The sequence below is a fragment of the Solanum stenotomum genome, chromosome 2 (genome assembly GCF_019186545.1).
Source record: "Solanum stenotomum isolate F172 chromosome 2, ASM1918654v1, whole genome shotgun sequence".
Taxonomy (NCBI): domain Eukaryota; kingdom Viridiplantae; phylum Streptophyta; class Magnoliopsida; order Solanales; family Solanaceae; genus Solanum; species Solanum stenotomum.
Window position 1 is genome coordinate 29,368,612 of NC_064283.1, and position 72,089 is coordinate 29,440,700.

Sequence of the window (72,089 nt, forward strand, 5' to 3'; positions counted from 1 at the left end):
GATGTTTGGCATAGTTATTACTTCGCACCAATCGACACTAGCCTATTAGATAGTATCACACTAAATCTATGTTGATAATTCTTTTCTCGTTAATTACCTCCTTGGTCTGGCAAGTAGTAACAAGGCAAGTTCTAACGTTGGCCACCGTTAAAAAGACTTCTAAACGAAAGAATTATCAATGCATGCAAAACACTATTCAAGATTTGCTTATTTACTATTCATACTTTGTTAATCGCTCATGGTTCCCGCAACCCTAGTTGTGGATTTAGTTACCCATATTAGCAAGAACACAATTCATAGTTTTAGATGAAGAAATCATGAACATACGTAAAGAGAATAATAAACCCAGAAATTTAAATTGAATTGCAAAGCCAAAATCTTCAAAACGAACTTAGAAAATCAATAATTGCTAGGTTTTTGAATTAATCTCACAAGTCACAAAGTAAATCTAGAATAATAATGTCTAACCCCCAAAAACGAGGTTTACATGCCCTATTTATAGAAACCAAATCCTAAATTGAAAGGGAAACACATTAAGGAAAGTTTGTTCAGGCACGCGTCTTCATTCCACGAGATTGACTTATGGACCGTCAATGGATCTACGGTCCGTAAGTCCCTTCCGTCAGCAAGGACTTAGAAAATATTTTGTATTCCAAAATTCAGCTTCTCTGAAGCAAACTACGGACTTGCAGTATGGACCGTAGATCGATCTACGGTCTGTCAATCCCCTCCGTAGCTCCACACTTGGAATCTTCAAACATCAGGTACTGGAACCCTCGCAGTATCAATCTATAGATCAACAGTACGGTCTGTAGATCAATCTACGGATCAACAGTACGGTCCGTAGATCAATCTACGGACAGTCAATGGCCACAGTGGTTCCACACTTGGTCAGATTTCCCTGATTTGTCTTCCATACCTTGCCCGCTGATCTACGGTCATAACCTACGGATCGTCAATGGACCTACAGTCCGTAGTCACCTCCGTGAATGCCCTTTTTTTGTAATTTCAACTATCTCTATACTTCTGCGCCTGAACATCTTTCTTGCAAGATATGATAAAAACACATAAAAACCAATACAAAAGGCCCTAGACACACACAACTTGTAAGTGAAATGCATTAGAAATACCGTAAACTCACGGTATATCAACACCCTCAACTTAAATTCGTTGTTTGTCCTCAAGCGATGCACTACGACTCTAAACGACACTTGTATAGAAGCAAGCATTTCAGACCCAAGCAATCACATGGCTCTCTACCCCCCTTACTTTTCGGGTGCAACTTTGTTCTCTTAGACTCGACAAGTTAATTCATGCAGATCAAACCATGACACAGATCGACCAATTGACACACAACATACACCTTCTCACTGTCACCAAGGTACCAACTTTTCGACAATGTAACTAGTGCCCTTACTTCAAACGAAATCCCCTTTTCACAAAAAATGAATGTCATTCATGGTACAAGGATTTATTCAACACTCACGCTCAAAAGTAATTTCAAGTACAGTTAGTGCTTAATGCCATAAGCTTACCCTTGTTTTCACTGCTTAGACTCTCCAAACTAGACTCTAGAATCACTATAGGACTTTATTGGCTTGTAACGTAGGCTCAGGGTCAGGTGTGGTACATTTGGGTACTGCTTAGTGACTTTCTGCCCTCCTTGACATTCACTAGGCTTTTAACCTCTTTTTGCCCTTTTTTTGTCATACTATCGCTTTACCTTCTTTCCCTTAATTTTCTTCAACCAAGAATATGACTTTAGACTTTGTAGCTCTTTTTACTTTTATTTTATTTTTCTTTTAGCTTTCAACAAGTCACATCCTTTCCTCTTTTTTTTATCTCTCTTTTCATACCCAGTTTTCTTTTAGTTTCCTCTTTCATAGCCACCCTCAACTTATGGATTTTCCATTAGTTGAGGTGCACAATACCCGATGTTGGGTCAGGGCCAACATTGAAGTTACTTTTTACATTAGCCACCCTCAACTTAGGCTTTTGGCCTAAGTCGAAGTGCACATGTCCAAGGAGTGACCGGGGCCAACATAGTAGATTATGGGAAGGTGAGTTCGGGGTTTAGAAAGAAATGGTTTAATTTTAGGCTCAAAGTTGGATCAAAGGGAGCATTTATTTCATTTGGTTGGATCCTTCTTTTAGGCAATTCGTGGACTTTTCAGAACAATGGCCTATGATCACTTCCTAACCTCTAAATTGAATTGTCTTAGCAAGACTAACCGGGAAAGTTCTAGTTTTGCACAAAAACTGTTTGAACACTCAACGATTCTCACACACTCTTGGCACATAGTTCCATTATCATATTATCAAATTACCCAGTTCAAGTTTCAGCTTAAGTCATGCCATCCAGTTGATTCGTTATTATGTCATACTCAGAGCCAACACATTCAACAAATCGTAGCCTACAAATTCTATCATACATCCCAAAATTTGACGGGTATCATTTTTCATAAGCCATCATGCTTCTTTCTTTATCATGCTTCTACACATACGATCCTAAGACATGCCGATTCAACAAAAATTAAACAGTCTCTTGGGGAAAAGAACACAGGCAAGAAAACCCCAAGAGAGAATTCATGAGTTGGGTTTATTCAGACATCACCCTATCACTCACAATCCATTTACCCCACCCCCAACAAAAAAATAGATGCAATTGTCCCCAATGCATACAAAAACAGTAAAAGAAAATGGATTGGGTGAAGCAAACCTATGGCGCAAAGCGCCAGCGAATCATCAACAAGCAGGGGGGTCCGGTTTCTCCGAGCCCGCTGGAACAATAGTGGGGGCACCCTCAATAGTACCCACATCAGCAATCATAGCACCCTCAGTAGTGCTCTCTATCACTCTCACCGCACCATTGTGGTGCTCACAATGTCCCTAAAAATAGGCTGGACCTCTACAACTGGGGCAGAGCTCGATGCCCCTGCAACTCTCTCACGCACCCTCTGTTAGCGCAACTCTTAGTCTAAAAGAGAAGCCCTCCTAGCCTCTTTTTCCTGCCTACGCTCTCTCTTTTGAGCTTTCTCTTCTTCAGTGCAATGAAAACAGTGTCGCTTGCCTTTGGCATGTGTAGGTGCAAGCCCCTATTCGGCGGTCCCACTGAATAAAGCATCCAGCACTGTATCATCAACCAGTGCAGTAGGTGCAACCTGAGACTCAACTGAAGGGGCGACAAAAATGGCATCAACGTCGGTCTGGAGACTGACTAATTCAGCCTGCAAAGCAGATAGATCTATGGTCGGGGATGATCGCTCGAGTATGCGCAATTTAAAGACATCAAGACACTTATTAACAGCCTGGACCTTCCGGTCCATCATCCCCTCCCTCCTGCGCTCAATTCTAGCCTCGGACTCGGCTATCGACTTTTGCATCCACGACTGGATATGATGCAACAGTGTGGCCATTTGAGCCTCTAATTTCTGTACTCTGGCCAATGGGACAATAGTAGCTCCTAATTGCGGTGTGGACCGGGTAGAGCTAGGAGTCATACTAGGTGCCTGAGATGAGGATCCCAAGATAGTATTCGTGTGATCTGGGATGCTGGGGTCACCTCCTTGTGCCTACCCAACTGTGTCTGCAAGATCGGCACCCAAGGGGGGTACCTCAACCTGGGGCTCTCTGCGAGGTGCCGCCACATTTGCCTTATCTCGAATAAGGCCTATGTCCAATGCTCCTGTAGGGTGGACTAACCTGTCACAATGCCAAAATGGCACTCCAGAGTCCTTGCACAATTGAAAAATTAGACATGGGAATAGGTACGTAGTGGACGTCTTGAATGCCCTCTCGTGAATCTCTACCAGCAGCTTGCGAGCAAAGTCAATCTCCACTCCTGCTACCATTGCCGCAACCATAACCACTCTGTCCCATGAGACTTGGCTGTCAGCTTTTGTAGGCGACACTCTGTTACGTACCAGCAACCAGAAGAACTTGACCACAAAATTTAATGTGGCCTTTTGGATGCCCAACCGTGGAGTGGTGACCCTTACCGCACGCTCTCCATCTGCAGCAATGTACCTGGCAAACCATAGTAGAACAGCCTCTCGCTGCTCAGCGTTCCTCTGGAAAGCGCCACTCTGCATGATGTCCCATCTGTAATCAAACTCTGTTGTGTTGAGAGACCAATAGTGACCTATGGTAGGACCATAGAGAAAATGGTTGATCGTGGTAGGTGATATGTCCACCAGACAACCTCAAACCATAGTGGAAGTGAGAGGATCTTGGGCTAGGGGCTTTGACCGCTTGGAAATTGAACCTCGGAGAGTGGCAGTATATGAGGCGTAGAATTCTTGTACAATCTCCTCTCTATACGTCCCTGGGTCTCGAGCCATCCAATCACACTTGTGAAATTTAAACAGTCAGTGGATGTCCGGGACAGTGTGCAAGCTCCCTGTAAGGACTATGCGCTCCTCTGTAATAAGTCAGGCCATTTTCTGTTTGTCATTTATCATCTTGGTATCCCGATAAATCTGCCATTGGCCCTCTACGCACCATCTATTTAGCTCGCTGGTGACTAGAATAGGATCATCATTCTGTGGTGCAGGTACTGGCTGCGAGCTAATGGCTTCATCAGATGAGGCAGCTTGCTCATTGTCATCGGACCCTGCAGCGTGGGCAGATTCTGACCCTTAAACCTGGGAAGAGTCGGACCTTGAGGCATGGCCCGAAGCATTACTCGACTCAGAGCCTGAAGCCTGGGCAGATCTGGACATAGACCTCTCATCTGAACTGGAAGCAGCCCCAGTTGGTGATCCAATCAGTGTGTGCTCCTCATCAGACTGGGAGACAGTGACTACGTCGGGAAGCACCTTTTAAGGGGTGCCTCTGGTGACACGGGGTGCAGTGGGAGAAGTCCATGTGTTGGGAGAAATGTATGTTGGATCCTTTTCCGAGTCTGTGTCCTTATCGATTAACCTGAAGCTAGGAGCAACAGATTTTGACTTGCCCTGTTTTGAGTAGGTGATTAGCTTCTTGGGTGCCATCGTACATGTGGATGCAATATTAGTGCCAAAACTGACCATAAACAAACAAAAAAACTTTTAGAATTATAAACAAACAGTGATAAAGTCCCAAGAAAATTTCTGACAAAGGCTACAGTGGTCATCCACGGAGGCGACCTATGGTCCGTAGACTAATCTACGGTCCGTGGATCTCTTCCGTGGATCAAGGGGCCAACAATATAGGTCGCAGATGGAAACCACGGATGCGCAGAACGGTTCTTAGATTGATCTACGGACCATAGTCCACATTTGTGGTTTCACCCTTCGTGAAATTTTTCATGTGCATCCAGTTACGAACCTCATCTACGGACCGTAGATGGATCTACGTTCCGTAGACGGGGTATCGTGGATGCCATCTATGCCAGGTTTCAGCCTTTCTTTACTTCTGATCATACATATTTGGCCTTATTTTTCAACATTAACAAAGTCTCGTCATGCATTTCAACATTCAATTATGCTTGTTCTTCATTCTTAGGATTCCGAGTGATCATTTTACCAAATAGTTTAGACAACTTTTGGAACCCTAAGTCGAAACTTACATTTAGACTTACAATCACATATAATAAGGCTACACAATCACTATCTATCGTTCCAAGGCATTGTAATCTTTAAGTTTATCATGCAATTTCATCTAACAATTTCCCAAGGTCAAGACCCAACTCCCGACTTTCTATATCCAATCTATGAATCAAAATTTAAAGTGAGGGAAAAGTCTATTACCTTACAAGCAACGAGGAGTGGGGTGATTGCGTGACGACACTAAGCTTAGCAAGACCGAGGAATCAACTTTTCGTTACTAACCAAACACCGGATCCTTTTTGTGGAATATGGAGTGAATTGTATTTTAAATGGAAGGGAATTGGGGAATTATGGAAGGGATGATATTATGGGGGAGTTATAGAGTGATTTAGGGAGGTTATGGGATGGTTGAAACAGTTTTGGGAGTAATGGAGGGAAGTGGAATGGTTTAAAACATGGGGGTTTTTAAATAGGGGGTCCGGGTCGGATCAGACAACCTTAGGGTTTGGACTCACGAGACCCCGTCTACAGTCCATGAGTCGATCTACGATCCGTAGATCAGGACCGTAGATCACTCTTACACTTAGAAAAATTTAGAGGCTTACCTGGGATCTACGGACACCATCCACGGTCCGTGGATTAAACGACGGACCGTCGATGGGGTCCGTAGACCTCTGCACCAGACCATTTTCTGCAGATTTTTCGTGGTGTACTTGTACATGTAGCAACTAATAGGCTATTCTTTTTACATTTTCTGGACACTTTTTAGACACGGACCCTATACTAATTCTAGCCAACACTAAGAACTAAAACACTAAATTGATAAAAAGGAGCAATTACACAAAGAAAACTGCTAAATGGAAAACAAAACCCTGTCGTTGGCTAGATTGTACATCTTGGGTTGCCTCCCAAGCAGCGCTTGATTTAACGTCGTGGCACAACGCAAGTGTCTTGATTACTCAGACTTCATCAAGATTGTAGGCCTTTATCACTTCTTGCACAGTTTCAGCATTTCTCAGATAGATCTTGATCCTTGACCGTTTACCATGAACCTTGTTCCATCCCTATTTTCAAGCTCAACCGCTCCATGGGGGAGCACTTTTGTGAGCAAAAATGGCCCAGTCCATTTGAACTTGAGTTTGCCTGGAAACAAGCGCAACCTAGAGTTGAATAGAAGCACAAGATCACCAACTACAAATTCTTGCTTTTCAATTCTTTGATCATGATACCTCTTCATCTTCTCTTTGTACAAGGCTAAACTTTCATAAGCTTTTAGGCGAAACTCATCAAGCATATTCAAGTCATTCATTCTTTGATTAGATGTGGCGCCCCAATCCAAATTCAACTTCTTCATTGCCCACATTGCCTTATGCTCTAGCTATACTGGTAAATGACAAGACTTCCTATATACAAGTTGGTAAAGAGACATACCTATGGGGTCTTGTATGCAGTGCGATATGCCCATAGAGCATCATCAAGCTTCCTTGACCAATCTGATCTATTAGCATTCACAGTCTTTGCCAATATCTGTTTGATCTCTCTGTTGGATACTTCAACTTGACCGCTAGTCTGTGGATGGTAAGGAGTGGCTACATTGTGACGGACACCATATTTCTCAAGTAGTGCCTTGAACAACTTGTTACAAAAGTGAGAACCTCCATCGCTAATAATAGCCCTCGGGGTACCAAATCTGGAGAAGATATTCTTTTTCGAGAATGCGGTGACACTTTTACCTTCATTATTGGAGAGCGCAACTGCTTCCACCCACTTCGATACATAATCAACCGCAACAAGAATATACTTCATCCCATATGAACTCACAAATGGACCCATAAAATCAATGCCCCATACATCAAACAACTCTATCACCAATATAGGATTCATAGGGAGCTTTTGCCTCTTTGAAATCCCTCCTTCTCTTTGGCAACGATCACATGACTTAGAGAAATCATGAGCATCTTGGTGGATGGTAGGCCAGTAGTACCCACATTGCAAAATCTTATGTGCAGTCCAAATACCACTATGATGACCACCAACGGGTAATGAATGGCATGCTTCAAGTACACTCAACATCTCAACCTCGGGCACACAGCGACGAATAATCCCATCAGCACAACTACGATACAAGTAAGGTTCATCCCAAAAGAATCTCTTCACATCATGCATAAACTTTTTCCTTTGGTGAAAAGACAAATCGGGGGGCACAATATCCCTTGCCAAATAATTAGCAAAGTCTGCCAACCAAGGAATCAAATCATGAAAAGCAGCCAATACCTGTTCATCTGGAAAAACATCATTAATTTCAGCCCTATCTCTAAGTGATCGGCAACTTGATTTTCGGTCCCCTTTATATCTTTTACTACAAAATCAAACTCTTGCAGCAACAATACCCATCTAATCAATCTTGGTTTTGCATCTTTTTTCGCCATCAAATACCTCAATGCACAATGGTTAGTATGCACTATGGCCTTAGTACCAAGCAAGTAGGATCGAAATTTCTCGAATGCAAAAACCACCATAAGAAGTTCTTGCTCGGTCACAGTATAATTCTTCTGAGCCACATTTAGAGCTTTGCTAGCATAGTAAATAGGGTGAAGAATTTTCTCTCGCCTTTGTCCCAATACTACACCAAGTGCCACTCCACTCGCATCGCACATTACCTCAAACGGTTGTCCCTAATCCGGTGAAATAATGATTGTTGAAGTAACCAACTTCTCTTTCAACTCTCCAAATGCTCTAAGACAAGCATCATCAAAATAGAACTTACACTCATTCTCGAGCAGTTTGCACAACGGATGTGCAATTTTGGAGAAATCTTTGATAAATCTCCTATAAAAACCTGCATTCCCAAGAAAACTTCTAACACCTTTTACAGAAACAGGTCGTGGAAGCTTTTCTATTATCTCAACTTTAGCTCTATCAACCTCAATCCCTTTCTCTGAAATTCGCTGACCCAACACTATACCTTCTTTAACCATGAAATGACACTTCTCCCAATTCAGCAAAAGAATCACCTACAACTGAAAAATCATCCATGAACACTTCAATAGTGTCCTCCACCATATCGAAAAATATCGATATCATACAGTGCTGGATGGTTGTTGGAGCATTGCGCAACCCGAATGACATCCATTTGAAAGCAAAAGTCCCATATGGGCAAGTGAAGGTGGTCTTCTCTTAGTCTTCTGGAGCTATAGAAATTTGATTGTAGCCCGAATACCCATAAAAAAAACAATACCAACCCTTTCCTGCAAGTCTATCCAACTTCTGGTCCATGAATGGCATAGGAAAGTGGTCCTTTTCTGTCCATGCATTTAACTTCCGGTAATCCATACAAACTCTCCATCCAATAACGGGCCTCATTGGAACAAGCTCATTTCTTTCATTTGGAACCACAGTCATACTACCCTTTTTAGGCACACACTGCACAGGACATACCCAACTACTATCTGTAATGGGATAAATAACTCCTGCATCTAGCCACTTGATGATCTCCTTTTTAACTACCTCTTGCATAGGTGGATTTAATCTTCTCTGGTGCTCAATACTAGGCTTATGATCTGGCATGAGTTGAATTTTGTGAGAGCAAATACCGGAAGGAATCCCAATAATATCCGCAATAGTCCACCCAATAGCTCGCTTGAACCTCTTTAACATTGTCACCAAGCACTCTACTTGTCTCGCATTCAAATCTTCCGCAATGATGACCGACAAAGTATTTTCTTCGCCCAAATATACATACCTCAAGTGCGGTGGTAGAGCCTTAAGCTCCAATTTTGGTGCCTCCACAATAGATGGTCTTGTGGGTGGGGATTCGCGATTCTTCATGTCTAACTCATACTTCTTTGGTTTGGACCGATATTCACACTTATCGAGTGCGGCTACCAACTCATCATACTCTTCAATACCATCACTATCGAAATTCATCATAACTGCTACTAGTGCCTCAACACCTTCTGTCCCACTCTCCACTCTTTAAGTTATAGCAGATACTGTTTGGAGCTCACCATTCTGCTTCATGGACCTACAGATATTAAAAGTTACTTCTTCATTATTCAGTCTGAACTTCATTTATCCCTTTTCCATATCAACCAACGCACGACCTGTGGCAAGAAATGGTCTCCCAAGGATGATGGGAACCTCAAAATCAACCTCACAGTCAAGAATCACAAAATATGCCAGAAAAATGAAAGACTCCACTTTTACTAGCACATCATGGAGTATACCAATGGGCCTCTTCACAGTTCTATCGGTCAATAGTAACCGCATTGCAGTGGGCTTTGGGTCCCCTAGACCCAACTTTTTGTAAATAGACAAGGGCATGAGGTTGATGCTAGCACCAAGATCACATAGTGCCTTAGCAAAGTGTAACAACCCTATAGTACATGGGATCATGAATGCACCAGGGTCTTCCTTCTTCTGCACAAGAGATCTTGTAGCAATAGCGCTACAATGTTGCAATCTATCATCATCTTCAAAACTCACAGACCTTTTCTTTTTCACCATATCTTTCATAAACTTCGCATATCCAGGCATTTGCTCCAAGGCTTCTACCAAAGGAACATTGATAGAAAGCTGCTTCAACATAGTAATAAACCTGCGATATTTACCATCTTCAGTCTTCTTCACTAACCTCTGTGGAAAAGATGGTGGAGGTCTAGGTATGGGACCACTTTCTGAGATATCTCCGTTTCTTTCTCTGTCGCATTCTCAGCCTCTTTACTAACCTCTGTCACGTCATCTTCTTCTCTAATATCAACTTCCACCCCAGACGGCCTAGGTGGATCTTATGATTTGCTTACCCCCTTGAATAGTAACTGCCATACAATGACCGTCATTCTTTGGATTCTGAATGGTGTTGCTAGGAAGAGTACCAGGTTGACGTGGGTTCACTGTAGTAGACTACTGGGTCATCTGCTGCTCTAGGTGCTTTATTGACACTGCATGGGCATCAACCTTTTGACCAATACCAGACAAGTTGTTTCTCATCTCCTTCACATTCTCATCAGTTGCATCAAACCTTCTCATCATCTTCTGCATCATATCTTCAATATGCACCATATTTCTTCCAGCTTCCATAGCACCAGATTCCCAATTTTGAGGGGGAACATAAGGACCAACCCGATCGTTTCTATTTCCATAGTTGTTCCTGTTGTTGTTGTTGTCGCGATTGAAGTTTCCATCCCGGACATAGTGACCCTCTCGGTTGTAATTTCCATAGTTCTGACCTTGGTTCCCTTGACCTTGGCACCAATTTTCCGTGTTGGATCCTTGGTCATTTGGTCAGAAACCCCTCGTTTGATCATTCACAACATAAACATCATCTTCAAAGTAACACTCTTCAACTGGTGGTGGAGTTCTAGTTAAGTGGTTCACAGCATTTACCTTTTCTGCTCCTCCGCTCATATGCTTCAATACCAACCTCAACTCGGTCCTTATCTGGGCCATCTCCTCACGAATATCATCTGCAGAATTGATATTTGTATTATGAACAGCAAATGTGTTTCTCTCAGTATCTGACCTCCTAGTGCTTCATGCTTTATTGTTTTGAGAGATCCTCTCCAGTTTCTTAGCAATCTGTGCATATGTACAATCACCATACGAACCTCCACCAATAGTGTCAAGTACTACTTTATTGCTATCATCCTGTCCTCGATAGAAATATTCCTTCAGCAACTCATCATCAATACAGTGATTTGGAACACCTCTTACGAATACAGTGAATCTGTCCCAAGAGTTACTCATAGACTCTCCAGGTAATGCTACAAAATTGTTGACCTGATCTTTGTGATTGAGCTTCTTGGACATTGGATAGTACTTCGCTCGGAACACTTTTGCCAGTTGGTCCCATGTAAATATTGAGTTATAAGGAAGCTCAGTGAACCATATTGCAGCATCGCCTGTCAGTGACAGAGGAAACACTCGTAATCCAATGACATCCATATCCAAGTCTGGTCTACCTACACAACTTTTGCAAACCACCCTTAGCTTGGTTAACTGAGCATATGGATCCTCCGATGGCGATCCTGAGAATAAGCCTCTCGCTATAAGCATCTGCATCAAACTACTAGTCACCACAAATGTGTGCCCTGGAGGTAGAGGGGATAGGACAATAGGTCCATCAGAGTCTGCTATATTGATGTTGCCTCGATAGTTGTCGTGTTGTCGTGGGCCTAGTGGATCTTGCACCCTCAACGCATCTCCCAATCGATTTTCAGCTTGAACCTGGTTGTCCTCACCAACTACCCTTTGTTATTGTAACTCAACTGCATCACCTAGATTTCCTCCACTTGGACTGTTCATTCTTCGCAAAGTGTGGTTCAACTCTGGATCGTAAGGAGTAAGTGGTTCACCCTAGCTCCGTGTACTTGGCATACACTAGAGTCAGAAACTGAGAGAGACAAAAACAAAGAGTAAAGGTAAAAAAATTAGGAAATATTTGACTAACGTTCAATAATGTAGTTAAAATAAATCTAAAAGCCAAAATTCCCCGACAGCGGAGCCAAAATTAAAATTTGATACGCTCAAATTACACCTCTCTACAGAAGTATAAGCGATCGTTATCAAGTACAGAACCCAACTTGTAGGTTGGGGTCAATCCCACGAGGAAAATGGTTTAAACTTTACTTTAACCAACAAATATATTCAATTAGTCAACTTATTTCCAGAAACAGGTAATTAAAATGGGGGGTTTTGTTTGTGTGAAACAAATGGTAAGAATTTAATAAGTAATCAGTAATCAAAACTCAATTTTGGTTGTTATCAAGATGAGAGAAATAACTAGGGTATACGTGTTCCCCACAAGCTCATAACACAGTAATCCTAGTAATAACAGTCCTATCCTAGTGTATTACATGCAAAGTGATAAGTTAGGTATCTCTAAATCCTTGGTCCGACATCTAGAGAATTGCACCCTACACCTTGGTTCGGTTATGTGTGTATAATTTACTAACCCTTACCTCTACCTCATATTAGACATCATAATCAATGTTTGGCTTAGTTATTACTTCACACCAATCGACACTAGCCTATTAGATAGTATCACACTAAATCTATGTTAATAATTCTTTTCTCGTTAATTACCTCCTTGGTCCGACAAGTAGTAACAAGGCAAGTTCTAACGTTGGCCACCGTTAAAAAGACTTCTAAACGAAAGAATTATCAATGCATGCAAAACACTATTCAAGATTTGCTTATTTGCTATTCATACTTTGTTAATCGCTTATGGTTCCCACAACCCTAGTTGTGGATTTAGTTACCCATATTAGCAAGAACACAATTCATAGTTTTAGATGAAGAAATCATGAACATACGTAAAGAGAATAATAAACCCAGAAATTCAAATTGAACTACAAAGCCAAAATCTTCAAAACGAACTGAGGAGATCAATAATTGCTAGGTTTTCGAATTAATCTCACAAGTCACAAAGTAAAACTAGAATAATAATGTCTAACCCCCAAAACGAGGTTTACATGCCCTATTTATAGAAAACAAATACTAAATTAAAAGGGAAACAAATTAAGGAAAGTTTGTTCAGGCACGCGTCTTCATTCCACGAGACTGACTTACGGACCGTCAATGGATCTACGGTCCGTAAGTCCCTTCCGTCAGCCAGGACATAGAAAATATTTCGACTTCTAAAATTCAGCTTCTCTGAAGCAAACGACGGACTTGCAGTACGGATCATAGATCGATCTATGGTCCGTCAATCCCTTCCGTAGCTCCACACTTGGAATCTTCAAACATCAGGTACTGGAACCCTCGCAGTATCAATCTACGGATCAACAATACGGTCCGTAGATCAATCTACGGACCGTCAATGGCCACCGTGGTTCCACACTTGGTCAGATTTACCCTGATTTGTCTTCTATATCTTGCCTGGTGATCTACGGTCATAACCTACGGACCGTCAATGGACCTACGGTCCATAGATCACCTCCGTGTATGCCCTTTTTCTGCATTTCTCTTACCTGTCTCTATACTTCCAGCCTGAACATGTTTCCTGCAAAATATGATAAAACACATAAAAACCAATACAAAAAGGCCCTAGACACACACAACTTGTAAGTGAAATGCATTAGAAATACCGTAAACTCACGGTATATCAGTAACCTCAAAGCATACTTGTGCAATGCATAAATAGCATCCCATAATACCATCCACACTAAGTATAAACTTGAAGTCACTATATGCATACTCACCATTCATTTGGTCTCATTCTTAGCTTACTTCATAACCAAGGGAATCTCTCACCTTTAGTCAATACTAACAAGGAAGCAACTCTAGCACAATCCTATCTAAACATGCTCATATATGAGAACACTTTCTTGAATAACCTTAAGTCATACTTGTGCAATGCAGGAATGGCATCCCATAATACCATTCATACTAAGTATCACTTTTAGATCCTCATACTCATTCTTCTTAGTAGGAAACTAGTCCCTCTCTTTAAACCTTAGAACTCTATGAGGTACTTCCTTAAGCACATCTTAATTCATTATTAGGTTAACCCTATGAGATACTTCTTTAAGCATGTCTAGGTTCATTATTAAGATGGACACTATGAGATACTTCCTTAAGCATTTCTAAGTCCATTAATGCTTTTGAACATTTAGAGATACTTCTTTAGGTACATCTTAATTTATCATTGTTCTTGAACTCTTGGAGATACTTCTCCAACCATGTCTTAGTTCATGATTACCTTGAACACTATCAGATGCTTCTTTAAGAATATCTTAGTTCATTAAGCTTGAACCCTAGGAGATGCTTTCTCAAGCATAATCTTAGTCCATTAGGTTTGAACTCTAGGATATGCTACATTAAGCATAATCTTAGTTCATTTCTAATCTTGTTGTAGTTGGGATATAGCCTTAACCGACATGAGAACGTATGAGCTATCACATGATCTCTCCCGGTGTTACCCACACCGTTAAAGGTTGGTCCACTTGCCTAAGGTAGAACCGGTTTATTATCTTAGTTGGATCCACCAGCTAACTTTCCTACGGGGCACGTAGTTATGGGATATGAAGATTAGAAACCCAAAACTCCACTAGGTGAAAGCTTCCATATCATGAGACAAACTTTAGGAAATGTGGACTCTACTAGGTGAAAGTTCCCATTTTGGAAGACCAAACTCAACTTGGTGGGAAACTCCATATCATTTCAATATCAACTCGGTGCTAGGCCTAAATCCCACAAGATAACTATTATGTCTCTACTTCGACTCAAGTTTTATGGAAAGATGTCCTTGACAACCAATCCATGCTAATTCATTAAAACACCTCTTTTAGACCATGTGTGAGTAACTATCACCATCCATGATCTAGGTATGAAGGCTCTTTAGCCTTAAGTTCAATTTGGTAAGAAAAGCCATTCAATTCTAGAACCATTACTATGTGAGTTCATGTTAAGTTCACTTTCATTCCTAATATCATATCTAGAATTCTATATTATACATGGATATCATCATGACTCAAGTGATTCTATCTCTTCCTACCATCTATTATTCATAAGGTGAATTAGGTAGGTAAAGATCTTTCATCATAATTGTATTCATTAGCCTTCTATTCACATGTAGGTTTTACTCTCAAAGCCTTAGCATCTATATTTCATCATATTAGCTTTACTCTCAAGCCCTAGAGATCAACATTCATGACTACAAGCCCTACTCTCAAAGCTTTACCTCTACAATCATCATAAATTTCTAGATTTCAAGGCATTCTAACCACATTCTTTATTATCAAGTGATTCTAGTCACAATTCATCATAAAGGTTCAACTTCAACTTTATTAGTCAAGATTCATCACATATGATAAAGTCTAGTTTAATTCATGTCTATATGTTCCTAATCTTGAACAATTACTACACATGACATTGATTTTAGAAGACCAACTATGAATCCTCAATTTCACCTCTCATGGCATAAACCCACAAAAGATCAAATTCATCAATTAGGCTAGGGTTAAACATCGAAATCACATAAATTCATCATAATATCACAATTCAATGGTAAATAAATCATAATTAAGTATTATCCACTTGATTGGAGTCATACTTCAACACTAACCACAATGTAGGAAGAAACCCTAGCTAGATTGAGGTTTTGTCTTCATAATTGGGGGAAACCTAGGGGGCTATATGGGTGGAAGAAACCACATATGAATAATCTAACATACCTTAATTCAAATCCCTCACTAAGCTTGCATCAATGGAAGAAATCTGCCCTAGCTTCCTTCTTCTTCTTCTTCTTCTTGAGAGAATTTGGGTTCTTTTGTGAATCTAAAATAAACCATAAAAAAACCTAAACCTAAGAAAACTTAAACCCTCATCCTTAGGGCCTAAACCCTAAACCATAAGCCCTAAGAAACACTAAACCCTAAACCCTAAACTGTAAACTCTTATAAACCCTAAGCTCTAAGAAACCTTAATGCCCTAAAACCTAAACCCTAATGATTTGGAAACCATCTAATTAAGGGTCTATTAGGTATATATAAGTGGCCTAATTAATAATAAACCGACCCTACTTAATAACTAACTAACTCTAGAACCTTCCCCAAACCCCCAACATAAAATAATTAAACACCAAGCAGCCCCTACCTACGAGACCTCAACCCACAAACAGTGGGTGGGTCTACAGGGCGTGCTGCACACTCGTGGGTGCTGGTCTGCAGCCCCTCAAATGGGGTATTGACCCACGTCCTGTTCCCACGGGGTGTGAGTCCACCTATGGGGCGTGAGTCCCAACCGTAGGTGACCCTTTTTGGGAAGTTTTAAGGGGCTGCTTTTGGGTTCTCCTCAAGGACCCCTTTGGTTAGTCCTTGGGGAGTCGTACCTTGATGTTTAACTCCTTAACCCCTCATCATAAGTTTGGAAAGTCATTTTACGATTCTATCCCTTACATCAAACTCTAAAACTCCCTCGTAAGACTCTAGTTTCAACTACTAGTTTTTCGGGTGTTACACTCATCTATATGGGTAGAGCAAGGAGACCCTCTGTCACTTGCTCTATTTATTCTATCTGCTGAGGTATTATCAATTGCTTTGAATAATCTGTTTGACAACAAAGATTTCAAGAGTTTTGGCATGTCTAAGTGGAGTGACAACATTTATCACCTTGCATATGCAGATGATACCATAATATTTGCATCTGCGGACAACATATCTTTGGTATTGTTTATAGATATTTTGGAGAAATATGAGAAAGAATCAGGTCATAAAATAAACAAAGAGAAGAGTTTATATTACATGTTTAATAAAGCTACTTTGAATAGTATTCAAGAAGTTGGGAACCACTAGTTTTGCAAGAGCAAACTTTCCTTCATCTTATCTTAGATGCCCCATCGATCATGCCAAGAAAAGGAAAATCAATTTCTCTGAGTTAATTAAAAATAGTACAAAATAAGTTTCGGGCTTGGAATAAAAAAAGTTATCATTTGGAGGTAAAGTTGTGCGTATAACCACAGTCCTTCAAAGCATCCATAACTACCTGTTATCTACAAATTTTCCTCCCAAGTGTAATATTCAAGACCTTCAAAATAAAACAAAAATATTGTGTTATTCGGGGTTTGAAACCGGAGCAGATTCATTCAACTTTCAGATTATTGTTTGATGTGTAAAAGGCTTTATTTGCAAAACTTTTGTCATGCCTCAAACCTACACTCTAGATGTGACCGGCACTCGAAAGCTATTGTTGGTTCCCAAGCGAACCCTTGACCTGTCTGACCACTTAGCGGAAGACTAACTCAAGTATACATAAGCATAAAATTGAATAAAAACATTTAAAACAATTTACTGAATCTTAAAGGTGTAGAAAATACCAAATACAAGTCATACAAGTTTAGCAAAACATCTGAAACTAAATACTGAAAGACTCGGTAAATCTGTAAATCTATATATGAAGCCTCTACGGTTTAAAGCTAGGTATCGGGACAAGATACATGACAACCTTAATTAAAACTACTAAAGCAATAAGATACAAGAGTCCTCCAAAAAGAAAAAAGGCCTCATCAAAAGTTGACGTGTAGTAATGTGATGTCAATAAAATGCATATTGATGATCATGAATACATATATCTACATCATGGAACTATGCATCATCGAATGATGTCAATACATGGAATGTACGATATGTGATAGAACTGAATGTATGTGATAGAACTGAATGAAATAGATAACTGAACTGAAAAACTGAAAGTAACTCAACTGAAGTAAAGCATGCACTTGAAGAAAAATCATTTAAACTTTACACTATAAGATGCAATGGTAAAAAAATACTAAATTATAAACATTTTACTTTCTTAATGAGTTTCTATAACCGATAACCATCACTATAAGCCTTGTGATAATGCAACATCTTACCCTCGTTATCAGAGTCTCCCTATACCTTGCCGGAGTATAAAATGTGATTTTAACTTATGGATCCACTAAAAGCCTTATCTAGGTAGGTGAGGAGTTGCTCGTCTTGCAGTACGATCCTATCAAGGTTGGCAGCGTAGGTTGTGGAGTTTGAGTTATCTTAACTCTTACTTCAAATTAGTTCTCAATACTACTCCCAAAATATAAATATGTATGCTCATATAAAGTACTCACTTGGTTGAGATAATACTCAAAAGACTCTCTTTAAGGGATAACTAAACTTACATTATCTGTTTGAAATACTTCTGTAAACTCTTTATGTAACACCTTAAATTTTTGAAAAGCAAGAAAGAGATTTTTGGGTTGCAGGTTGTGTCTACGGGTCCCCATCTACGGATCGTAGAAGATTCTACGGGCAGTAGATGGCATCCATAGAAGAGGTAAAATAATATTTTGAAAAGTCAAGTCCTAAGACCTCTTTTTACAGTTGAACAGGACAGCTCGTCAATCATTGTACGAGTCGTAGATAGGTCTAGTAGGTGAGTCCAAGACTTACTGAAATTTTGAGAGTTTAGTTGGTTTCTACGGATGGTGTCTACGGCCCGTAGGAATACCTATGAGCCACAAATAAGTTTCTTCAAAGTTGGCCAATTCTAAAAGTTTCTGTACTTTTCTACGGTTGACCATTACGGTCTGTAGAAAGTCCTACAGACCATAGGTCCAACCCGTAGAAAGGTCCAGCTGTTAATTTTAAGGGGCTTTTGGGTATTTTCCCTAAATTATTAATGCCTAAACTAGGTCATTTTGGTCCTAATACTAAGCCATATATAAGTCTTTTAGGCCCTAAAACTACAAATTCTAAATCATTCCCTAAACTCCTAAATTTCCTCCAAGTTCATCCCCTCCAAATTTCCTCAAAGTCAAGGAGGAGCAAATTAGGGTTTCAAGCACCAAGGTATCAAATTCACCATAGTAATTGGGATTTTAGCTCTAAGTTAAGTTAGTATTCACCTATGGAGTCCTTTCATCCATAGGTTCCTAAAATCTCCAATTTTTTACAAGTTAGGTTCTCAATTCAAAGTTAGGGCTTTATTCAATCTTCATAGGTTCTTCTCAATTATGATCTAATTATTCTATTTCTACCTTTTTATGCATAAATTGAAGTAATTATATACTTCTGAGTTAAATTCACATGAACCCATCCATGATCCATGATTTCTAGACTATGATAATATGATGAAGATTATGAACTATGAAAGATGAATTTATGAAGAAATGCATGTTCTTCTATGAAAGATTTTGTTGTTGTTGTTGCAAAAGGTTTTCTCACATAAATGATTCGTACGGTTGAAAGGTTTCATCACCTACGTTGAATCAAGATTAAGGAGCTTTTCCAAATGAACTTTAGCTTGGATTGGTGGCTTAATTATGCCTTTCCATGTATGATACTATGAATATGATTAATGACTATTCTGTGGGATTTTATTTAGCAGCGAGAGGACTTTGAGATAGAGGCTCTCCCATTAGTAGAGGTCAGGTCTCTAGAAGCAATCTCATGGTCCCTAACTACGTGCCCCCATAGGATTTATCTTAGAAAGACATAGCTAGTGCATCCACCCAAGCTAGAATTTTATGGTTTTTACCTTGGCAAGTAAGGACATCTATTTTCGGTGTGGAATAGACACTGGATTCCATGGAATAGCTCACGTGGTCTATGTCAGTTATACAATAAACTTTCCACAATAATGAACTACGGTTACTTTATGAAAGTATCTCACAATTATTTTTAAAGATGTTTAGCTTGCATTGACCATGATTATGACTTATGTTTTCTAACTCTTTTTCTCTCATGATTTAAGTTTGGTCATTGCATGTTATGTAAAATCCTTTTTATCATGATTTCATAACTCTTATACATATATATCATACTTAGTAAATTACATGTACTAATGTATACTTGTGCTTACATTGTTTCACTAATGTAGGGTATGATGCTCCTACCTCCCATACTCGTGGCTAGTTGGTCCTATTGGCTTAGAAGATTGGTGAGTCTTCATGTTCCGAGGACCAAGATACTTATAGCTTTATGTCATTTCCATTTTCAGACTTTGTAAGTGATGTATGGTTTATGACCCAATCACTTTTCTTATGATGTATTCAATGGCTTATTGAGACTTATGTTAGAATTCTGCTGTCATTAAACACATTTATGATATAAGACAGTTTCTTTGGAAATCCTTATTTCTCTTATCTTGTATGATGTATGCTAAGTGGCTTGTGTAGAGCTTCTCGAGGTTCTATATGGCATGTTATGCTTAGGGTATACTTTGGGTCGTGACAAACTTGGTATTCAAAGCTCAAGGTTTAGAAAGGTCCTAGGATGTCTCATAAGCCACATCGAGTAGAGTCTTTTTCATGAGTATGAAGTGCACCACATTTATAAATAAGAGGCTATAAGATGTTTAGGAAACTCCACTTCTTTCATTACTCTAAAGTCGTGCGATAGAGTGTGACTATATGTTTCTCTCCTAATCCTTATCCGATGCTTTCAGGATATGACCCCTCGAAGAACATACGTTAGAAAGAATGCAGGTGAGAATGTGGAACAAGAAGCTGCACAAGCTCCTCAAGAATCTCTTTAAGTTTCAACCGACCCTTTAGCCGAACAAGTGATTAATGCGGAGTTTCGAGCTGTTTTTCAAGTGTTAGCTCAGGCCATGATGGCTCAAGCCAGTAGGGAGGTTGTGGTCCCCATGAGCCCAAATGTGGGTGATCTTAGGCATATTTATATGCCTAAGTTGTCTATATTGACCCATGAATTGATTAGATTGAGGAATGATCTTAAGTTGTTAACTTGATTTTTGGTATAACTTGTGATAATTGTGCACTAACACACATGATTAGTTGTTTTAGGAGCACTCGAAGGAATTGGAGTTGGAATGAAGAAAGAAGGAGCAAAGATGTGCAAGAAAATGGCCAAGGCAAAAACCACCAATGGTTGGCGCACTGGTTGGCGCGGCACGCCACTGGTGGTACTTCAGAGTCCCTCCTCAGGCGTGTTTAGAGGCGAGACGCACCAAGGAGGGGACGTCAACGTCAAGTGAGAGGTGCACTGAGAGGCGCGACATGTCCATCTTTTGCCGACTTTGCCAAGTTTTAAACATTATATAGGATTCCTAATTTGAGTAGGATTTGTTCCCAATTTTTCCTACTATTATAAATAGATCATCAGGGCTCCATAATTGGCGTTCAACTTTGGATTTAGTGTGCAAGAGCAAGAATTCAAGTTTGTAATAGGTTTTAATCCTTTAACTCTTCTATTTTCCAGAATTTGTATGAACTATTGTAATTTCTTGTTTTCTAATAGCATGAGTGGCTAAACACCCTAGTTTTGGGGCTGTAGCTAAGAATTTATTGTTGAGTATTTAAGGTTATTGAATTAATTTTCGGTTGTCATTATAAGTTACTTCTATATTCTTGTTTTAGTATTTTATGCTTGTGCACCATAAAATAAATATATTGTATAACCTTAAAATCGGGAGAGGAGAGGTTAGATAGACTAGATAATATAGAGAGTTCGTTCCACCCATTAAATTGAGGTGATTAGTTTTCTGGAGTGACACCCAGACGAACACCTTACTTGGTTACGAAATAGGATGAAATATAAATGCTCATCAGTTAGTCTATTTATCCCCGCTCAGCGATGTAGTTAGATAGCTAACTGGGGTAGGCGACGAGAGGTGTATAACCTAGATCATACCATCAACCCTATAAACCAGTAACTTGACAACTGAAATTAATTTTAAGCTAATAATTTGATACATGATATTCAGTATATGCTACAGCCCTGGAATTGCTTTTAACTTGCTTGAAACATTCTATCAAAGTTGTTCACAATTAGTTACGTTTAATTAGTGCATAATTATTACTAGATAAACAATAAATCATCAACTCTTAAAAAGGTTACTTTTACTTTTAGTTGTAGAATTAAGTGAATATAAGTTGATCATAAGTCCCTTGGGAACTATAACTCGTTTCTTTAAGAATCTATATAACTTGCGCGACCACGTACACTTACGTGTATATTGGGGAGCAACAAGTGGGTACGGTGGCAAATAAATTGAGAGACTTCACTAGAAAGAATCCCCCGGAGTTTCAAGGTTCCAAGTTTGAGAAAGATCCTCATGAGTTCATTGATGATGTGTATTAGGTTTTGATGATCATGGGAGTGACACTGGTGGAAAAGGCGGAATTGGTTGCTTATTAACTTAAGGGTGTTGCTCAAGTTTGGATCAACTAATTGAAGGAAGACAAAGTGGTTAAAGCGAGTCCTTTTGATAGGAAAAGCTCAAAGTTGCTTTCTTTGATAGGTTATTTCCCCTTGAGATGAGGAAGGCCAAAGTTCTTGAGTTCACTAACTTTCGTCAAAGGAATATGAGTGTGACAGAGTATGCTTTGAAATCCACAAAATTCTCTAGATATGCCCCTACTACGGTTTCCGACTCTAGGTAAAAGATAAGCAAGTTTGTTTCGGGAGTGTCCAAAATGGTTGTTAAGGAATGTTGTATCACCATGCTCATTAAGGAAATAGATATTTCTTACCTAATGATACATGCTCAAAAAATATAAGAGGACAAACTTAAGGAAAGATCTAGAGAGGTAAATAGGGCAAGAATCGGTGATGGTGACTTTTCACATTCAACGTCCGATGGACATGGTCATTCTAGATTCCGATAAAATTCCTCCGATCAAGGTTCCTCTAATGCTCCGATTCCAAAGTTAAAAAAAGATAGGGTGCCTAACCCAAAGCCTCAAGGAGGAAACAATGGTGGATCTTTATTGTCTTACTTGTGCTAAGTGTGGAAGGAAGCATGAGGATAAATGCTTAGTCGGTACTGGTGATTGCTTTGGTTGTGGCAAGAGTGGTCACAAGATAAGGGATTTTCTATCACTTACTTCTAAGGGAAGAGATGGTAGGCAAGCTCCTCCTACTATTTCGGGTTCAAGTGCTCTGAAGCAAAACTGATATTACGCACTTCAAACTCAACATGAGCAAGAGGGTTCTCCCGATGTGGTTACCGGTATGTTGAAAGTCTTTCATCTTGATTTTTATTCTTTGCTTGATCCCGGTGCTACTTTTTCTGTTGTGACATCATATGTGGATATGAGGTTTAATGTTTATTCAGTTGTGTTGTTAGACCATTTTTTGTCTCTACTCTTATTGGTGAATTTGTTGTGGCTGAAAGAGTCTATAGAAATTGTCCGATCTCACTATTCCATAGAGCCACTCATGTTGGTCTAGTAGAGTTTGATATGTTAGAATTTGATGTTGGTCTCCATTCTTGTTATGCTTCTATTGATTGTATAACCCGAGCGGTCAAGTTTCAGTTTCCAAATGAACCCACCCTAGAGTGGAAAGGGGGAAAGTCTATGCCTAAGGGTCAGTTGTTTCTTGTCGTAAAGCTAGAAAAATGATTTCTAAAGATTGCATGTACCATCTTGTTAGGGTTAGAAATACGGATTCTGAAACCCCTATTCTTGAGTCGGTCCCCGTTGTGAATGAGTTTCCAGGAGTGTTTATCAATGATCTACTCGGTGTTCCTCCCTAAAGTAAAATATACTTCGGTATTGACCTTCTCCCAGATATGCAACCTATCTCTATTCCTCATTACCGTATGGCTCCGGCAAAACTTAAGGAATTGAAAGAGAAATTAAAGGATTTGTTGGATAAGGGTTTCATCCAACCGAATATCTCTCCATGGGGTGCTCCCATTTTATATGTTCATAAGAAGGATGGTTCACTTTTCATGTGCATATATTATTAGCAATTGAACAAGGTTACCATTATGAATAAGTATCCTCTTTCAAGGATAGATGATTTATTTGATCAACTCCAAAAAGTGAGTTACTTCTCTAAGATAGACCTCCGATTAGGTTATCACCAATTGAGGGTCAAGGAAGATGACATTCTAAAGACAACCTTTTGGACTTGGTACGGTCATTATGAGTTTTTGGTAATGTCGTTTGGTTTGACTAATACTTCGACCACATTCATGGACATGATGAATAAAGTGTTTAGACAATATCTAGACATGTTTGTGATTGTGTTTATCGATGACATCTTGATTTACTCAAGGAGTGAGGATTAGCATGCCGATCAATTGAAGATTGTATTTCAAGTCCTCAAGGACCAACAACTATTTGTTAAGTTTAGTAAATGCAAGTTTGGTTGAGATCCGTGGCTTTTCTTGGTCACATTGTTTCTGGTAAGGGTATAAAGGTAGATCCTAAGAAGACGGATGTAGTTAAGAGTTGGACTAGACCACTATCCCCTTCGGATATTCAAAGTTTCTTGGGTTTGACTATTATTATAGAAGGTTTGTGGAAGGTTTTCTTCGATTACTTCTCCATTGACTATATTGACACAAAAAAAAGTTAAGTTCTCATGGTCGAAAGTGTTTGAGAAGAGTTTTCAAAAGTTGAAAGATAGACTTACCTCCGCTCCGATGTTGACTTTACCAGAAGGGTTTGATGGGTTTGTTTTTATTGTGATGCTTCAAGGATTGGATTAGGGTGTGTTCTTAGACAAAATTGGAAGGTTATTGCTTATGCTTCAAGGCAAATTAAGATTCACGAAAAGAACTATCCTATCCATGATTTGGAGCTAGCAATGATTGTGTTTGCCTTAAAAATTTGGAGACACTATTTGTATAATGTCCATGTTGATGTCTTTACCGACCATAAGAGCTTGCAATATGTGTTCAAGCAAAAGAATCTAATCTTTCGCCAACATAGTTGGCTAGAACTCTTGAAGGACTTGATTCATGCAGAGAAAGAAACTTAGGATAGGAGACTGATGGAAGCAGCAGGCCAAAACCTCAAATCCCCTAATGCCTATCAAATAAGAGTCCTACCGAGGATCCGGAGTCTAAGGTGTCTAGGATTTCTCCCAAAAGTAAGTAGGAGTGCTCTTCCTTTCAAGCCTTCTGCCTTACAGTCTATAGACCTTACCTCACTAATCTTTTATTTTCTCTCGGGATTTAGTTTAAGTTATTGTCTCAGTAGTTGCATTCCCTCTAGTCCCCTTGAAAGAGGGAAGGGGCCTAAGCCTGTTCAGTTCCATCTCCTTGAGTTTCAATTGGAATGCTAGGGGTTAGAGTCCTAGGGTAAGTCCCAAAGTCCTAAGTTCTTCCTTTCAATCCAAGTCAAGGTAATAGTTTCTATGGTAGGGCTAACGAGATTTCTTTTGCTTAAGGCTAAACATATAGATAGGTTTCTGGATCTCGAGATTAGTTTCATTTCTCTAGCTAGGAATAATAAAAAAAACTAGGAATAGTTGATTCTAGATCAATATAAAAAAAATGAGGTTCTAGGGCAAGTGAATTTGAAAGCAGTCTCTTTTAAAGAGAACTAGAAAAGCCAATCCAGTTGTTTCCTTGCAACCAGTGGATGAGAGTGCCCTTACATATAGTTCCAGGCTAGTTCCTTCCTGTTTAAGTTGGAGTTTCCTATTCTTAAAGAGTTTCCATAACCAGGCCTAAGCGTGAACCTATCCAATTTCAGTGCCATATGAGTCAAGAGCTAGAGCAATAAAGTAGGGATTTTAGGAAAGCGGATTATCTTCTCGGGGAAGCGGTGCTCTTTTGCATAAGCCCTTTGTTAAGTAAGGTGATAGTGCTCTTTATTTGCTGCTTTCCCTCCTGGAAAGTGACTTAAAGAAAAGAGGTGAAGTAAGATCCCCCCGATACAAGCGAGCTAAGGGGCTTGAAGTTATCCCAATACCAGAGAGACACTTCACAAAGCGTGATACTAATGGTTAGGGGGATGGTAGTAACCCAACTACAAGCACATGAACTCGATATACCAATAGTTCTCTGCCCACAACCCCAGCTCCTACTTTGAATGATAGAATGATTCAAAAGGGGCATACGTACGGCTTTGACTAAACGACTAACTAAGGCTAACGAAATAACAAAATTGGAAGCAGACGTAATCGAAAGAAAGCTTGGGCCGAATGGAAGGGGCTTGCAACGATGGAAGGCTTACGGGATAGGGGCATACTCATATAAAAAATTTCCTAACAAAATCAATTGGGGTGATAGACCCACGAAGCAAAAGCTTTTTTACTAGCATTGAACCTTACTTCAAAGACTGGAAAGCTTACAACACAGGTAATAGAGCGAAGCCTTAGGCTGATAAACTGATTGAAGGCCGACCAAGAGCACTACCTACGAGGATTTATTAGGATGGCTCAAAGACTTATTCGGTATTTTCCTCAAAGGCGGATACTATTGAATTAGCTTTGGACTATGAGAGAGCCAGACAGCGGGGATGAAGGGTTTGCGAGGAAGAATCAATGGCCAGTGGTTCTACAACTGCAACAACACTTACGGAAAAGACTATTCTACGACCAGCGCCTACTTAATTACACTTTCGGCATGTCATTAAGCAAGTTCCTTCTTTTGTGAATATGAGATAGACCGACAGGCGGTACGGGACTAAGGGACTGTGGGAATAGCGATAGACCGGATTCAAAGATATAGGCCAATCAAAACAAAAGGAAGATGGTGAAAGACCACCACAAAGAGACCCTCGGTCACGCCTTAGTCTTATTCGAAAACAAAAACGGATGAACCTTCCTCAAGAAAAAAGCAAATTTGATTTTGGGGGGCATGTAGGCGGAGAAAGACTGGGAAACTATAAGGTCTTAGTAGGAAAAAGACAAAACGTAGGCAGGCTGCCACGCAGAGTGAGGGTAACTAGCCAATTCCCCAAGGTCTAGTAAACTAAGGTAGTAGTACAAACAAGGTTAATTCACTCTGGGATTGGTAGTCCCGTCTGCTCTGACGTCGGAATAATCATTATAATACGATGATAGCACCTGATTAGCAAGAAATTACCAGCTCTCATTTTAGCAATGATCTGTCTAGGGCTACTTTCTAAACTGTGGATTCTGTAATAAGACCCTATTCATGGGCATTCTCCGACTTAGAATCGAATTCATACTCGGCAATCTACGATCTACCTAGCACCTTAGTTTATGTAGAATAGGCATACCTGACTTCCAACTAATTGTCAAATAAATCTATTCGTGCTTAAATTCCTAGCTTGAAAGCATTCTTTGAAGCAAAAATTCTGGTAAATCAAGCCTGCGTAGAATACTTGACTTTTCCATGTGCAAGACCACAAAAAGTATTACCCCCTAAAGCTCACCTCTGCGAAGGCCTTCGGAGATTGACCTTTCTTTCTCTTCTTCCCGGTCTGATCGGTCGAGCTCTCGTAATTGATCGCTCATATGTCCATTTCGTTCTGGCTAGCAAAGTCGGGATATTCTATGTTTAATGATAAATAGTAAAGTTATGAACTCAAGCTAGCAAAAAACAAGACTGAGGTCGATAGGGGCATTACTGGTAATTGCCAAGATGCTTTCTGAAGTCTTAACCATTGGCTAGCGCTCATCTCCAGCTCTATTTCCAACCTTTCATTTCATATATCATTCCCGTATGCAATACCTCTTATTTAATCTTGCTATACGTCCAAGCCTTCTCCCATCGGTAGTTGGAAGCAGAACTGAAACTGGATATAACTGAAGAAAAGGCTATATAGGTATGATAGGAGGGTACGGTTAAGCAGGTAAGCAAAGGCTTTCTCTCGCTCTGTGGTCTTGTGTAAAGCCTTTCCGCCTATCTATTCTTTTTTTTCTCTTTATTCAAAGTAAGCAGATCGAAAGCATGAAAAGGAATGTCTTAGCGTGCCCTTACTCTAATTCAAAATACGTCTCTTTCTTTCTATTCAAATTCCTCTCCCTTCATTCCTCGATCCGCTTGTAAATTCTTGGTGTAATACCCACTCGTAAATGATTGGTGTAAGAATTTCTCACTAATCATGTATAATCAGTCTCATCCGTGTAAGAATTAGGAATTCCTCTTCCAACTCATCCCAGAATGGGCGTTATGGCAAAGAACAAGAAGAAAACTAAAGGAGAAATTTTTCCAATAGTAACAAAGGGTGCCTCCACAGGTTGGCATCCGATCCAACCTAGTAGTAAGCAATCCGCCAAAAGCAACCAAAATATTCCTTGGTGAATCAGGCGAAAATTTGAACTACGTACATACATACTTTTAAAACAGGGTAAAGCCAACAGACATATAAAAACTGGTGCTATTGCGGCTACACCTCTCGATTTGTCAGGTATACTACGAAGAATGGCATGGATCGGTAGGAAATACCATTCTGGTACAATATGAGGCAGGGTGGACATAGTATTAGTAGGTATATAATTGTCGGGATGCCCCAAAATATTAGGAGCATAAAAAATCCAAATGGAAAAAAAGATAGCAAAAGCTACCCAACCTACTAGATCATTTACATAAAAATAAGGGTAAGAAGAAATTTTATCCATCTCTGAATGTACACCCAATGGATTATTGGATCCATATTGATGCAATGCGGCCAGATGAAGAAGACTGGCGCCTACTAAAATAAAGGGGAGTAAATGATGAAGACTAAAAAAATGATTTAAGGTGGCATTATCCACGGAGAACCCACCCCAAAGCCAAGTCACTATGGTATCTCCTACTACAGATATGGCGCTAGCTAAGCTTGTGATTACTGTAGCTCCCCAAAAGCTCATCTGACCCCAAGGTAGGACATATCCTATAAAAGTTGTCACAATCATTAATAGGAAGATTATAACTCCGAGACACCGAACAAATTCCCTAGGACTGATATAAATGGCATGATATAGACCACGAAAAATATGCAGGTGAACCACAATGAAAAACATACTTGCCCCATTAGCATGCATATAACAGAGCAACCAGCCCCCTTCAACATATCTCATAATGTGTTCTACGTTGTTGAAAGCTAGATCCACATGAGGTGTGTAATGCATAACTAAAAAAACGGCAGTCACTATCTGAATGACTAAACAAATACCCGTTAACGAATCGAACCCCCACCAATAACTAAGATTGCTCGGGGTTGGATAATCTATCAAATGCTGATTAAGTGTGGAGGATATAGGTTGTTTAAGAAGAGAGAATTGTTGGATCCTTATAGTCATTTCTTTTTTTCTCTTTTCTATCATGACAACTTTTGTTCCCCCACCTTTTAGCATTCTGGGGACCTACTATGTATTAAAATGTGAGTACTATTTCTTCCACCTCCGAAGGATGGAGGGGGTATACAGCAAAAAAAGTGTCGAAGGGGTCGAATCACCATGGGTTACTGAAGAGTCGTCTGACTTCTCGGTGACTGAATAAGAGAGGTTTTTACCGCTTTCTCTTCTCTCCAGCACTCTCGGACTGATCATCTTGCTGCAACAAAGCAAGCTTAGGAATGAATCTAATGGAGATTTAGGTCTTTGTCCACTTGGAAGATTATTCTTTCCTCCTCGATGAAAGAGGGCAAAAAGGGTGTGTGGGAGAAAGAATTCAAAAAGGATAGAAGATTTCGTACACCAAGCGGGACAGAGTGTGACCCCTAAGAAATTGGGGGTTCTCGCTCATCCTATTCAAATGAATCAGCCTCAAGAAAAGTAAGCCCCATTTTCTTGATTAAATTTGTCTTCGTGGCTCCCTGAATCAATCAAAAATCTTATTGATTTGATTCATCCCATTTCATTTATTTGGGCGAGAGGGAGGCTGTGAGTCACCTGGGCTACAGATTTTTCCGTTGGTTGATTCTCAAAATTGAAAAAAAAAATCGGGTCCAGACCCACAAATGAATAGGAAGCGAGGTGAGGGTCCTTCATTAAAGGGGGGAAAAGAGGGGTGGGCTTTGTTCTAAGGGGGAGGGGGGTGCCTTGCTCAGCTTTAGAAAGGATAGAATGACTTTCTGAAATTCTCTCCAACCCTTTCTATCTATCTTTAGAAGTAGGGCGAGAGAAAGTCAATATGATATTTGCGTTGGTTTTTCCAACGAAACTAAGCACTTTTCTTCTTTCTCATTCGGAAGGCTCAGTCCCACACCCTGACTTCAATGATGGGACTAACCTCCGCACTCCGACGCTCCACTGAACAATAGTTCTCCGCCTTACTATATTTAGAATAGTGGTCGATCCTTCGGGAGTTACATTCGTAACAACATTACATGTTATGTTCACGTGGTGATATTCTATCTTTCCAAGAGTACTACCCTGTACATAGTCTATGCCTGGGGAGCATATTTGACATGAGATATACACAAGCGGTACAGGGGTCCCCCACTTCGATTCCCGCCCCGTTAGCATCTACGATCCTAAATAAGGGATTAGTCCGTTAGGTCTTTTTGGTCCGGAGCCGGCTGGTAATGGACCTACTTACCTTGCTTGTAGACCTGTTGTGGAGCGAACCCTTGTTCTATTGGTTTTGTGGTTGCTACCAAGACTATTTCTTTATGCCCATCAAAGAACCTCGAGATGCTAATGCACGAAAAAGGATACGAGAAATTTGGAAGAACTCATATACGGAACGAGGGCGGCCCGTGTAAATATATCGATTTCTTACTCGTGCAAAGGAACTCTTTCTTGGCAACTTAGACAACGTAGAACGATGTTTGTCCTGCATAGGAATATCGGGATCTTTACAAAGGGCTTTATAAAGCTTTCGTCTCAATTCATATTTAGTCTAGCCGTGAGCAATCTACGTTTGTGATCTCGTATATTTCGCTTCTACGACATCTTACTGAGTTTCCCCCTCATCTTTTTGCAAAAAGCCGCTCCACGGTGGTAAAGTCTCATCTAGTGTGTTGGTCGAAGTTACAATAGTAACATTGAACCCTCGAATATGTTCGAAGATATCGAAATAATTTTCCAATTCGGGGGAGAATTCGCAAAATTTTGTTTCCATCGAGAATTGAATTGACCTTTCCCTTATTTCGAGCGGAGAATCTAACAGAGACATTACTGTGGATATTCTGACAAAAAAATGTGACATTTCATGCCCTCGAAGTGTGCTTTGTCGTGGTAGGTTACTGACATATCCTTTTTTGTCTTTATTTGACCCCAAGAATGGATTAGATTGAAATGACTTTCCTGTTGAAGCCCTTTGTTTTAATTTCTGGCCGCACAAAATCTCCATAACCAATTTTCCATTTTTGATAGAAGGTGTTGTCTTTGGTACTACTATTATTTTACACGATCCAGGAACTTCCATAACGTTGGCGTGATTCGGTTTGAGCAACGGATCCTGACGTGATACATCCTCGTACTGAAAATAAAGTGGAAACATGAGTTGATCTATAATGAGTATTAGATTGAAGTTCTCTTAAAGAAGACCGCCAACTCCTACCCCGAAGATACAGAGCACCCGGTCCTCTTCTCTTGTGTCGAAGTGTAGTGTAGTGTGGTGAGGTTTCGCCTCACAGAAAGAGTGGGAAATTGGGATAAAAAGGGAAGAATTTACGCTCTTTCAAGTCCAAGAAAGAGATTTAAGTCCTTTATGGCCCTTTCAACCCGCCGAAATGGAAGGCATTGCACTGTACCCAACTAGAGAATCTCCTTCAGGTGCAAAGCATAAGTCCTTTCACTAAGAGCTTCTCCCATTGGGGAGAAGATGATCCCCCTGATCTGGTGCCTCTTCACAAGAAGAGACTCAACCGAATAATCTCGTCCCACAAGTGCAGCTTGAATATGTTTTTCAATCTGCACTTGCGTATCAACAACAGAGTCTATCATTTCTTCCCTATAAGTTTCCCTTATAAAATGGTTCTTAACCTCCTCGCGAGCTCCGCTCGACGGGTGTCGTCATCGAGAAGCGGAGGGTAGAGCTCTGGGATGAGGGGCGGTTGATTATCCTGACCTAGGGTTGGATCCGACAAGGAAGGTGAATTCCATAGATCCGTTTGGGAAATGGAATGAGTAGGGCTCACTTGCTGCACCTCCTCTCCAAGGTCCAGTGCAGGGAACATGTCCAAAAGTCCTCTGAAAAAAGAGGACGACGGGGGAGAGGCTGATGCGGCGGAGTCATTTTCCTCCAATAAATTGAGGTACTTTTCCCAATTATCCTACCCTGACACTGAATCCACCGCCCTTCCTCCAGCGAAATTATCATCTATGTGCAAGCTGCTGCAACATCCTACCAAAGCGACGAGCGAAAGAAGAAGGATAGGCATTTCCAAACCAAAGATCCTAAAAAGAGCACGTTAAACATGGAGTAAAAAGAACCTTTTACCCTCTCCATAATAAGGTAGGGATCAAAGCCAATCCAATGAGATAGGAGCCAAGTAGTCAAAACAATGGAGTGTCATTTACCACCCGAGCAAGGCAAATGTGGTGGTGGATGCTCTCAGTTGATTAATAATGGGTAGTGTTGCTCATATTGAGGATTATAAGAAGGAATTGGTTTGTGATATTCATAGATTGGTCTGATTGGGTGTTTGGTTGGTTGATTCTGATGAAGGTGGTGTTATGGTTCATAATGGTTCATAATGGTTCAAAATCGTCTTTTGTGTCATATGTGAAAGTCAAGCAAGGTCTTGATCTGATTTTGGTTCAACTGAAGGAAATGGTGCTTAAAAAGTCTGTTAAGGCTTTCTCACGAGGGGAAGATGGTGTGCTTTGGTATCAAGGTTTCTTTTGTGTTCCCAATGTTGATTACTTGAGAGAATAAATCTTATTAGAAACTCATAGTTCCAGACATTCCATTTACCGGGAACTACCAAGATGTACCGTGACTTGTGGGAGGTCTATTGGTGGAATGGGATGAAAAAGGATATCGCGAAATTTGTGGCTAAGTGTCCTAATTTTGAGCAAGTGGAAGTTGAGCATCAAAAGCCGGGAGGTTTATCCCAAGACATTAGAATTTTTACTTGGAAGTGCGAAGATCTGAATATGGACTTTATTGTGGGTTTACCCCATACCCTTCAGTAACATGACTTGATTTGGGTTATTGTTGATTGTATGACGAAGTTGGCTCATCTCATTCCCATCAAGGCTTCCTATTTGGCGGAAGACTATGCTAGTTGTATCTAAATGAGATGGCTAGGTTGCATGGAGTGCCCCTATCCATTATCTCCAATCATGGTACCTAATTTACTTCTCAATTTTGAAGTCTTTACATAAGGGCCTTGGTACTTGTATTAAGCTTAGTACAACCTTTAATCCTAAAATCTATGGGCAAGCGGAGCGTACTTCTCAAACTTTGGAAGATATGTTGAGAGCTTTTGTGATAGACTTCAAGGTTAATTGGGATAATCACTTGCCTTTGATTGAGTTTGCATACAATAATAGCTATCATTCAAGTATTGGTATGGCTCCATTAGAGGCTCTTTATGCAGGAGGTGTATATCACTTATAAGTTGGTTTGAAGATGGTGAGGTACTTCGATAGGTCTCGAGTTGGTACATGAGGCTATGGAGAAAGTTTGTCTTATTAGAGAAAAGTTAAAAATGGCTCAAAGTCAACAAAAGTCCTATGTCGATGTTAGAAGAAGAGATTTATAATTTGGGGTAGATGATTGAGTTTACTTGAAAATTTTACCTATGAAATGTGTAATGAGGTTTGGAAAGAAAGGAAAGCTTAGTCCTCAATATGTAGACCCATATCAAATTTTGAGGCGCATTGGAAATGTTGCTTATGAACTTGATTTGCCTAATGACTTAGCATTGGTGCATTCGGTTTTCAATGTCTCTTTGTTGAAGAAATATGTTGGTGATCCGACATCTATTGTACCATTGGAGAGTCTTGGTATAAATGAGAGTCTTTCTTATGAAGAAGTTCTGGTTGAGATTTTTTACTGACAAGTTAAAAAGTTGAGAAATAAGGAAGTTGCATCCTTAAAAGTGTAGTGGAGGAATCAAAGGGTTGATAGTGCTACTTGGGAGATCGAGGTCGATATGATGTCCTGTTATCCCCATCTCTTTCCCTCCAATCCTACTCAAGCTTGAGGTATTTAGCTCTTTATGGTTCATTCTTTCGGATTCATGTGTATTAGTCATTCTTATGTTTCCTCATGCATGCATGCTTATGAAAAAAAATTGATCTTTGAGGAAATGAGTTAGCTTGATTGATTACTTCATGGTTATGTGCATTCGACTCTGATTTGCATGTATGTCTTATAAAATGATATTTTGAATATGATTTAGCTCAGACTCGATGTTCCTCCTTGGTTATGTGTATTTTGATAAAATTGCATTCATGTTGGGTTGTTAGTTTCTCTCCTACTCTATTCATGACAGCATGAGTCCCATTCAAGGACGAATGTTCCCAAGGGGGAGATATTGTAACACCTCAAATTTTGGAAAAGGAAGAAAGGGATTTTTGGGCTGCAGGTTGTGTCTACGGGTCCCCATCTACGAATTGTAAAAACTTCTACGAGCCGTATATGACATTTGTAGAAGAGGGAAAATAACTTTTTGAAAAGTCAAGTACCAGTACCTCTTTTTACGGTTGAACAGGACGACCGGCCAACCATTGTACGAGTCGTTGATAGGTCTCGTAGGTAAGTCTTAGACGTAGTGAAATTTTGAGGGTTAAGTTGGTTTTTATGGCTGGTGTCTACAGATCGTAGGAATACCTATGAGTCTTAAACAGGTTTCGTCAAAGTTGGTCCAATTCTAAATGTTTTGTACTTTCCTACGGTTGACTAGTACGGTTCGTAGAAAGTCCTACGGATCGTATGTCCAAACAGTAGAAGGGTTCGACAGTTAATTTTAAGGGGCTTTTGAGTCTTTTTCCTAAATTATTAATGCCTAAACTAGGTCGTTTTGGTCCTAATTCTAAGCCATATATAAGTCTTTTAGGCCCTAAAACTACCCATTATAAATCATTCCCCTAAACTCCTAAATTCCCTCCAAATTCATCACCTCCAAATTTCCTCAAAGTCAAGCAAGAGCAAATTAGGGCTTCAAGCACCAAGGTTTCAAATTCACCATAGCAATTGGGCAGTGAGCTCTAAGGTATGTTAGTATTCACCTATAGAGTCCTTTCCTCCACAGAATTCCTAAAACCTCTAATTTTCCAAGTTAGATTCTCAAATCAAAGTTAGAGTTTTATTCAATCTTCATGGGTTCTTTTCAATTATGATCTAATTGATTATTTTCTATCTTTTTATGCATGAATTGAAGTAATTATATGCTTTTGAGTTGAATTCACATGAACCCATGCATGATCCATGATTTCTAGACTATGATTATATGATAAAGATTATGAACTATCAAAGATGAATTCATGAAGACATGCATGTTCTTTTATGAAATTGATATAAATGATTTAAGGTTGTTTTGACAGTAAAGCATCGATGTTGTTGTTGTTGTTTCAAAAGGTTTCTCACATAAATGATTTGTAAGGTTTAGAATGCTTTCTCACCTAAGTTGAATCATGATTAAGGAGCTATTCTAAATGAACTTTAGCTTTGATTGGTGGCTTAATTATATCCTTCCATGGATGATACTACAAATATGATTTCTGACTATTCCATGAGATTTTACTTAGCACCGAGAGGACTTTGAGATGAAGTCTCTTCCATTAGTAGAGATCCGGTCTCTAGAAGAAATATCCTTTGTCCCTAACTACGTGCCCCCATAGGATTTGTCTTAGAAAGACATAACTAGTGAATCCACCTAAGCTAGAAGTTTACGGTTCTTACCTTGACAAGTAAGGATATCTTTTCGGTGTGGGATAGACATCGAATTCCATGTTATAGCTCACATGGTTTATGTCGGTTATATTATAAACTTACCACAATATTGAACTAAGGTTACTTTATGAAAGTATCTCACAAGTGTTTTAAAGATGTTTAACTTGCATTGACCATGGTTATGACTTATGTTTTCTAACCCTTTTCTCTCATGATTTAAGCTTGGTCATTACTTGTCATGTAAAGTCCTTCTTAGCATGATTTCATAATTATGCATCGTTATCATACTTAGTACATTCCATATACTAATGCATACTTGTGCCTATATTGTTTCACTAATATAGGGTCCGACGCTCCTACCTTCCATAATTGTGGCTAGTTGGTTCTATTGGCTTTGAAGATTGGTGAGTCCTCATGTTTTGAGGACCGAGATACTTTTATAGCTTTATGTCATTTCCATTTTCAGACTTTGTATGTGATGTATGGGTTACATACCAATCACTTTTCTTATGATGTATTAGATGTCTTGTTGAGACTTATGTTAGAATTCCACTGTTGTCAAACTCATTTATGATATAAAACTGTTTCTTTGGAAATCTTTTTTTCTATTATATTGTATGATGTATGCTAAGTGGTTTGTGGACCTCTCAGGGTTTTATATGTCATGTTACGCCTAGAGTATACTTTGGGTCGTGAAACTTTATGCTTTTCTGGAAATAATACTTTCTTTATAAATGTTAAAATAATACATTTGAGATCATTAAAGTTCCCTTAAAACTCTTCTCAATGATGCTTTAAAATTACTCTTAGACTCTCTTAAAATTCCAAAATCAATACAAGGAAATAATTGCACAACTACTTTCAACAATATCTCATCAACTAAGGTTAATGTGAAAATATAAGCATGAACAACAATACAAGTATCTCAATGCATAAAGTATCATAATCTCATAATTAAGAAATTAGAACTCGAAATAAGAACACAATTCAGATTTAAAATTTCATGGAACTTTGGGTAGAATACTGGATTTAATTCTTTCTGACTGAATTTATATGTAGGGTGGAGGATGAACTTATTCCAACACTATGAATAACCTTACATACCTGGAAGAACGAAGTTCTTGAGGAACCTTGAAGAACTTAAAGGAACACTTGAAAATACTAGCTTTCTCTACTTGGATCGTTGCTCTAAGTCTTGGGAGTGTTTATGAGAGCTTTAGGGTCAAACTACACTGATAGGGACCTTAATTAAGTGTAAAAACTTTGGGATTTAGATATAGGGCCTATTTTGATGGGCTTATAAAAAATAACTTGTAAGTCAAAAGTTAAAAGTCATAAGTAGATGGTACCCTACTTTTGACTTATTTTAAAACTTTTTTGGTCTAAAAGTGGGTGCTTAAAAGCACTTTATAACCTTTCCAAACACCCCAAAACAAAAAAAAAACTACCTAAAAATCAAAAGTACCAAAAAATAAGTTAATCCAAACTAGCACTTAGAAGGGGTGGGAAAAGACTAAACTAACCCCACTTAAGAACTATAGGTCCACTTCTACAAGCACCAAGTACGGTCCCTACAGGCTTCTACGGATCGTATTGATCAACCGTAGAAAGACTATTGGAGACTAACTTCTAGATCAAATTCCACAGTCCAGGGTCTACGATCTGTAGAACGGCCTATGACTTGTAGGTCCCTTTCGTGCAACTCATGGTCTAACTTTCCCCTAAGTCCATTCTCCTTTCTACGAGTCCTGGGCTACGGACCGTAGGACTTTGTACAATCCATAATACCAACTGTAGATCTAAGGTTCATCAAAATTAAGTATAGATCCCTTCTACCCTGATTTACGACCTGTACAACTTCCTATGGACCGTCATGTTGGTTCGTAGGTACTCATCTGGGAGTTGGCATTTTCAATTTTCCAACTCAGCTTCTACGATCATCATTTACGAATTTGTAGGAGGTCTTGTTCAAACTGACACTAATAACGTTTCTGTAACTTTTCAGCTTCCAACTCACTTATCAATTTCTGAGGTGTTACAACTATGTTGGTCTTTTAGAACAAATAAGTCTATGTGGGCTATTTTTTCTTGGAATAAATATTTCAAAAGACATAGACCACAAATTGTTAATTGGAATGGAGGGTCTCAAGTGTGGAAGTTCATGGTAGAAACTAGAAATCTGTTTGATCAAGAGATTTGGTGGGAATCTAGATGTGGTTATTCAAGTATCTTGTTTGACAATGAAATAAATTTGATGCTCTTAATTACTACTTACCTATTGAGGTTGATAACTATTATCACATGGAGAAGGTGAAATCCTTGATGACATAGGGAGTTGGAATGAAGAGTTACTACATAATGTATTCATTAAACATGAATTGAAGATTGGGATAAGTTGGTGGATGCAAAACAAATCAGGTAATTTCTCTGGCTAAAGTACTTGAGAACTGATAAGGCAGAGGCAAGACATGCAAAGCAGATTTCTAAAACATATAGCTCAGAGGGGTTCCTTTCAAAGTTAGCTTTCTCTTTTAAAGTCTATGGAAACAAAGACTACAAGTGGGAGAAATTCTTATCAGAATATTGACCCTTATGATGTCTCCAAAAAATTCCTAGCTTAGTGCAATGATTTTCCACAAGAATCGCCCAATAATTAGCTCTCAAACACTCACCATCGAAAATAAAATAAAGTGGAACACAATAATGCTTTAATTATTGTTATCGCCGCTTTGGCAAATCTGACGTCATAGGAGCAATGTTGCCAAAATGGTAAATGGGTAACCAGTGCAAGGGTTAGTGGTTGATCGGTTCCGTAGGAGCGGACCCAGCTTTGCATGAGCAAGGTTTGCTGAAGTGGTCAGCTCCGCACGAGTGCCGACTCTCCACCAGAGCAAGCTCGTTTTCCACCAGAGCAACTGCACCAATAGTTGATACATCATCTTTTGTGATTTAATTATCAAGTCTTGAATGGACTCTCGAGATTTATTCAGGGTCCAAACCACGCAAATAAAAATACTACCTAATCAGGACCAATATTTTATACTCAATGGAGCTATCGAAACTTTTAATAGTGGTTGTCTCAATAAAAAGTGGGTTCCACACTTAAGCTTCATTTTTGCCAAAACTAACTAAGGTTTCTCAAAATGAGTATAGAAGTCTCAGGACCTAAATCAAAGGTCCTTCTAGATCAAACTCGATGTTTCGGAGCTAACATAACCATCAGAACTGCATATTAAGATCATTTTCCTAAAGTTTTGACCAAACTCAACCATTCAAACTTCAAAAGTTTCATAGAAAAACTTACATAAAAACCAAATGAATGACCCAGTGACCAAACTATTAGTCCCGCTAATCATAAATGACTTGGGGCCGCTATAGAAAAGCTCTAAACATTGAAAATACGAAAAAATAAGGAAAATGACCAAAAGGGTCATTACAAAGACTTAGCTCAAGGCCTTTCAAAGAGTAAGTTTGACTCATGAGCAAGAGTTTTGATATATGAGATTCCCTATAAGTTTTGCCTCTAATAACTATTGCCTTAGAGGTAAAACTTGCTCAAGGATTTCCAAACAACAAGTTAATCCCCATGGGTAAGACTTGACACTATCACATTGTGTCTTGATTTATGATATGCTCTATAACTATTGCCTTAGAGACAAACCTTAGCCCAAGGACTTGCAACGAACAAGTTGTGCCTCATGGACAACAATTTACACCATTTTTACTTGGTTTAACTTATGGGGAACACAATAATTGGTTCCTTAGAGGTAAAGCATAGCTCAAGAATTTAAAAAATAACACATCCTTTATTGGCAACAATTTATACTATTTCACTATGTCTAACTTATGATATACTCTATAACACTGGTCCTAACGACAACACATAACTCAAGTTTCAAAATAATAACTTATGCCTCATGAAAAACACAATTTTAAACTACAATGTTCTTCTCCATAGATTACTCTATCAATTAAATGTTAACATACATCATTTTTTCTATATTAGATATATGTTCAATTCCTATTAGAGATGTTGTTAACTAACTTGAAATAAAATTCTTAAGTTTACTTACAAGTCAAAGAAAAAGATTATCTTTGCGGATTACTCTTTACTTAACTTTTGATTCATCAGAAAAAACAATAAAAGTCAAGAAATAAGAAGAAAGAATTATGAGAAAAAAAAAGAATCAAAGAAAAAAGAGAGCTTTTGAAAAAAAAATAAGAGAAGAAAAAACAATAAATAAAAGAAAAATAAAGAAAGACAAAAATGAAAAAAAAAATTGCAAAACAATTAATTGAGAATGGAGATTTGTTCAAAAATGTTGGTGTGAAATTTTAATATTAATAAAAATATATTATATGTCACATTATATATCATGTTATGTCTATTGATGAACATTACATTTGTGCCTCTTTACTCTCATCAATTGTGGAAGAAAGTGGTCATTAATTTTTAGTAACTTATGTAACCACCAACTCTTCATTTCATCTATTATTCTATCTTTATGTCTTGTAACTTATGTAACATTTGAGTCATTCATTTGACAAATTTACTACCCACTATCTTTCTATTTATTGCAAGGAAGAATTCATCGCCTATAAATAGTGTGATCTTCCTTTGTGTTGCGAAAAGAAGAAAAAACAAGAGAAGTACAAGAAAATATAGAGTGAAAAAGATGAGTAGTATTTTATTGTGTTTATATTGAGATTAGTGTTGTAGTGAAAGAGAGAGTTGAGACAAAAAATAATATTCTAAGTCTTCAACTATATTCACTATATACAAGAGAGTATTTATACGTTGAAGGAATGTGTTCTTTTGTGGAGCTTTGGACTCTTCAACTAATCCGGAGTTGTTTGAGTTGTACACGTTGTTGAGCTGTTGTATCCTGGAGGGGACAAGTCAAGAGATATAATGTTGGATCGGTGTAGATTATGCCGTAGTGGGCTAAAATCTCCTTAAAGAGAGCGAGATATCCGTGCCTCAGGCTAAAGAATTGTTTATTCATTTTTTGTCATTTTATTTTCAACTGTAATTTATTGTATTTGTGATTTATTACACAAATAATTTTTAAGGAGAATCATGTTTTTGTTACAGTTTGAAAAAGTGTGGATATCAAGATAGAGATCTCAACATAATTCCTCTCAACGTTGCTCTCTTCAAGAGATGTAAGAGAAGAGGTGTACGGTAAAGTGTTTTTCTACTTGCTCAATTCAAGTGGAAAAAAGGTAAAGGAAAAAAAACTTTTTTACCTAGTATTTTCATGAATAAAGTGATACTACTTTTCATGAAAAAAATGATATTTACATTCTTAAATAGTGGGGGCTCATGAAATAAGGAAAAAAAACCATTGTGAGAAATGATTTTTGCATCTTTGAGAAATTCTCTAAAAAAGAGTATTACAAGTGCATATATATTAATTGTGGAATAAATCACATGTTATTATTTGGCTATAATGTGATGACTTTTGGCTCTAACATGAGAGTTATAAATAAATTATGAAAGCCATGTAGAGTAGCCATTTAACATGAAATGTTTTGGGTGAGGAAAAAAATTCATTCTTGAAATGAAGAAATACCATTAAACATGTGATGTATTTTTCTTGTCGAGTCACATAATATTGAAAAGTTTGTGAAATACAATTTTGTTGGTTGTGTGAGTCTTGCAACTCCTTTTGATTCAATTGTGTGAGAAAGTTGTGACAAATAAAAAAAGGAAGTTTGCATACCTAATAAAAATATGAGCTATGTGACTAACAACTTGAGTTGATGTTGTGTTTGCAGTAAAAGTACTTTGAAGGTACAAGCAAACTAGATGAGAAAAATTTGGTGGGATGAGAAAAGTAAATTATTTTTTGCTAACTCTATTATGAAGGTTGATGTAAAAAAAATAATTAAACTTCAACTAGTGAAAAAGTGAATTGAAACACTTTATTTTGAGAAAATATTTGATTAATTGTGATAACACCAATATAATGGTTGAATACAAAATCGTTATTATAGCGGTAAATTCAGACTCATAAGAAGAAAACACAATATTGTGAGATCATATTGATCACTGGTATACCATCAATATTAATTGTGTTTAAATTTGTGATAATCTTGCAAATTTATAAACTAAGGCCTTAGTAAGACAAAGAGTTTGAAACACATCGAGGGGGATGAAATTGAAGCTAAAAAAGTTCTGAGTCATATATGAGGAACCCAACTTGGGACTAGAGATCCTATAACCAGGTTCAATGGGAAGAACGAATCATATGCTGACTTGTTGTGAAATGCACTATTCTTAATTTTATTCAATCCCTATGATGTAAGTGCATTTATCCTATAATGATTTGTGGAGGTTGAGTCTTTGAACTCTTAATGAAACTCTGTATCTCGTATGAGTGGGGTGTCAAATTATAGGAGCACCCTTGACAGATTTCACCTATGTGAGTGTGAAAGTAGGTCACTTTCTATGAGAATGAGCTTATTCTCAGAAAACACTCATGAAACCGGAATAGCACAATGCCGTAATGTGGTGGCTATCAAAGCTTATGTCAACACCTTGATTATTGTGTGTAAGCAGTGATACTTTATTTCCCTTAAGCAGTCATAGTTCAAGTCTGAGACCACTACTGACTCTGGAGTAAAGGTTATTGTTTTACTAAGTGAAAGTTCAATGCAGAGCACACCTTCATTATGCATAATAGTCTACTGTGAAGAACTCCCTTATCTTAATATTAAAATGAGTGGGAGATTATTGGTGTGACATTTTAATATTAATAAAAATATGTTATATGTCACATTATATATCATGTTATGTCTATTGATGGACATTACATTTGTGCCTCTTTACTCTCATCAATTGTGGAAGAAAGTGGTCATTAGTTTTTAGTAACTTATGTAACCACCAACTCTTCATTTCATCCATTATTCTATCTTTATGTCTTGCAACTTATGTAACATTTGAGTCATTCATTAGGCAAATTTACTACCCACTATCTTCTTATTCATTGCAAGGAAGAATTCATCACCTATAAATAGTGTGGTCTTCCTTTGTGTTGTGAAAAGAAGAAAAAATAAGAGAAGTACAAGAAAATATAGAGTGAAAAAGATTAGTAGTATTTTATTGTGTTTACATTGAGATTAGTGTTGTAGTGAATGAGAGAGTTGAGACAAAGAATAATATTCTAAGTCTTCAATTATATTCACTATATACAAGAGAGTATTTATATGTTGAAGGAAGGTGTTCTTTTGTGGAGCTTTGGACTCTTCAACTAATCCGGAGTTGTTTGAGTTGTACACGTTGTTGGGCTGTTGTATCCTGGAGGGGACAAGTCAAGAGATATACTGTTGGATCGGTGTAGATAATGCCGTAGTGAGCTTGAATCTCCTTAAAGAGAGCGAGATATCCGTGCCTCAGCCTAAAGAATTGTTTAGTCATTTTTTGTCATTTTATTTTCAACTGTAATTTATTGTATTTGTGGTATATTACACCAACAAAAAATATTTGAGGTGTTGACTGTTAAGGGACACAAGTAGAGGTGGACGTTTGATATTAAGTTTGAAATTTTTAAATTTCGAATTCAACAAGTAAGAAGAGATCAAAAAATATTGGATTGTTTATGTTTAGTCGTTAACTTTCTCTTTGGACTTGTACTAATGTGTAATGGACATTTTGATGTATGACCTTCATTTAGTAAATAATTCGATATTTGAAAAATATTGAATAACAAAAAGTACCAATATCTCGTACGAATTCCAAACCCGAATACCATAATTCTAAAATTTTACTCCCGAATTCCATATCAAATACCAAATTATCAAAAAAATTATTTTAAATTGGTAATTCGATTTTCGATATTTTATGTCCGTCCTAGAAAAATGTATATTTGTTCTATGCATAAATAGGACAAAATATTAGTCTAAAAAAGATTTTTCTCATGGAAGACAAAAATCAAGACCACACTCTGTGGAGACGTTCGCTTTGTGTAATTTCCTCTCTTTATATTTTATATAATATAATTGGGGCCTTTGACCATTTTTGTTAAATAAAAAAAATCACTCATTATATTTTGTTTTCTCAATAAAAAAAAACACTCCTTCAATTTAAAACAAAAGACCTATGAGTTGACACATAATTTTAAAAAATAAATAAATAAAATCAGTCTTGTTATTTTAAATTAATATTATGTCAAATATACCTAAATAAATATTTTTTAATCTTATAATCTTAACATGTCACGTGAAAAATTAAAATTAAAATATTAACAAAGAAAAAAAAGAATTGTTTTGGAAATAAAGAAAGTACTCATTGTTTTGAGGGAACAATAATCTTTGTGTGTTGTACTTACTATTTTTTTTTTTACTTTTATTTATATACATAAAATAAAAGTGATGTGATAAACTCAAATGGGATATAAATACATTATTTTTCAAATTGACGAATTCAGAGTGAAAGCGTGTATGGTAATATGACAGAATTGACGACTTTTCTGTCAATTTTTTTATTTAATTTAATTTAGTTGTTGAAATAGTAGTCATAGTTGGTATTCTCATCATCTCGATTTTGTCAAACCCCAAAATCTGTGAGTTTGTAGTTTCCCTTTTCCTCTAATATCAAGTTTTGATTTTTATTCTGTATTTGAATTACTATTCAACTTCCCTAATTCTCCCTATTGAAATTCTGTATTTGAATTACTATTCAACTTCCCTAATTCTCCCTATTGAAATAAAATACCTCAAACCCAAAACTTTTTGGGTGTTTTTGTTTGTAATTACAACTGGGTTTTTTTGCATTATGGGAGGAAGTTCATCTAAGAATGATGGCAAGTTACTGAATCGTTACTCCAAGAGTCCACCACCATTGCAGGACAACAAGAATACACAGCAGAAAATCAATGAGGATGAGTTTTATGATGGTATCCCAAGGTTCTCTTCACAAAAATCTAAATCAACCAGGGTCCCTAAGGTTCATAAACATCTATACACACCTTCACTACACTTTTTTTATTTTTTTGGTTTCCCATCTAATGTCCGGTACCCACGTTGGAGCCGACTAAATTTGAATTCGCGCCGGAATGCCCCACCTTGGGGTAAAGTGTACCCAAGAGGACTCGAACTCGAGACTTCTTGGTTATTAGTGTGTTATCTAAACTTAGAAAGTACAATTTTTTTTTTTAAATTGGGGGTAGGGGAAGGAGAAGGGGAAATGGGAGGGAATTACAATGTGGGTAATCAAACCCTCACCAACAAGGTGGATATTCATGTAGCCAACCAGCTGAGCTACTAAGATTCCCCTATAAAGTACAACTTCATTTATGTTTCCCAACTGTTTTGTAATGCTCAATATAACAGTTTGGTAGGTCTTACATCTTTAATGATTGTTTTATTGTGCATATTTTGCAGCCTCTTGTTATTATTTGATTCATACTAATTATGGTAATAATTAGTAATAGCTAAAATAAGATAACTCTGCCACTAAACATGGTTGCAGGTTGCAGAAGTAAGTTCTCGTCTAGGTAGAGCTGGAAGTGCTGGATTTATAAGGACCGTGCAAGCATTGGACACCATTGGGAGCAGCTTGAATAATTTGAATTTAAGCAGTGGATTTGTTTCTGGTGCAACAATTAAAGGAAATGAGCTATCTATTTTGTCATTTGAGGTTGCAAACACAATCGTTAAAGGTTCTAGTCTTATGCATTCACTTTCAAGAAGAAGCATACGACAGTTGAAAGACGTGGTGCTACCTTCAGAAGGTGTTCAACTGTTAGTATCAAATGACATGGATGAACTTCTAAGTATAGTTGCTGATGATAAGAGGTCAGCGATGGGGAGAGTAACTTTGACCTACTTTTATAATTAGTAAGCTTTCTCTCAAGGGGGGCTTATCTTGTTCCTATTTGTCAAGTAATTCTATGACTGATATGACATGCATTGCAGGAAAGAACTACAGATTTTTGCTGGAGAAGTTGTTCGATTTGGAAGTCAATGTAAAGATCCACAATGGCACAACTTGGACCGCTTCTTTGAGAAGTAATATGCACGATTCTTACCTTTCCTCATAAATTACCATATATTGAAATTTTTACTGACTCTCTTGATGGCTGTTACACTTAATATTTCCAGATATAGGAGGGAGCCTACCCCTCAGAGACAATTGAGGGAAGAAGCTGAGTTGATGATGGAGCAACTGATGACCCTGGTTCAGTATACAGCTGTTAGTATTATCCCGCTTCTGTAAAATTAGAATTGTCAAGTTCTAGCTTCATTAGAGATTTGCCGAGATATTTACTAGGCTTTCTTTTAATAAAAATTAAAATTAGTTAAAATCAATCGCAAGAAACAAGTTTACACTTTATAGTCCTTTTTTGTTTACCAAGCACCAAATATATATTACACAGTGGTTGATTTCAGATCAGTGTGACTAATTTGTGGTTAATAATCTCAGCCTTGGTCATCAGCAACATGGAATATTAGGTCCAAGAAGCAACGCTCACTTCAGTTTGCATTTGAGAATATATTAGACATCAGGCAGTAATCAACAAATTTAGTTGCCTAATCAAACATGGTTTGCTGTACAAAACATAACAACAACAACAACAATATACCTAGTGTAATCCTGCAAGTTGGGTCTAGGGAGGGTAGGGTGTACGCAGACCTTACTTCTACGCTGTAGAGATAGAGAGGGGGTTTTCGATAGACCTTCAACTTAATAAAGCCTGTCAAACAGTTTGAAAAAGGGGATACAGATATAGGAGCAAAAACATGAACTTGCTTAAAGATCATAAAAGAAATGGTAGTAACTCATGCCATGCTAGGCTTGTAAAAAAACTAAAATTCTCTGCTATATATTCCAGATATTTTAGTTCACTTAGTTTTATGGATTAAAATGCATGCTAAGATTTCTAGATAAGCTTCTTTTGATTCCAGGTGAGAGATAAGTGAATGAGGCTTCAAAATACTTTGAAAATGTGATTGAGAATGACAATTCCTTTGTTAACTTCAAGTTGGCACTTCTTTTGTTCCAACTTCTGTTACTAATTTTGCACATGGAAAGTAATCTCTATGCCGGTTGCCCTGGGCATGGAGTCGCTTTTGGTAGGGATACTTTACCCCCGCAATGCGGGACTTTCTGGCGCAAATCCGGATTAGTCGAGCCCCAATTGGGGCTCGGTCACCAGGTGGGAAACAAAATAAAATAATTTATATCTGGAGGGTACTAATTTCCACAAATATAATTATGAGGTTTGCTTGTAAACTTTTTTTTTTGACAAGTAGGTTTGTTTTTAAACTGTTTAACTTTCTTTTTAAGTGGAACACCAGTTAGTCACTGACCTTCTAATTTTGGTAGTAAAAAGTGGGAAGGGTTGTGGAAGTAGTTGATACGCCAAATCTGTGTTTCTTCACCTTATCATATGTGTAATGCTGTTACCAATGTGGGTCTGAATCATGTATAAATGTGAAATTTCTGTATCCTTGCTTTGACATCATTAGATATTTTACCTTACAATTATCAAAAGAGAAAAAAGCATCACGAGATTTTCACCCAACAAGAAAAGAAGTCTTGGAATTGCTAAACATATTTTGTACTCTAAAAGGGTTGATGTAATAAATCACTATCTCTAATGACAGGAGTTATACCATGAGTTGCATACTCTGGATAAAATTGAGCAAGATTATCAGCACAAGCATCTAGAAAATGGAAAATCAAATGCCAGCCAAAAAGGTGCCAAGCCAATCCTGCTTATCTCTTCCGTTCAGCATTTCAATTATTTTCTTATCAAGCTCTCAGCATTACTTTTGTTAATTTTCATCCGTTCCTTGGCATATTAGGTGCTTTAGAATTTCATAAAATCAGTGTTTTTTGCTTCTAAAGTGATGAATTGCCAGAAATGGCATCTATTCACATTTTACTAAACAGCTTCACCCATAGGATGGCAAATTTTCTTCACTCTTATTAGATGTCCTTGTAAGGACGCGAGCGTTGCCCGAGTCCAACATGAGCAAAATCCTATTTTTATTATTATTATACATGGTAGATAAAGGTTGTTACAGTTTGTTATGTTCATAAGCAAAGCGAAGAAACTTGTTTGTCCTTTGATTTTAAAGTTTTAGTTTCCAACAGCAATTTAAGTGCGACAGAAAATATTGATCGGGCTGAGTGTCTTGATCGATTTGCACAAGGTAGAAGATAGAGGTATAATAAAGGAGCATAGATGGAAAAATTCATAATATTAATTTCAATAGTGAGTTGATAAAGTTCTGCACCCATCCAAAGAAAGCCAAGAAAGAGGAATCGTTGTATAAGATATATGTTGAAACTAAGAACATATAGTTTATCCAATTTGTTAGCAAATTAGCATTTCTTAGAGAGAAGCAGAAAAGGTGAAGTAAAATGATGAATGGAACTGCAAAAGGTAGTTTTAAGTGTTTATGAACGTGTATTCTGTAATACTGTTGTTTCAGCACCCATAAAGAAGTGGGAATTGCGAGCCATTACAACGGTCATGTCAACAAAAACTTAAACCTATTAGATGCACACTTAAGCATCCAAACAATAAAATACTCTAGAATTGTGAAAACTATTAATACCTGCTCACTATCCTCTGTATTTTCATCATGTACCTCAAATTTTGACTTTTCAAATTCTACTTATTTACCCTCATTGTTTAAGCTTTCCGTCTAATTTTATTGATAAAGTGAGATAGTAAGCCTCCTTTCTAGCTTTGTAGTGATCTAGTACTGTGCAAAGATTATATGTTTTTTGAAAAAAAAAAGGAAGTTATAAGAAGCTTACATGTTTGTGGTTGTAAGCATTCATGAGTTTTCCATACTCCGGTCTTCCTTTTTGCAGCTTTGGCTTCATATGGTGCTATGTCTATTTCCTTGAGTGTAAAACACAAGATAACATGACAACGGATGTAGCAAAGTTGCAACGAAATGACAGAAGTAACTCAACCAAATTTATGAAAGGATTAAAGTAGCAGAACAAGATTTAAAAGTTTTCAACAAAACTTGACTTTAATCAGTAATGCTGTCAGTGAAAATTAAGCTAATAGCAAAGGTTGTGTCCCAATAATAGTATCTTTTTAATTGAATTATCATATCATGTGTTATAGCCATCTAGTAAAAAAAATTACCTTCGAAAGATCAAGTTAACATTTTTTTCAAATTTAAAACTGAATCCACCATAATTTAGAGATCATGAATATGTTAAATTAAGATCATAATCAATTTATAATTCTGGAAAAGAAAGATTTGTTTTAATTTATAAGATGTGAGCTTCTTTTGTTTACACAAAAACACATTTTTTATAAGATTTAAAATGTATACACTAAAGTTAGATCAATTTAATTTTCAGTGCAAAAAGAAAGATCATTTTTATTTACAAAATGCTTAAGGAGTATTGTAATACTATTGGAAAAATGCCTAGATTGTTTAAGATGACTGGCCATGCAAAAAATCCCAGGCACATATTCCCATGAACCAAGTAGAGGTGTTTGTATGGTCATAGTGACAGTTAAGGTGTTTATTTGGCAGTTCATGCCTACTTAAAGGGGTCGTTTGGTAGAGTGTATAAAAATAATACCCAATAGAGTGTATCAGTAATGCAAGCATTAGTAATGCATGTATTAGTTATACTTGTATTAGTTATGCATAGATTATTTCTTATGCATTGTTTGGTTTGGTGTATTAAAAATTGTATGCATGTATAAAAATATTTATTTACAAAAGTATCCTTCACAATTATGGTGCAAAATATGTAAAAGTACTTTTGAGGGGTAATTGAGTCTTTAACCATAGTAATGCATGCATTAAATCTTTTGCATTACTAATACCATGAATTTCTAGGTATTAGTAATACACTCCTCAATACACAATAGAGTGTATAACTAATGCAAGCATTAGCTATACATACCATGAAAAAATGCACCAAACAAGGGATTACTAATACATATAATTAATGCATGCATTATTTTTGCTAATACACTCTACCAAACGACCCCTAAGTGTCTATTTATGTAATTGACTTTATCAAAAAATAGGAATTAATTTCCTTTGCTTTTTAGGATTACTCGTAAACACATAATCAAACAGTTCATTTTCCAAAATTTCTTCTTCCTGTTTCCTTTACACTAATAAAGATATTTTGGATCATTTTCTTCTTTTGCTCCTTTGCATTTTCTCGCAGGTAATGGTGTTACAATTTTAGCAGCTGAGTTGAAAAGCCAGAAGAAAATAGTAAGGAACTTAAAGAAAAAGTCACTGTGGTCCAGAAGTCTGGAAGAGGTACTGTTTTGAATCCTTCCTTTTCAGCTTAATCATTTGACACCATCCAAAGAACCTTACTTTTTTTCTTTAACTTATCTCTGTGAATAGAAAATTAATAACATAGTATCACTTATTTGATTTTGCTGGCAAACTGTTGGAATCAAGTATTAATGTTTTTATCTCTTCAACCTTGCACAAATCGTACTTTGAGGATGTATAAGGGTCTTTTGAATATAAAAAACAGGTCATGGATAAGCTGGTGGATATTGCCCTCTTTCTCAACAGGGAGATAGATAATATGTCTGGCAGTGCAGGTATGTCCTGGGTCATACTCAAAAGCTGTTACTTTTGAAAAATTTTACCCAATCACATCTTAATTTGCAAAAGTGAATAGTTATTGTTTTGGTTGAACTTCAATATTAAAGATTTATTGTAGGATTTGAGAAAGAAGCAAAGACTTCTTTTATTTCGGTGTATATTTACATTCCATGGGAAAATGTGTTTATACAAAAGGTCCTGTGACTAATTTGTGAAGGGAAATCAATAATAATAATTACATAATAAATTTAGAATAAGCTCTCCTACAATCAAGCTAGTCCAACAATCCCTTAAGTTGGTGCAAAGATGTCGTGTATGCCCAACTTACGAGCGGAAGTATGAACAGTTCTTTTGCTGAGACCTTCTGTAAGTACATCTGCTAGCTGTGCTTTTGACAGTACATGCAACAAATTAAGGTACCACTACTAACTTTTTCTTTGATGAAGTGTCAATCGATTTCAACATGTTTTGTTTGGTCATATTGAACAAGATTATGAACTTTATTAATTGCATTTTTTTGTTGCTGAACAAGGAAAGATTCCCAGCAATCTCAATTCCTCCAATAACGTTTTGACCAAAGAAGCTTACAAACACCTTGGGCCATAGCTCTATATTATACTGCCACACTTAATCTGGCAACTACATTTGCATCTTGCTTCTCCAAGTATCTAAGCATCCTCCTACAAGTGTGTATAGTAACTGGATGTAGATCTTTGGTCATCTAGAGATCTAACTCAATTCTCGTCTGTAAAGACTTCTATCTGAAAGTAATTGTGTTTAGAGAAAATCAGACCTTTCCTTAGAGCAGACTTCAGATACTGCAAAATGTGATAGATTGCTTGCATATGAAGATCTCGTGAATCCTGCATGAGCTAACCCACCAAGCTAACTGGATAGACTATGTCCATTTTTGTGTGAGAGAGAAATGAGTCTTTCAACCAACCTCTTATATATCTTATTATCAGCTAACTTCCAACTCCTGTATGTAATTTGCGATTGCTTTCAGTGGACAATTCTGCTGGTTTACGTCCTACAATATCAGTTTCTTTCCAGAATTCCGAATATACTTCCTTTAAGAGATAAAGATTTCTCTATTTAATATAGCAACCTGAATTCGCAAGTACTGTAATTTTCGTAGATCTTTGATCCTAAATTCCTATGCCAACAATTTGTTCAATCAGGTCATCTCCTCTCATTACTATGTTATCAATATAAACTATGAAAAAGTGAGTTTACCCTTTTGTTGTCTTATGAATACGCTATGGTCCGTCAATATTGTTTTGTTGGTAACCAGAGGAGATCATTGCCTTGTAGAATCTGTTAAACTAAGCTCTAAGGAATGGATTCAGTCACTACAAGGCTTCAGTCTTCGTACCTTTCCTTGACTTTGTTCAATATCAAATTCAGGAAGGATCTCCACATACACCTCTTCTTCCAAGTATCCATGAAAAATTGCATTTTTCAGATCAAACTATTGTAAGTGGCAATCAAGATTAGCTGGACACGACAAAAGAATTCTAACAGTGTTTATTGTAGCAATTGGGGCAAATATCTCTTGATATCCACTCCATAAGTCTGATAATTCCACTCCATATCCACTCCAAAAAAATTCTAACAGTGTTTATTTTAGCAATTGGGGAAAATGTCTCTTGATATCCACTCCATAAGTTTGATAATTCCACTCCATATCCCCTCCAAAAAAAGTTTAAATCTTTCAATCAAGCCATTGGATTTATGTTTCACAGTGATAACCTATTTGCAACCAACCAACTAAATAGTCTAATATTAAAGGGACAAGTTTTCAAGTCTCATTTTTTGACAAAGCTTTCATAACTTCAATGATAACATGCGTCCATTTAAAAGTCACAAAAGCTTCCCTCCAATTCTGGGAATAAACACAAATAAATAGATAAGATAAAGGCTCTATATGAGGGAGACAGGAAATAATTGGAGACAAAATTAGATAAAACAATGTTTGCTGCAAAATCTGACTCATTTTCTATGAGAAACAGACAAATACACCTTATTAAGAAATGTAGATAACTCTCCAGTAGAAGAGAGTTCAACTTCAGTAGATTGCATTTCAAGCTTCTTCTGCAATCTAATCTAAATCTGTCAAACAAGGGTTAATGCCTCGAGTTCATTCAAATCTTATTTTACCAAATCCTAACCCACTCTTCCGGGAGTTGGTTTTTAACTTATTTTCTCATGTTTGATTGGTGAATGAAAAATATTTTCTAGTGTATGATTGGTGAATGAAAAACTTTTTTTTTCCAGAAAATATCTTTCATTTTTGGCTAGAGAGTAGAAAATACTTTTTAGGAAAATAGTTTCTAACTTGGAAACCAACCTCGATAATTGATCCGGCACCAGATGCTGACACTGATCCGTGACCTGACCCCTACTCCCTACACAAGACCCAACAATCGAACTTGACCCGACCCAGACCATGACCTGAATTGGGACACGATCCCAAGACCTAACTTCGACTCCCGACCCAAGACCTGACACTCGAACTAGAATATGATGCCGAGACTCGACCTCAACCTGAGAAGCGACCTCGACCCGTGACTCAACTCAAGACCCGACCCAACATCTGGCTCAGGATCCCACTTTTGAATCGAAATACGACCCAACATCGTACTCAAGACCCCACCCTGACCCCAACCTCACCCTACCCCGACCCTTACCTGACCCGACCCCGACTCTTGACCCCAACATTCGATTCATGATCCAACTTTTAAACTAGGATCCGATCCTGACACCCAACCCTAAAATCTGACCCCGACCCGAACCGACCCTAACGCCTAACCCAAGACCCAATCCTGATCTTGACCGGAGATTTGACCCCGACACCTAACCTCGAGATTTAGATCCCAACCTCGACCTCGACCCGAGAGCCCGACCCCGACCCTGACACCTGACCTTGACCCCGACCCGAGATTCAACCCCTGCCTCGAGCTATGACCCGTCCACGAACCCGACTTGAGACCCAACTCCCGACCTCTACCAAGACTCGAGACCCAATCCTGACCCAGACCTCGACTTGAGACCCGAACCCGACTCTGACTTTGACCCGAGACCTCGACTTGAGATCCAATCATGACCCTAACCTAAGTCCGTCCCAACCCGGACTTTCGACCCCAACATCCGTCTCACCCCAACTTTTGAACTAGGATCCTACCTTGACGCGAGACCTGACCTCGACTCCAGACTCAGGTATGGACTTTCAAATTGGGACCCGAACCCGACTTGACACTGACTCCCACCCAGTTCTCCACATCAAAATTAAGACCTGACTTTTGAACTAGGACCTGACCCCGACACTCGATTAGAGACCCAATTGCCAAACCTTAATCCAACCTTGACATCGACACTTGACTTTCGATTTCCAAACCCTGATTCGCCACTAACACCCGAATTGAGACCCAACACCAAAATTGAAACTCAATTTCAATCGGGGTCTGACCCTAACACACAACTAGGGACCCAACTTTTGAGATGGGATCTGGCTTCGACATCCGACCCTGATGTTCGACCCTGATGATCGATTCGACACATGACATGAGACCCGACCTCGACTCTCAACCCAAAACCCAGCTTAGACACTTGACTCATAACCTCATCCCTACACCTGATTCGGGACCCCACCTCGACACTCAACCTGGTATTCGACCTCTAATCCTAACTCAAGATCTAACCCCGACTCAATACGAAACTCGAAAGTTGGGTCTTGAATCGAGGTCGAGAGTTGGATCTCGAATTGAGAATCAGGAGTTAGATCTAGGATTAGTATTAGATCTAGGATTAGTATTGGGAATCGATACTCGAGACTTACTTAGGATGGAAAGTTGAGGTGTGAGGTTCAAAATGACTTTGAAAAATGTTAAAAATTGGAAACATTTTCCTTCATACCAAACACACCCTACATTACAATCTTTTTCCACGTGGGAGACAAAAATCTTATTCCTTTTCTAACAAGATCCAATAGGGTAAGGGGGTTAAAGGCACACACAAATTCAAAAAGGAATCAAACCAATAGAAGAATGATAAGAGCCATTATAAGCAAACCCAAGTAATGGTAAATGACCCTTTCAAGATGTAAGCTGATCCTAAACCATGGCCCTTAGCATGTTACGTGATGATCTATTGACCACTTTGGTTTGGCCATTGGTATAGGGTAGAAAGAAGTAGAAAATTTTAAGATTGTGCCAAGCATTTTCCACAAACCCTTCCAATAATAACTACGGAACATGGAATCTCAATCTTCACAATGGATGTAATTTAAGCACATTATTCACAAACAAATCCAGCATATGAGTAGCATCAGCACTCTTACGGCAAGGAATAAAGAGTGCCATTGTAGAAAATCTATCAATGATAATAAATATGCTGTCTCTACCCTAGTTCTACGCAACTCAATAAGAAAATTCATGGACATTCCAAGCCAAGGTCCCTCCATTGTAGGAAAATTTTTGTACAAACCTTGCTCTCAAATTGAAGATTCTAAGAAGAATTAAAGGCTTCTTTGTATTCTTGATGAATTTGCAATAACAATGGTTGTATACTGAGTCCTATGACTAAATAAGGAAGGCCAATATTACACAATCGATTACAATATCAATCAACTTATTTAATTAAGCTAATCAATCAATCAACACTCCCTTTCAAATTAGTGCAGAAATGGCACACATGTGCAACTTGCAAACCAGTGTATGGAAAGTCCGTTTATTGAGGCCTTTGGTAAACACATCAGCTAGCTACTTTTCTGATGAAACATGGAACAAACTCAAGGCAGCACTTGTAACTTTTTCTTTGATGAAGTGTCGGTCAATTTCAACATGCTTTGTTGATTTGTTCGGTCGGCTGGACTGGATTATGAGCTATACTTATTGCAGCTTTGTTATCATATTACAGAGGAAGTGTCCCTTTTTTGGACAATCTCAATTCCTCTAGTAGCTTTTGTAACCACGAAAGTTCACAAACACCTTGGTCCATAGCTCGATATTCTCCCTCTGCACTTGATCTAGCAACTATACATTGGTTCTTACTTCTCCAATTGACCATGTTTCATCCTACAAGTGTACAGTAACCAAATGTAGATCTTCTATCATTTTAGAGATCCAACCCCATCCGCATTTGTTAGCGCTTATATTTGTTGGTGACCCTGTCTCGAAAAAAGTAGACCTTTCTCTGAAGCATCTTTAGAAACCGCAAAATGTGAAAGACATCTTTCTTGCATATGAGGATCTTGGGGATCATGCATGAACTGACTCAACTAGCTGACTGAATAAACTTTGTCTGGTCTATATGAGAGAGATAAATGAGTCTTCTGACCAGCCTCAGATATCTCTCCTTGTCAATGACTCTCCAACTCCGCTTTGTAGTTTGTGATTGCTTACAATGGGCGATTCTGGTGGTTTGCAACCTTTCATACCAGTATCTTTCAAGAGACCCAAAACATACTTTCTTTGAGAAATAAAGATTCCTCTTTTTGATCTAGCAACCTCAATTCCAAGAAGTACTTTTTGTACTTTGTAGAATATATTATACATAAATAAGGATAAGTTGTACTTTGTAGAATATAATTATAAATAGGGATTAGTGCAATACTACAGGATACAAATCTTAATAGTATTTTCCTGAGTCTTTTTTTTCTCACAACCTCCAATGTTCCCAATGATTTTTTCCAGAGTCCATGTCCAAGAAGATCTTCTAGAATCTGGATCCTCTCAGCCACATAAACTACTTATAATCAGACCTAAGCTTTGTGTCCTTCAATTGCCTAATTGTAGATTAGTGAACCCCTTCTAATTCATGACTGGTTTTGTAAGGAAAATCTATCTTGTTCCCTTTGTATCTGAATTATTCAAAAGAAATTGTACTTTTTTGTTTGGCCCCTTTTCTCTATGAAGGAAATGAAAAGGTACAAGAAAACTAAAAAGAAAAAGGGTAAATGTAAGTAGACAAAATAATTATACTCCACTCCATTTTTATTATTTCTATTTAGATAACTGTGCTTACTGATGACGTGCAGATCCAAATAGCGAGAAAAAGCATTCTCTGGGTAGTAAGCTAAGATTAGGACCTTCTGGTCTTGATCTACATTATGCTAATATAATTCTCCAGATTGATTCAATTGTAAGGCATTCTAGTTGGCTACTTCTGTTTTCTTGTTAACCATATGCAAGAAAAGTGTTTCAATTTGATCTCTGCATCTTGTTGACTCTTAAGTTTACTGTGATCAGGTAGCCCGGTCAAGCTCTATGCCTCCAAATGCACGAGATACACTATATCAGAATCTTCCACCTAATATAAAGTTTTCTTTGCGATCCAAAATTCTATCTTTCCATGTCAAAGAGCAGGTGCCCTCTCATTTCGGCAATACACTTATTACGAAGCATCAGTTTGGTACTAGTAATGGTCAAGATAAATGTAAACTTAAACAAAAGGAACTAGCAGATTTTAAGCTTGGTTCCTTTAAACTGATTTTTATTTCAATTTTGTGTCCCCTTCTGTTTGTATTGGCTACATGTTCTGTTTTCAGCATCTAGTGAAGTTCTGCACGATGTTATATTTCCTACTTTAGATCATCATCATATTCCTTTTCCTCTTCTATATGCAGCTCACTGTTACTGAAATTAAAGCTGAAATGGAGAAGACATTACAATGGCTAGTTCCTGTTGCAATAATTACTGCCAAGTATGAACCCTAAACAGCTCAACTGATTACTGATTTCTTGTTTCTGATTGTCTCGTAATATTGTGTTCTTAATCATCTGAAACAGAGCTCACCATGGTTTTGGTTGGGTCGGAGAATGGGCTAATCCCGGGTATGTTTATCCAGATTCTCCTAATGGCTCTATTCCATTGTTTTATTGGTCTCAAACAAATTTGAGCACTACGGTATGTTATAATCAGAGAGAATCATTTCATGTGTACAGGTCTGAGTCAAATCGCAGATCAGTTGCATCAGTGGATGTCATCCAAATTGAGACATTATACCATGCTGACAAACAAAAATCAGAGGCTTATATCCTTGACCTCATCCTATGGCTCAGTTACCTAGTAGCTCAGTCCAACGCCACTTTAAATGGTGGGCGCATGAGGTCACTTGTGAAACCCCCAGAATGTTCATCTCCTGACATAGCTGACCAGCAGCCAACACAAATATCTGCTGCTGATCAGGGGATGTTGCAGGAAAATAACCAGTCAACAAAAGCTGAATCGGTTGAGCAAAAGTAATAGCTATTCTGCGACAACAGGAAGCAAGGAGCTCTTATCTGAGAAATTCTGTTCCTCTAGCATTCCTGTGATCACTTTTAGTCTCAACAAACAGAAAAAAACTGGATGCTATAGACCGGACAGTTCAATGTGAGTTGCTTGTTGTGGAGATCAGCAGATGATAATGTGTTGTTTAAAGGATCATTGTCTGTAATCATGCATTTGAGGAACTTGAATTTGATGATGCCCTTTATGCCTAGGAGAATTCATGTCAGGACGAAGATAACCACTGCTGCATGCATTTATATGGTGATTTTGATGTAATTTATGGGATTCCAGAAATATAGAATCAGATGGAGCTGGACGATTGCAGGAATGTAAATGCGTAATACAATACTGTCTGACATACTCAGCATGGATGTGTCCCTTTTTGTATTTCAAAGTATTAACATGAGAGAGGACATTACTTGTCAAAAGGAAAAAGAGCATGATACTAGTATATATTCAATCTCCTTTCTTTCTCTTCGTTCTTTTTTGATACTTGTATGTATTCAACAATGGTGGAATACGACCCTAGGCACCAAATGGACAACCCAAAACCTAAACCAAAACATGTGGGAACTATTTCACATTTTTAAAGGTAAATTGTGTTGCTATATGCCAAGTCTTCCTTTTTCACTAGGAAAAATACTAACTAATACGGCACAAACCATAGAATTAATTTATTAAGGCTTTATATTATGGAATTAATTCGTTTCTTTTTGAATTAATCCTATCATAATAAATTACGAATTATACCATTGAAATTTCATGATTGCACTCCTCAGTTCAATTTTTTTCTTATTTAAATCTCTATATCAAGGTTAATCAATTAAATCAAATTATTGATAACTTAATTTATTGATTACTTCCTTTAGACTTTCACTTAACTTATTTCATGCACTAATATAAAATTCATGCTGGATTTACACATGAAAACTTATAAGCTTTTATAAAAGTGTCTCATCAACTTATTATTACTTTGCCAATGTACATTATATTTGAAATCTCGCGTCATGATGACACCTACCATAACCCACCAATAGGTAAGCCAACCTATATTTCGAAACGACAAGAAACCGACATGGGCAAAATCAATAACCAACAGTAAATTTAGAGTAATATAAAGGACGTACTACAGAAATTAGAAACAACATCAATATATACAGAAGCAAGAATACATGATCCAATCCCACGATCTGGTGGACAAAGGTATAAACCTACTACAAGAGTACAAGTTCCAAAAGTGGACCAAAAAGTACAGACTTGTCTCGAATACAAAACACTAGTTAAAAATTATCTATAGATGGAGATAAGTCAAACTAGGACGCCATCAACTTACCCTCAATCTTTGAAGATCTCTGCAATTATGCTAGAATCACCGCTATCGGCTGTCGCTCAGATTTGCATCAAGAAAATAGATACATATTGTAGCATGAGTACCAAAACAATAGGTACCCAATAAGCATCATAGACCAACTAAGCTTGGAAAGTAAAAACAATATGAAAAGCGAGAAAGTAACGGTAACTAGAGGTCAAATGAATGAAGCAATAACGAAAAGTCTAACCATAAAGCACACAAGTCTAGAAAGAACGAAGTAGTAAAGTAAATCAACTATCTATACCCTAACTGGACTCATAAGCCCAAAAGGTCCACTCATGTACAATTGAAAAGTAAATAACCCAACCAGACCATCATAAGCCCAATGAAAACACATAAGTGCTAAGAATAACACTAGCTAATACTAAAAGTATTCCACAACTTAAACGGTCGACACCGAACTCAAACGGTGGTGAAGGCACCTCGAAGAACCAAAATGAACCACATGTCAGGTGTAACACCCAGAAGTCCTAAGTCCAAATTAGGCCTTGAAAGTTCAGAGAAGATCTGAAGTCTACATATTTTTTTATATTTACGAGCAACATCTATGGAGTGTTGATGAAACCACAGGCCACATATGAAGCTCGTAGATCAACTTAATAAATAGGAAAAAATAGACTGAGATTTAAGAGTTAGGCTTGCGACTCGTAAACCCTTTTATGGGCCGTAAATCATCTTTAGAGACATGATTTTCACTTGAATAGTACAAGCTGAATCTATGGATCATAAACATGTTCATGGGTCGTAAATGGCTCAGTGGACCAAAGTCCTGTGTTGCTCCCAATTGCACATACAAGTGTACATGGTCGCGCAAGTAATATAGTGGCTCTAAAAGAGATACATTATCGAACCCAAAGTACTTTTCGATTAACTATTTTACTAAATTATACTAGTCTAATTATTAATTCATGCGTAGCAAAGAGTTTAATTTATTTAGGGGTGTCAAAAATGAACCCAACTATAGGTAACCGGCCCAACCCGCCCATAATTTTAAGGGTTGGGCTCAAGATAATTTGAATTGGGTTCAATCTCAATTCATCAAGTCTTCACTCATTTTAAGAGAATCCTCAATTGAGCCCAATTTAATCTTCAATTTCAACCTGTTTTAAGACCTTTTATTTTCATTGATGTAATGTATGTTACTATATTGAAGGTATGAATTACTATCTACTTTATATCTTTTAGGATTTATCTATCCATTTGTAACTTCTGTTTTAAAATTTTCTTGAGTTGAAATTCAAATTGTGGTTATAAAACTTAAATAACAAATATTAAAATTATAGAGATTAAGCGGGTCAAGACCCAACCCGCTTTTAAGCCCATTTGAGCCCAAAGTAAACTTGGGTGGGTCAGAACCCAACCCAATTTCTATTTCAACCCATTTTAATATCTTCAATTTCAACCCAACCCGCCCATTTGACACATCTACTAAGAATGCAAGAATAAAATAATAAATTTACTTATATTAAGTGGAATAATTCCAGGGATGCAGAGGTTTCATGTACATCTCATGCATGAATTAACTATGGTTATCAAGTTATTGATTTAGAGGGTTGATTTTATGATCATGATCTCTCGACCTCTAATCGCCTACTCCAATTGACTGTCTAACTACATCGTTGAGCGGGGATAGACAGAACTTAATTGGCGAAACATTTATATTTCATCATGTTTCGTAACTAAGCCCGGTGTTCGTTCGGGTGTCAATCTTGAACATGAATCTGAACAAGTGATATGCAAGAGAGATTGAGCTCTTTGTATTATTTGGCCTATCTACCTCTTCGTCTCTCGAGTTCAAGAATAAACAATATATTTATCTCTATGGTGATCAAGCATGAAATACTAAAACAAAAATACAAAAGTAATTTAACAATAACCAACATTAATTCAAAACAATTGATGTTCAATAACTATCCGTATTTACAGCCCCATAAAAGGTCTTTTGCTATTAATGTCTAACAAAAGAAGAAAAAGAAACCTAAAGTATGAAAACTTTGTATTTGATTGATATCATTCCATAATAATTGTTCTTATGGACTATTTATAGATCTAGAAAATCTTAAATAAAAAAATTGAGTCAAAAACAAATTGGAACCCAAAACCAAAATAAATTGGTTCCGTGTTAAACTGTAGCCGCCTCCACAATTAACAATTTGCACCTCTTCCTTCACTTGCTGCCACGTGGACAATGTGCTACTTCAAATTAAATTCTTTTGTCAACAGCAATTTTTATATTTTATATATTATATATTATTATATTCTTTATTAAGTTGTCTGCTTGATTTTCTTCAATAATCTTTCAACTTTAATTCGTTTTGGCCCCAAATCTTTTCATCTTCATACCAATTTAATCCTACAAATAAAATATACTATTTAGCACAATCCATAAAATTCATGCTAAAAAGGGACAAATACAAATATTAAATGTGAAACAAATAATGATTAAAAATATTTATTTTTGGCCTCACATACCACATTTACAACTCGTAGATGGATCTACGTTCGTAAAAGGGTCTCGTAGAATCAATGTTCAAAAACTCAGAAATTTACTTTGATTTCTATGGCAGGGATATACAATCCAGAGAAGGAACCACGGATTGTAGATGCCCTCATAGAAGCTCCCGATGTCAGTTTCTAGGCAAGAATGTTTTACCTAAACTATATCGTTTTAACCTATTCTAAGTGGGTTTAAGGAAAAATTATTGACCTAAACCCTCCCCTCTCATGCATAACTTCCAAAATCAAATTCCTCTTTATTCAAGAATCATCTCAAGCAGAAACTAGGGTTCCTCTCTTCAAGCTTAAGTTCAAGGTTTCAAGCTATGCTTCTATTTCAAGTATGTGTAATTTCATAAATGGGTATTTTATCACCCATTGAGTCCCAAAGAAACCTCAATTCCTTAGTCTATGATTTTTACAAAAACCTAAGATTTTATGATTAGCATGTGTTTTCAATGTAATTTGGTTCTTTCTGAATAACCTTCACTTGCATAATTTTACTTATAATTTCGTATTGTTAAATGTATTTCATGAACCCTCAGAGTTAAAGTATTTTCATGTCTCAGATTTATGATCTTTCATATGTATGTTTCAGATTATTAGATTTCATAAATTTAAGATGCTTTCAAATAAAGTATCTTCCAGCATGATTATCAATTTATCAACACGCATGACCTACTCAATTGATTATCAGTTTATCAGTATAATTCAATATTATCATATTATTACTGTTTTATATTATTTATATGTTTTCGTAAGGAGTTTACTGCATCGAGCGGACCTTGGGATAAAGGCTCACCTATTAGTTGAGGAATGAGACTTTTAGTAGCAATTTTTATGTCCCAGAAGTATGTGTCACCATAGGATTTTTAGGGTCACCCATTAGTTGATGCCTGACTCCTTATTCTTTTACTTAAATTAGCTTAGTGGATCTACATTAACTCAGACCAACCTTTATATCTTGGGGAAATGAGTATTAGACCTTTTTGACGAGGGTTAAACATCAAACTCTATATAGTAACTTATATGGTTATATGTCGGTCTTAGTATCTTCCACAGTTCAGTCTTTTAGTTATTGCATGACCAAACATTCAGTCATTTAAATACATTTTTTAAAATCAGAAATTCATGTTATTTACTTGGTCAATGCATCAACTTATGTCATTTCACTCAATTATTATTTTATCATGCATGTCTCACATACTCAGTACATTTGAAGTACTAACCGCATACTTTCTTCCTATATTATTTAATAATATTAGTTCAGATGTTCAACTTTCAGTTGCAATTAGTACAAATTTCTGGTCAGCTCAATAGTACGTGTTGGTGAGTCCTCATCTTTCGAGGGCGATCTTATTACTTCATTCGGTATTTCTATGTTTGTTTCAGACATTTAGAATTAGCTAAGGGTTTGTCCTAGCAACTCACCTTAGTAGATGGTTTTAGATAGTTGGTTTAGTTTCAACTTATATTTTATTCAGACATTTATCTATTTGATTTTTCATAGACTATTTCAATTTTAGTTTTGCATTAGTATTTCAGTTATCTTCAGATATTTGCTTGTGTATACTCTAGTGTCATGCTAGACCATTAGGTTAGCTTGGGGTCACGTGTGGCTCTAAGCACCGTGTTACGATTAGGGGTAGTCTCGAATCGTGAAAAACTTGATATCAGAGCATCTAGTTCAAGTGTCCTTGTCTAAAAGTCGCGTTAAGCAGAATTTTTTTCATGGGTGTAAATCATGTCACATCTATTATTAGGAGGCTATGAAACATTTCAGGAAATACTTCACTTCATTCATATTCTTATCGTGTGAAAGAGTGTGAACTCTAATCAACTTATTTCTAAGTTTAACTCTACACGTTTACAAAATCATGCCTCCCGGAAGAGCGTACCTCAGAAGGAACATGAATGGGGCCTAACCAGCACCACTAACTCCTATAGAACCATTGGCTAAGCAAGTCTCTCATGCCAAGGTTAGGACTGCTTTCCAAGTACTAGCCCAGACCATGACTTCTAAGGCCAATTGGCATGTTGAGGCCCTATCCAATTCCGAATGGGAATACAGACGTAGCTAGAGTCAGGAATTTCACTCTGATGAACCTTAATTAGTTTCACGATTCGAAGGTGGAGGAGGATCCACAAGAGTTGATTGAAGGCATCCAGAAGATTACTAAGACTCCAGTTGAGAGTGGAGACTTAGCCGCTTACTAGCTGAAAAGAGTGGCTCAGATTTGGTACAAACACCGGAAATATGATAGGGCTATTAATGTAGACCTAGTGGTTTGGGAAAAGTTTGAGGTTGCATTTCTGGATAGGTTCTTTCCACTTGAGTTGAGGGAAGTTAAAGTCCAGGAGTTCATCAATCTGAAGCAAGGGAATATGATAGTGAAGGAGTATTCTTTGAAGTTTACTCAACTCTCTAAGTATTCTCCAACTATGGTGGTCGGCTCTGGGGGCGCATGAGTAAGTTTGTCTCTGGTGAAAAAAAAACTGTGGTGAAAGAGTATTGCGATGTTGATTAAGGAGAGATATATATATTTTTTTTGATGACTCATGCCCAACAGATTGAAGAAGAGAAAGTTAATGAAAGTGTTAGGGAAAACAAGAAGGCTAAAACAGACAGTGTGGACTACTCTCATTAAAAATGAGGCGATGATAATTGCTTTTAGTTTCGTCAGAAGTATTCAGGTCAAATTCCATCCTTTGATAGTGGCCTAGTGCCCATGTTTAGATACGATTCTCTAAGTCCTATGGCAGTGTCACTAGTAGTCGCACTTTCCAACTTGTCAGAAGGGTTATAAGAACCACCCAAGAGAATGTATGGCCGATAGTGATGGATGTTTCAGGTGTGGCAAGACAAGTAATAGATTGAGGGATTGTCCATCGGCCTCAGGTAAGGGCAAGCATGTTCTTTGATGAGTCCAAGATTTTGACTCATTTAGGGCTTTGTTTTTATAGTAGAAGTGTCCTCAAATGCCTATTTTATGCTCTAAATTGATGTTAAAGTGTTGATTTGCAGCTATGAAGGCTAAGGAGCAAGGCAAGGACATTACTGGGCAAAAAGGAACTAACAAGCTGAAGAAGTGAAGAAAAGTGATCTTGGTGATCCCAAGACCACTCGGCGAACCGCCGAGTGGTTTGCCGAGTGGCTCCTTAGCTCGCCTAAAGTTCTAGTGTGCCAGCCCGGGTGAAGAACCAACTTGGTGATAGGAATGGGCAGTCGGCGAATCACCGAATGACTTCGCGATGACAACCTTGATCGCCCAAAGTTACAGAACCTGGAGGACTGGTGGCCAATACAAATTGGCGATGGAAGGGAGCGAAGGGCGGATCGCCGAGCTGTTTGGCGAGGCGCAACTTATTCCGCCCAATGACCTTTCAGGCCAAAAATTGGGCAGCTATAAATTGAAATTTTCCAAGCTTTTACAATGCTCCAAATTGATTAAGTTCAAAAACCCACTTGCAAATCCTCAAAATTAAGCTTAGAAATCTTCAAAGTCTACTATAAATTGAAATTTTAAATGAAATTTGAGGGTGCTCTTCCAGAGTTTTGATCCCCAAGTCAGAGAGTTAGAATTTTCTCTTAGTTTTTGAGTTTCCATAGTAGACTTTGAAGATTTCTAAGCTTAATTTTGAGGATTTGCAAATGGGTTTTTGAACTTAATCAATTTGGAGCATTGTAAAAGCTTGGAGACTTTTACTCAGCTGATGGCTAATCTAGTTGGTAATTGTTTTTATCTTTTTATGATGCTTAGCTAAAACCCCAATTCTTGGGGTGTGATCATGTGATTATGGGTTGAATTAGCTTATGGGTATTGTTATTTACTGATTTAAATGCTTAATTGAAGTGGATTTAATCATTAGCTGTGTTTTAATCTATGAATTGTAGTTGCAATTGCAATTCTAAATTAGAGTTTTGGGCTTGCTTGAGAAAGAGGTTTTAGAACCAAAGCTTTTGATTAATGATTGTAGTTGTTGGGTTGATATGGGTTCAACTCGAGAGAGTGAATCCTAAACTCGATTCTACCTATCTAGTTTGAGAAAGTAGATGTATCAAGATTTTGAGCTGTTTATATTGATAAGTTTAAATAAAAAGGCTCTTCTCTCTCTCTTTCTCTCTCTCTCTCTGGTATTTCCGGCCGAAATCGAAGGCTGCGCCGGCCAGAAGCAACGCGAGGACCAGCTCCGACCGGCGAGCCTCTTTCTCTCTCTCCTCCTCTTCCTAAGCTCCTGTGAGGACGATTTACAACGAACAACAGCTCCAGCTGCTCGGACCAGCGAGCGGCGAACAGCAAACTCCGGCGACGGTAAGAACTTTCTTGTCTTCAGCTTCTCCGGCGAGCTCATCTATCTTCCCCGGCGACCAGAGACGGCAGTGCTACTGTGTGGCGCCGGAGATCAACCAGATCTGGCCGGAAAAGTATCCAAAGATCACCGAAACCCTCCATTTTCACCGACCAGGTTCTATCTACCCTTTTTCTCTTCCTTTTTGCTCTGATTATAGTCGCTGCTGGGACCTTTCTTGCAGACCCTTTATCCCGGAACAGTATTTCAGTTTTCTATTATTGTTCTGACCTGAGCTGCAGTATTTAATATAGTGGGTGTTATCGTGTCCTTTAGATTTTACACTGGACTGGACCATTTAGTGTAGCTGCTGTTATATTGCCCTTACTGTGTACTACTGCTGCAGTCTTGAGGGTTTGTCTGTGTAGATCTTACTGTGATTGTTGTTTAGTTCTAGTGGAGTTGGTATCTGATGGTGGTAGTGAGTCATGTCCTCGGTTGAGGCCGAGGTCGAGGGATAAGAGAGGTAAGGGGGTTACGGGTTCTCTTAACGTGAGGGTAGGATCTTGGAACATAGGTTCATTGACGGGGAAGTCCATAGAGCTAGTGAAAATTCTCAAGAGGAGAAAGATAAATATAGCTTGTGTCCAAGAGACTAGATGGGTAGGCGCCAAGGCTCGGGATGTTGATGGGTTTAAGTTGTGGTACTCAGGAGGGTCAAGGGATAGAAATGGAGTGGGTATTTTAGTAGACGGGGATTTGAGGGAGCAAGTAGTGGAGGTTAGGAGGATCAATGATAGGCTGATGACGATCAAGCTAGTCATTGGAGGAAGTACTTTGAGTGTTATTAGTGCTTATGCCCCCCAAGTGGGCTTGGACGAGGAGGCCAAAAAGCGCTTTTATGAGGAGTTGGATGAGGTAGTTAGAGGTATACCGAATACCGAGAAGATTGTCATTGGTGGGGATTTTAATGGCCACATCGGGGCAACTTCTAGTGGATTTGATGATGTTCATGGAGGCTTTGGTTTTGGGGAGAGAAATGGAGGTGGAACGTCGCTTCTAGACTTTGCTAAGGCTTTTGAGTTGGTGATTGCGAACTCATGCTTTCCGAAGAAGGAGAACCACTTGGTTACCTTTCGTAGCCCAGTAGCTAAGACCCAGATAGATTACTTACTCCTCAGGAAGGGTGATAGAGGTCTCTTTAAAGACTGCAAGGTCATCCCAAGTGAAAACCTCACTACCCAACACAAGCTTTTGGTGATGGACCTGAAGATTAAGAGGGATAGGAGGAGGAAGACGATACCTGACCGACCGAGGATTAAATGGGGTGGGTTGACTTCTGCCAATTCTCGGGAGATGGGTGAGGAGCTGGTGGGGATGGGGGCCTGGAGTGGTAGCGGGGATGCGGACAACATGTGGAATAAAGCAGCTAGTTGCATTAGGGAAGTTGCTTCTAAGGTGTTAGGGGTGTCAAGGGGTAAATTTGGAGGCCGTAAAGGAGATTGGTGGTGGAATGGGGAAGTCCAATGTAAAGTGGAAGCGAAGAAGGCTGCATACATAAAATTGGCGGAGTGTGTAGACGAGGAAGAGAAGCGGAAGCTTAAGAAAGTCTATAAGATGACAAAGACAGAAGCTAAGTTAGCTGTTACGAAGGCGAAGACGGCAGCTTTCGAACGCTTGTATGTCGAGCTGGGGGTCAAAGGTAAGGAGAAGAAGTTGTATAGGCTTGCAAAAGCAAGAGAGAGGAAGGCGCGCGATTTGGACCAAGTGAAGTGTATCAAAGATGAGGAAGGCAAAATACTGGTGGAAGAGACCGCCATCAAGCAAAGATGGCGAAGCTATTTTCACAAACTTTTAAATGAAAAAGGGGAAGCAGACATTGTGTTGGGTGATTTGGCACACTCTGAAAGACTTCGGGATTTTGGATACTGTAGGTGCGTTAGGTCCGAGGAGGTTGTACGGGCTATTAATAGGATGAGTAGGGGAAGAGCGACCGGACCCGATGAGATTCCGGTAGAATTTTGGAAGAGCATGGGTAAGGCGGGCATAGAGTGGTTGACCGGGCTGTTTAATGTTATCTTTAAGACAGCAAAAATGCCTGAAGAATGGAGGTGGAGTACAATGGTTCCGTTGTATAAAAACAAGGGTGATATCCAAAATTGTAACAACTACAGGGGTATCAAATTGTTGAGCCATACTATGAAGATTTGGGAGAGAGTGGTGGAGATGAGGGTGAGAAGAGGGGTGTCCATCTCTGAGAATCAGTTCGGATTCATGCCGGGACGTTCGACCACCGAAGCCATTCATCTTATGCGTAGACTGGTAGAAAAATATAGAGAAAGGAAGAGAGACCTGCATATGGTGTTCATTGACCTGGAAAAGGCTTATGACAAAGTACCGAGGAATGTTCTCTGGAGGTGCTTGGAGTCTAAAGGAGTCCCGATGATGTATATTAGGGCGATAAAGGACATGTACGGTGGAGCCAAGACTCGGGTTAGAACAGTTGGAGGAGACTCAGAACATTTCTCAGTTGAGATGGGGCTGCACCAGGGATCAGTCCTAAGCCCTTTCCTATTTGCTTTGGTGATGGACGAGTTGACGCGGTCTATTCAGGAGGAGGTCCCATGGTGTATGTTATTTGCGGATGACATAGTACTGATTGATGAGACGCGGGACGGAGTTAATGCGAGGTTGGAGGTATGGAGACAAACGCTGGAGTCCAAAGGGTTCAGGTTGAGTAGGACCAAAACAGAATATTTAGGGTGCAAATTCAGTAATGTGGTGGATGAGACAGATGTGGATGTGAGACTTGCCGCACAAATCATTCCTAAGAAGGAAAGTTTTAAGTATCTTGGGGCTGTAATCCAAGGGAGTGGTGACATCGACGATGATGTTACACATCGCATTGGGGCTGCTTGGATGAAGTGGAGGCTTGCCTCTGGAGTATTGTGTGATAAGAAAATTCCACCGAAACTTAAAGGTAAGTTTTACAGAGTGGTAGTTAGACCGGCCTTGTTGTATGGAGCGGAGTGTTGGCCAGTCAAGAACGCACACGTTCATAAAATGCATGTTGCGGAGATGAGGATGTTGAGATGGATGTGTGGGCACACTAGGAGCGACAGGATTAGGAATGAGGTTATCCGGGAGAAGGTGGGAGTGGCCTCTGTGGAACACAAGTTGAGGGAAGCGAGACTGAGATGGTTTGGACATGTGAAGAGACGGAGCGCAGACGCCCCAGTGAGGAGGTGCGAGGTAATGGTGGTAGAGGGTACGCGGAGGGGTAGAGGTAGGCCCAAGAAGTATTGGGAGGAGGTGATTAGACAAGACTTGGCTATGCTTCACATTACCGAGGACATGACTCTAGATAGGAAGGAGTGGAGGTCACGTATCAAGGTTGTAGGTTAGTAGGGCTAGCGTGCTGTTTTCCCTTGCAGGGGTATGGGTTGTTAGCGTTTGGAGTAGACTTAGCCTTATGTTGTTTACTGCGTTTCTCGCATCGCATTACTTTCTTGTTGTTACTGTATCATTTGTTGATTATTCGCTATCGTTTGTTTTGGCTGGTATGTTGTATATATATTTCTCCTGTCTCTTAGATTTGTTGTTCTTGAGCTGAGGGTCTCCTGGAAACAGCCTCTCTACCTCTACGAGGTAGTGGCAAGGTCTGCGTACAATTTACCCTCCCCAGACCCCACCTAGTGGGATCTCACTGGGCATGATGCTGGGCATGATGTTGTTGTTGTTGTTATATTGATAAGCTTGTTGAGGTTCGAGAGAACTCACTTGAATCGTAGTAGCTGTTCGAGAGAAAGCTATTGCACTTATAGTCTAGCCTACCCACTCAGATTTAGCAATTCGTTAGTAATTTCCATATAGCGAAATTAGCCTATAATCGATCACATCCCGAGAATTCCTCTCCATATTGTTGTTTTCCCTATTTTTCGTATTTGTTTTAGTTGTTAATTGCAAGTCAAAACCCCCCATTTAACATTCGTTGTCAACCCCTTAGACTTGCTTGTATGTTTTCAATAATTTCTATTCGTATAACTGCTTAGATCACATTTGTACTTCGTGGTTTCGATACCAACTCTTCGTTGAATTTTATACTAGATAACGATCGTCTACACCTAGAATTGGAAGTGGTGTAATCTGAGCGTTAATCATTCTTCAGCAGACTCAGCCTGTCGCTTTAGCAGCTCCAGTAGGTCGCCCGATTTAGTAGGGTACTTCATCTACTACTAGTGGTGGACAACGCCAGAACATGCTTAATGCTCTTCAAACTTAATCGAAGGATTCCCTGAAATTATTTTTTACATGTTATATTAACATATTCCTATCAGATGAAATTAATACTTTTTTTCTTTAATCAAACCTGCTCCAAACCTACATACTCAACTTTATAATAAAGCATGTAAAGTATTTCATTTGTTCATCACAAAAATAGCAAAATAAGTTATTATTTTATTTGTTCTTTTTTGGTTTGTATTTGCTCATAACAGGATTAATTTTATGAGCCAATCAGCAACCTCAGTTTTATTTTTTGTTGTTCTCGAGAAGATGATTCTCCTTCCTCTAATTTTTCCAGAATTAACACTACATGACCATCCAATTAGTAAAAATGGATTACAAGAATGAAGCAATCAACTGGGAATTTTGTTTCTACATAAATAGTTGAATACAATTACAAATAAATTGAGTAATACTATCTCATATCATCAGCATCTGTGAATTAATTGTGAATGAGAATGAACTATATGAGTGGAAAAAAAACCATAGACGAAGTGGAGGTACACGTGCACCCGTTAACTTCGAAAAAGATCATGTGTATATATGTATATCTATTTTGAGAAAATGATAGAAAGTACGATATAATTGGCAGTGCACCCATGAGGAGCATATGAGGGCCCTTGTGTCGTTGGTACAAGTCAGAGGAAATTATATTAGCACTCTGTAAGAAATCAAGTACCATTGGCATGTCAAGCATGCAATCTTAGTGTACAAATGAAACTTGTGAGGGGGAAATTTCAACTAGACTAATACAATAATTACAACTATACTTTATTCCCTTAATTTCACACATACATATATACAGTACCACACACCCAATTGTTTACTAAACTCTCTTATACGTCCAGTAATTTCATCAAGAAAACGAACTCGACATTTGGGGAAGTCTTGGGTTGAGGCCAATTTGCCCCTTCTGGCACTTTGATGATTCTGAAGCCTTGTCCTATATACAGTTTTGTGGCTCCAGGGTTGCTAGTGTCACAATGTAAAGCAATTGCACGGCATCCCCAGCTCCTGGCTTGTGCCTCCGCTTTCATTATGAGCTTTTTTGCTATCCCTTTTCGACGGTATCTTCTCCGTACTGCAACATTTGATATATACGCAATCCCTTTCCTGTAAAAATGATTCATGTTCATCACGGTCATCAAGAAAAAAGTTGTTCATGTTTTGCTTATGATAGAAATCATATTCAATCCGTAACACTTAAGTTAAGAACTATAGGTCTCCATGTGGGTGCCCTTGCTCATTTTTTAGTCACAACGGTGGTGTCCAGACCAACTTGCTCAGCATTTAAATATCCCCTTGCATACCTGCTACCACCCACCAATACAAGTACCAATTGACTCTTCCCATCAAGACTTAGGCAGATGAAAAGAAATCACCTAATATTTTTGTCGCTACTGAAATTTGAACCCAAGTCTCCAAGGTTAACATCCACTTGATTCGTCACTAGGCCACACACTATTGGGTGTTCATCAAGTGGTTGTTTAGCTATCAGTATGGGACTGATACACCTCAATGGCTTCATTAACTTTACATCAAGTGAATGTTATGTCAATATTCTATGACTGCAAAAATGCACATATAGAAGGTAGAACACTAGAATGGTCAAAGCTTATCTCCAAAGCTTATCTCCGAAATCCATTACCAAGTTTATATTTCTTAATTATGTTCTTTATCCATGCCATTTATTTCCTCAAAAGGAGTAACCGCTACTTATAACTAAGACAAACAACCCGCAACAAACACTGTAAACTCTCTTGCAAGCAAGAAGAGTACTGGCTAATTGAGTTGCCAAAGAGCTACTTGCTTAGAGGGTGTTTGGATTGACTTAAAAGTTGGTCAAACCTACTTTTAAGTCAGTTGTTGACTTCTAGAAGTGTTTGGTAATATAAAAAATAACTTAAAATAAATTAGGAAGTGTTTGGCAAGGTTAAAAATGACTTAAAATAAGTTTTAAATGACTTAAAATAAGTCAAAAACCAAAAGTAGGGGGAGCTTTATTTTTGGACTTAAAAGTCATTTCAGTTTGACTTTTTATTTATGACTTAAAAGCTACTTTTTAGCATTACAATATAAGTTTTCTGCAAAATTATCCCATATCTTGTCATCAAAAAAAAATAAAAAATTATCCCATATCTTTAGGAATAAATCTATCTTTGCCCTCTAAATACAACTCTGAGCATCAGTTGTCCTTTATGTTTGCAAGACTTGAGCACATATCATCCCTGAAACATAATCTGAGCAGCATTCGTCCTTTAAGTTTGCAAAACTTGAGCACGTATAGTCCCTCAAATATAATCTGAGCATCATAATTCATACTTCAATTTTGCAAAACTTGAGCACATATAGTCTTAATGTTAGGAA

General features: G+C 38.1%; 3 protein-coding genes across 4 annotated transcripts in view; 1 reads left to right on the plus strand and 2 right to left on the minus strand.

Moving 5' to 3' along the window:
* Positions 1-29,759: 29,759 nt before the first annotated feature.
* Positions 29,760-31,842, minus strand: LOC125856507 (60S ribosomal protein L5, mitochondrial). The gene has a single exon (XM_049536068.1). The coding sequence runs from the start codon at positions 31,089-31,091 to the stop codon at positions 30,543-30,545; it is 549 nt and encodes a 182-aa protein (XP_049392025.1). The 5' UTR covers positions 31,092-31,842; the 3' UTR covers positions 29,760-30,542.
* A 12,035-nt stretch (positions 31,843-43,877) lies between these two features.
* Positions 43,878-57,757, plus strand: LOC125856502 (protein PSK SIMULATOR 1-like). 2 transcript variants are annotated; one of them, XM_049536063.1, is made up of 12 exons: positions 43,878-44,005; positions 44,914-45,239; positions 45,360-45,452; positions 45,546-45,636; positions 47,052-47,145; positions 49,612-49,709; positions 49,936-50,005; positions 56,047-56,150; positions 56,258-56,374; positions 56,635-56,711; positions 56,797-56,841; positions 56,953-57,757. In XM_049536063.1, the coding sequence occupies exons 2-12, from the start codon at positions 45,115-45,117 to the stop codon at positions 57,251-57,253; spliced, it is 1,215 nt and encodes a 404-aa protein (XP_049392020.1). In that variant the 5' UTR covers positions 43,878-44,005; positions 44,914-45,114; the 3' UTR covers positions 57,254-57,757. The 2 variants fall into 2 exon arrangements, with proteins under 2 accessions (XP_049392020.1, XP_049392019.1); XM_049536062.1 differs by lacking the exon at positions 43,878-44,005 and adding an exon at positions 44,104-44,388.
* Positions 57,758-70,350: 12,593 nt separating this feature from the next.
* Positions 70,351-72,089, minus strand: part of LOC125856506 (uncharacterized) — a 9,141-nt gene continuing 7,402 nt past the window's right edge. The window contains exon 3 of the mRNA XM_049536067.1: positions 70,351-70,835. Coding sequence (XP_049392024.1) covers positions 70,559-70,835 — 277 coding nt within the window. The 3' untranslated portion in view covers positions 70,351-70,558. The remainder of the gene's footprint in view (positions 70,836-72,089) is intronic.

Coding starts and splice junctions, on each gene's coding strand:
- LOC125856507 (XM_049536068.1), bottom strand. CDS start 31,091: ATGTTTCCACTTTATTTTCAGTACGAGGATGTATCACGTCAGGATCCG.
- LOC125856502 (XM_049536062.1), top strand. CDS start 44,218: ATGGGAGGAAGTTCATCTAAGAATGATGGCAAGTTACTGAATCGTTAC. Junction 45,637..47,051: donor CCCTGGTTCAGTATACAGCT/GTTAGTATTATC, acceptor CTCTAATGACAG/GAGTTATACCATGAGTTGCA. Junction 56,375..56,634: donor CTTTCCATGTCAAAGAGCAG/GTGCCCTCTCAT, acceptor TTCTATATGCAG/CTCACTGTTACTGAAATTAA.